This window comes from Cupressus sempervirens, chromosome 1, assembly GCF_028749045.1.
Source record: "Cupressus sempervirens isolate cs-2001-9-10 chromosome 1, ASM2874904v1, whole genome shotgun sequence".
In the NCBI taxonomy this organism is placed as follows: Eukaryota; Viridiplantae; Streptophyta; class Pinopsida; order Cupressales; family Cupressaceae; genus Cupressus; species Cupressus sempervirens.
Window position 1 is genome coordinate 865,860,681 of NC_143118.1, and position 72,089 is coordinate 865,932,769.

A 72,089-nucleotide genomic window follows, 5' to 3' on the forward strand; every position below is an offset into this window, starting at 1 on the left:
ATGAAGGCCTATGATAGGGTGTGTTGGGATTTTTTGTTCAAAGTTCTCTCCAAATTTGGATTTGCAAAAAAATGGTTCAAATGAATTAAGACTTGTGTCTCAGGGGCTTGGTTTTCGATGCTTATCAACGATCTTCCAACAAGATTATTCTCTTCTACTCAAGGGGTTAGGTAGGGTGACCCATTATCTCCATTCCTCTTAATTATTATGGTAGATGCATTTAGTAGGAGAATTTTGAGAGAGTTTGAAAATGGTATCTAGCATGTGGGGTTCACATCTCAGGTACTTCCTTGTTAGTAACCCACTCCTTTTTTGCAAATGATACTCTTCTATTTGGTAAATAATCTATAATAGAAGCTAAGCAAATCAAGTTGTCCTTGGAGTTGTATACTTCAGCTTCCGACCAAAAGATCAATACAAATAAATCAACTATCTTTTTTTTCAACACCAAATTGTTCATATCAAATAAGATTGTTAAGATTTTGGGTTTCTCGGTTGACAAACCCTCCTTTGCTTACCTGGGGATTCCCTTCTTTGTGGGGGCCAACAAAGCTAAATGTTGGTCTACTATTGTAGATAGAATTAAAATTAGGACCTCAGCTTGGAAGGTTAGGTGGTGGCCATTTTCTAGAAAAAATTTGCTCATTAAAGTTATTCTATTTGCAATTCCCAACTACTATATGTCGGCCCTCAAAGCTCCTACAGAAATCATCCACCAAATTGAGAAACTTTTGGTGATTTTCTTTGGGTTAGTAATATGACTGAAAATAAGAAGATTTCTCTCATCTCCCTCCAAAACATGGCCAAAGAGAAATTGCATGGGGGAGCTAGTTTGCATAACCTTTCCCACAAAAAAAAATGTTTTGGGGGAAAGCTTGTCTGGAAAATGTACACTAAGCTTGGCTCTACATGGTGCCAAATCTTTCAGGAAACATATTTGGATGATAGGTGTCCTTCATGAATCTTCTCCATTCTTGACCCTCCCAAGAGATCAGCAATATGGAACTTCATGATTAATTCTAGAGACCTTTTGACCAAGAACATATATTGGGAAGTGAACAACAGTCGTAGTGCCAAATTTTGGTCCAACTCTTGGAATGGCCTCCCTCCACTCTCCCAACTGGATCTATATGAACACATAATTTCCATCTTGACTAGCTTCTAGGGCTCTAACTTGATGTACTATGTTCTGGCTGTGGAAATATTCTCTGGATAAGTAATTTGGAAGGACCCTTCTTCACTGCCTCTCAATGATATTCAATCCTCTTCTCTTACAAATATTTTTCAACAATGGTGTGTATTCTTATTGAACCTTGAGGACAAATTGGGTTCCATATAAGGATGACAAGTACTCAATTAAGGAAGGTTATAGGGCTCTTCAACATATTGAAAATAATAATAGTAAGAGCAGAGCATATTTTTTTTCTATTGGAACCCCACTATCCTCCTTAAAGTGGGATCGATGCTTCTCTTGGCTAGCTCTCAGGAAGAAGATTCTAACAAGTGATAGACTCTCTAAGTTTGGTATTACAAATCCCTTTTATTATGTCTTACATGGGGAAGAGTTAGAATTAGTTGACCATTTATTTATCAATTGCATATTTTCTTTCTCCTGTAGGCTATTTATTATCAAGAAACTTAATGTGTTCATGCCCCTACCAAATAAGATTTGTGATTTGTTTGAATCCTGGCCTATGATGTTCTACTCCTCCAATTTCTCTTGCCTTTGGAAATGTATACCTTCTTCAGTTGTTTGGGTGATATGGTGGGAATGAAATAAAAGGATTTTCAAGAAAGATTTCTCTTTTATTGATCAAGTTTGTGATAAGTTGGAATTCTCTATATCGAAGATAGCTAACTCCAATTTATCCCATGTCAAAAGCAATCATTATTTTTCTCATTAGGACAAAATGACTTTAAAAGTATGGAAATACATACATCTACCAATTAGATCAGCTCTAAATTGGAAATCTATTCACGCCAAAGATAGGTCCATTATTAAATGATATCCCCATTTCTAAGATTTTTTCAAAATCAATTCTAATGGAGTGTCAAGAGGTAATATTGGATCTTTGGGATTGGCATTTGTATCAGAGATTAGTTAGGCAAGCCATTGGCAGTTAAGGCTACTCCCATCAATCCTAGCATGAACAACATGGTAGAGGCACATGCACTTCTTCACAGTCTAGTTTTGGAAAAATAGGTTGGTTTTTCTAAAATCTAGATTAAAGGGAATTCTCTTGTGGTGATTAATGCATGCACAATCAAGAAAATTCACAACTAGTAGCTTCAATATATTATGAATTTTATTTGGCAATTACTTCATTCTTTTTAGGATATATGCATCACTCACACACTTAGAGAAGGTAACAAGGTTGTTGATTGTTTATCTAATATTGGTTGTGATGGAAACTTTATTGAATATTTTTTAGCAGACTAGGTCTCAAAATTGTTCCTTGGATTGGAAACTTCCAAACTTGTTTATTCAGACTATTAGTGATGACCTCTTCTTCCAACTCTTCCCCAACTCATTGATGGGTGTTCAACTTCTTCATCTTTCTTCTCTTTCCCTTCATGTTGTATTCTGGCAAGGATATTGGGTTTTCTTCCTATTTCTTTCCCAATTGAGCCTTTGAATTAGGATTTTTATCATTTATATATATTTTAGCAGTTCACCCATTTTTTATTTAAATAAGACACCATTATTTGATAACTAGTGAAACCCTGGCCAAGGGAAAACCCTTATGGGGATGATACCCACAAGATGATCCACTAAACAAAATAATCTTTTTAAGGATATTGACCTTGTTAGGAGTCTATGGATTACATATAGTGTCTTGAGTCCTTGTTAGAGGACTAGGCCATGTTAGAAGCCTCAATCCTATTAGGAGTTTCTTCAACCATGTTAGGAGTTGGTAAATCAAATACAATGAATGCAAGAATATCCTACCTCCCTAACATGCAATATACAAGTAAGATTATTCATAAGAATAGATATACATACAATACTATCTCACTATTATACTTCACACTTTCTCACATCATACAAAGATCACATATATATCCTTCACAGTAGTTCACATCACATACATATCACATTCTCTTTATTTCTTCACATCACATCATATCACACCACATCACATATTAGCTACACAAGATATGATCTTTATTTATACCTTGCAAATAATAAAACTCTGGAATCAGTCAGCCTTGATGCTTTCACACACTTGGTTGATTATAAAATAAATTTGGGTAAAAATATAGGATGTTAGCCCATTACAATTAAGTAATTATTTTGTTTCCAAAATAATATCCTAAGCCATACACTTCAATTTACTAACGTGCTCTATTTTGCTATCTTAATTACATGTACTCGTAATCCTTCTATAACTTATGTCATACTATCTATATAGATCTACACATTGACATGCATCATCATAACACTATCAACTATCACTCCTCAACTGTACATGAGCTAACTCAAATTCTATCATCTGTACATACCATATCTTTCTTTGTACTATTTCAAACTATCTAACACTTAGATTCATGTTAAATACATAGCTAAGTTCTCCCTTACATATACATATCTTAAATACATTACTAAGCTCCCTCTTACATATACATATACAATTTTACATACTTGTCCCTTACATATACAAACATGTAAATATACAATTTTCCTTGCATAATTCTCCCCCTAAATGACATTAATGGAAAAGGTGTCAAAAATCTATACCCACAAAAATTGTGTTACCTTCCTCTGATCAACTTGACATTCTAGATATGCAATCTATAATGTTTGAGCTTGTCAAAATCCTTCTTCCAATTTTCCTTAACTAAATCAAATATACTAATGAGTGACAAAGTGCATAGGATGTGACTTCCACTACCCTCAAGTTAGTATAGGAAAAATTTTCATAGGATGACTTTATTGCTAGACAATCCTATAATTTCCTCTACAAAATGATAAACCTAGGAGATAAATATTCTCTAAGGATAGAGAATATCTTTATTACCTTCTCCTTATTAGATTCAATGCCTCTAATAGCATTACGAATCCTCTCCATTTTTGTTCCAATGTGTTCAATATTTTCCTCAAATTGCAACAATTTTATAGTGAGTGTTTGAAGCTCACTCATTTGGCCATCAGATTATCAAATTTTGATAGATAATTGTATGACATTACACATTGTCTATACAAATTCTTACCTTCATCTATGCTCTTCCTTAGCTCTCCAATTGAGTACATGGTGTCTACAACATCTCTTTACAAGATACACCTATGTAAGCTTATTCTCTCATCATTGCACAAACTCTTGTGCTTAATGGAGGATAATCTTCTCTTGGTGGACATGTGCTTAGTTGTGAGGCTTATTACTTTGCTGACTCCTAGTCATTCTAGATGCCTTATATACATGCACTTCTAGTGTGTATTCATATGATATTAATTCTCATTATTGTTATTATGATCATACATTATTGGTCCATATTGTGCTAAGTACTTGAGCTTCTTAATCTTGGCATCATTTTTCCCTAAGGAAAATTCTTACATTAATGCACACATTCAATGTTTGCAAGTCATTCCTGACATTATTGCATACTATGCAAATAGTGATGCATCATGCTTTGTCTATGCTTATACTGAAGCAATTTTAGACAAGGTGGTGAACTCTACATCAAAAGATCTTATCATTGCTTTAGCCTTCTTCTTTAAGTCTCATTCTATAATAGTGGATTGCACTATCTTCTACAATTTGTCCAAAACTTCTACTAATGTTCTCTCCCAATTCTTCACATACTTATTTTTCTCAAGTATCTTTATCAAGGAGCTCATTAAACATGTCTAGTCATCATCATCATCAAATAGGCAATACATTAATTTCTACTCTTGCTACTATTGGAATGAGTGAGACTACTTTTAGTTTAGTACTTTTCTTTTCATCCTCTTGTCTCTTCTTCTCTCGTTATTTCTTCTTCATCTTTCTTTTTCTCTTCTTCTAATATTTCTTTCTCCTTTTCTACTTCTTTCCTTTTCCCTTCTTCTTTTGCTTTCCACTTCTCATCTTCTATTCTTTTTATTTCTTGCACTTGTCTTCTTTCTTCTTCTTTTCTCTTTACTTCTCTCTTTCTTTCCTCTTCCTCTAACTTCTTCTTCTCTACATTCTTCTTTGCTTCTTCATCATTGTCTTCATCTAAGCTATGGTAGGCAGTAATATTGCCCACCATGTTGGTCCCATATCCTATAAAAGGATTCTCTTGAGCATCAACATGTATATGAGTATTATCCACTTGCATGGATCCAGTACCAATAACTATGTGAGGAGGTGAGTTTTCTTTTTGAATCTCCTCAACTTCTTCTTCATCATTAGTAGGAGTAGTGGCCTCAACATAGGTTGGACTTTATATCTCTAATTGCACACTTTCTTTGGTGGCTTTTGGCATGAAAGTCATGTATTTCACTATAACCTCTTTATTCTCCTTCTTTACTTCTTCATAGTTGCCTCCCATAAGAAGAATTGCTCTTCTTTTATTCCTCAACAAAGGCTCAATGCCTTTCAAAATATTTTTAATTTCCTCCTTATTGTTGACTTCACACAATTTCTAAATCATATTCTCTCTCAATTTTGTATCTTCCTCTACTAATCTTTTCTTTGTATTTATTAATCTATTATACAAATCTTTCAACATCTTATTTTGTATACTACCAAACCTTTTATTCCTCCAAATCATTTTTCTTACCATAGAAATCTCTAATTGTCTCCTATTTGTGTTATTGTACAAGCTATAATACTTATTCAACTGAACAAAACTATCATTGTTTATAATTTTTATATTTAGATTTTCAATCTTGGTTGTCCAAGATTTCTGAGCAGTTGGTGTCCTTTCTTCTCCTACTGCCTCTTCCACTAGTTTTTCTTTGGTCTCTTCCTCAAAATCCTTAGACTCATTTATTTGCAATGTCTTCCTTTTCTTTTTGGGTCTACTAGAGGTTTTCTTGACCCTTTTCTTGGGGTTTGGTGTTGGTTCTTGCTTAACCTTCACCAATTTCTCAGATTTCCTCTGTGCAATTTTTTTTGTCACCATAGTATCATTAGATTTCCTCTTTTTTTACAAAGTTGTAACTTGATTGGTAGTACTTGTGCAACTACTGCATAAGGTATTTGTGAATTAGGATCTACTACTATCACATCCACAAATGGTGCTACAACGACAATAGGTGTGGTTGCCAACACCTCAGTTTTCTTGCTGGCCTTCATCTCCACTGCCACACCTTTGATTTCATTTAATTATTCTTTAGTCATGCCTAATTCCTTAAGAATAGATTTTATCTTCTTTTCCACATTCTTTATCTCTTTAGTGTGGAATTCATAATGAACTTGCCTTATCTTCTCTTCATACGCACCACATCTTGGACATTCAATGTCCCTTTCAGACTGCAATACAATCTTTGTGTATCCTTCAATGAGTTCTTCACTCATTTCATAGCCCATAGATTCAATAAACTCTACTCTAGGTTCCACTACTTCCATACAAGTACTAGTAGTCTCTACCATAAAACATATTTCATCTTTATATTTCTCCACCATAGAGGGAAGGATTCTATATCTTTGCTTCATTTCCAATTGGAAGCTTTTCATCATCTTGTCAATGTCTTTGTCTCTGACATCTTCAAGTCTTTCCTAGTAATTTTAGGTGACCATCTTCATAGAACAGTCATTACTATCCCAATTTTTCATTCCAAGAAACTACTTTGTTGCATGAAAAAACAAACGTGTTAAAAGATATTCAAATCTGAAAAATTACATTCTTAGTTTTCTTTAACTTTACAATGTTGTCCAACAATTGTGCTTTGTTAATCTCACACATGTTTACTTTCTTTCTTTCAATTACCATAACATAGGTTGCATGTAAAAATCCTACTGGAACTGAGTTTACTCTCGAGCTATGATTTAGCTTGTATCCTAAAATCTTGCTCAATACTTTGACTCCAATATCCTGAATCAGATCTACTATCATGTTCATTCCATCAAAATTTGTCTTCAATTTTATCTTGAATATCTTCCTTACATTCCTATCATTTACTAGATTATAGCCTTCATTGTTTAAAGTTGTGACCTTATGGATCAGGTCATTGTCAACTACAACATGTACATCACCTATCTAAAATATTTCTTCATGGACTTTGCTCCGAATAATTTTTCTCCACTCATGATTATTGAATTTTGTATAAAATACATACTTAATCAGGTTCAGTTCATTTAGGTATGCATACTCATATTTTAGGGTTAGGTCTCTTTTACACATAAATCCTAAATGCTTGTGAATATCTTCATTTCCAACAATCTCAAATTTATAATGAATGTGTTGAAATGAGATTATCAAAGTGAAGAAGACTAATGCAACAATCATGGAATAGTCATTATTTTTTCAGTGATGTCAAACCTACTACTTTTTGGTGAGGAAATTTCTTAGTTTGGTTTGAATGCTATCTCTTGATTGATTGATGAAGAGGATTTGAAAAGAAAGGATAACAAGAGAACCTAGAGAAAGGTTGAGTTATATGTTGTATGAAAGGTGCACTAAGACCAATAAAGACATTGATGATATTGTGTATTGTTGATCTACTTAAGGATAAACTGAATGGTTACTTTAGCTAAGCATAGAGGAAATGTTTTCATAAAAAGTGTCTACCAAGCCTAGCTAGGCAAACAGTGCAAGCCAAGCAAACTTAGTTTAGGTCAAGAAAAATTCAACATGTGTCAAGTGTTAGAAAAATAGTATGTGTCAAGCATCAAAAAAATATAGTTAGTGTTGAGCATCAAGGAAATGATAGTAGTGTCCAAACCAAGAATACTTAGTTGATGTTGAGCAACTCAATGTTAGTCGAGCATTAGAAGACTATTATTGTTGAGTGATAGTAAAAAGATTTTAATCAAAGATTTAACAAATCTAAGTCAACAAAGTTGATTTCTTGAATTGTGTGAAGTGTGTGGAAGCTTTCTATGATGAGCTAGTGGCACATAATTCAAGATAAACCATTTTAAGTGAATTCAAAAAGGATTTTAGAAGAATTTTTTAAAAGGGACTAAAATGGAAAAGTGGGTAGATTCATTAAATCTTACCTAACCCTAGAATGGAAGATTGTGCTTAAGTTGTAAAAGACCTAAACTCTTTATTTATGGAGATAGCAGGCTAGAAGAAATAGTTTTTATATGTGAGAACCTAAGGAAGACAAGAAGTGTAGGGTGTTGCTTCATATGGTGGTTAAATAGAAGAATTTGCAATTGAAATGCAAATAAAAAAGGCTTAAGATGTTGAAGGCTTGAAGGCTAAACAAGCAATCAAAGATGAAGGGTATGAATGCCAAGAAAAATAGAGGACTAAATGTGAGATCTTTGATTTGCAAGTGACTTGTGTTTTATTATCATATCAAATCCTACTGCTACTTTCTAATCATTGTATTAGTATGAATAAATCTTTTGGATTAAGGCTGAGCTAACACTCATTTGTAAATCTTTTAATAGGGTGACATTCTAATGGAATATTCTAAAGTCATCTAACAAGGCTCACTCCTAATAAGGTGATTGAAATCCTTTAACCAGATCAAATTTAATAGTGTGTTTTGTAACCTTTAACATAGTTGGCTCCTCATAGAGATCACTTCAGAAGAGTAAAAATTGGTAGAATGTTACTAGTGTTTTTTTTTCAAAATTGGGTTCCCACATAAAATCCTTGTGTCAAAATATGTGATTGATTTTGTGTTTTTGCATGTTTACATTTTTGCAAAGTTATTTTGACATAGGACATCAATATACATATGTTTAGGATATTTAATGATCAATGCATGCATAAGAATAAGTTGTAGTACTTAAAATTTTTATTTGTACATTTGGACCTTGGATAACTAATTCAAACCCCCTCTCAGTAGTCTAAAGTATTCCAATAGAATGTAGCTTCTAATATCTTCTACATGAAGTACATTTGGCAGGATTGAGAAAATGCTCCTAAAAAATCATCAATGAGAGAAACAAACAGGTTCTTCTTGAATTTTTACCTAGGTCTCTCACTTATATCACAAATTGACTGGCTTTCCATAATGCTAATTGTTGATACTGAAAATTCCAACTTAAAGATTCATCAACTACCTTTAATATCATGTATTAGGGCTTCTACAACTTCACACTTCAAACACTACACTTCACACTTGAATTCACTATCAAATTGCTCCAAAATCTTCACATGATTAAATGGTATTGAATACCTTACTTGGAATCCATAAATCATTTCAAATTTAACTTGACAGTGGATGTGCATCTACTTTTCCTTCAAAAATTTTCACTAATTAATAGTAAATCTATTTTCTTTATATGACTTACTGTGACCAAAACAATTCTTGTGCACTCGACCATAGCTTCCTCTCTATGTCGTCTACCTTCTACTAATTCTACGACTTCTAATTCACATTCTATCATTACTTCTAATTAACTAACACTCCGCCTCTATGAAAATTATTATTTCAAATAAGATGAGTCACAAATAATTGTCAATTTCAATCTTCCATCAGGTGTATTGAAATACTGCTCTTCCAAAACTATATGAGAACTTTTTGGATTAATAGCTTTCACAAATGTTTCCTTGAATTCATCAACATGTTCTTTGATTGCTTCCTTTTGACTATTGTTAAACCCATTATCATTTCTTCTATCATATCTATTATTTTTCCTTCTATAATTAGGATTCCTATTAAGGTTCCTTCTATCCATTCTACAAAATCTTGCTACATGTCCAAAGTTATTGCATAACTGACATATAGGTGCATTCCTTCTCTAATTGGTTCCATTTTGACTTTCAGGTGCTTTGCAATACTTTGAAATATGTCCAGTATTTTTACATTTGTAACATGCAACTTGTTTCCTTTTACCATTATATTTTTGTCCATCATTAGATCTTCTTTCTCATCAATCCAATCTCCTTGTATAGCCAACTAAGCCACATGTTGGCTAGTCAGGCATTTAATTACATATAGGTCCTCCTTGGAAGAGTAAACCAAAACTATAGAAAATATGAATGAAAATTAATACAAAGACACATTTAGGTCCACAGATGATCCAAGAACATGGCCCTATCTTAAGAAGATCCCATTTCCTTATACAAAATTGTGCAAGATGAAAAATCCACACGTTTCTATGAAAACTATCCAAAAATTGATGTCCAAGGAAAATGGTAATATCTCCTAGCTCCAATTGAATTAGAACTTTTACTTTGAACTAAAGGTATTAACTTAGGTTCCCTATAAACACTTAAGTATGAAAAGGTTGATTCCTCGAGGAGAACTATGCATCCATCTTGGAAGTCATGCACAAGAACCTGTCGCAAACTAGTAGAAAATTGATGCATTAGAAAAAAATCCATATATCCCAAACCATGGTGAGTTAGGACTTGTAACTTGGATCATCGATAGTAATCTAAGCCCTCTTGAATAGCTGACATTTTAAGCCTCTAAATATTTGTGCAAAATTAGTTATAATTCTCACAACAAGCATGCAAAATATAGAAAAATATAGTTCCAACAACAATGCTACTTTACAAATAGAGAAGTATTTTTGGTTGATGCACGATTGCCCCAAGACCCAATATACTCCTACATTTAATACCTAGGGTTAATAAAGAATTGACATCCACATTAGGAACTACTCATATTCTAAATTGAATCATAAATATCCAACTCAGGTTGTGTAATTCAAGAACTATCTTCAATCAGCTTGTCTTTACACTAAACTAGGTATTCCAAATAATATTTTCCTCTAGTGCTTTTGCTTATCCTAGTATCCAAAACTCTTTTAATGTCATCATCTTGCTTCTTAGGACAATCTAGTTATAAATTTCTTCATGATTTGATTCATGGTGATTCAATGTTGAATATAGGTGAAATATCCATATCCTTTAGTAATTCAATCTCAAAAGCATTACCACTTTCAAACTTCTTCAGAATTTTACAAGTCTGAAACGTCTTCATTTTTAGCTTGTAGGTTCCAACTAGAAATCTATTCTTCTTCAAGTAAACCATTTCTTTATCACCAACTTCAAAATATTTATGTCTTCTTTTTTGATACATTATTTCCTTATATACTGGATTACTATTATTCAAGTTATAATTGACTTCTTGATGTAGTTTCTTCATAAAATCAAAAAATTCTTCAGCCTCAACACTCCTATTTGTTTCCATGCTCAAGTCTCTCAATTTTCTAGTTTCCTTAGGATGAAATCTAGTAACAATCTTAAATGGTGTTTTCTTAGTACTTCTATTCACAGAATTATTATATGCAAACTCTACTTGTGCCAAAATCAAATCCCAGTTAGAAGGCTTATCCCCAACCAAACATCTCAATAAGTTACCCAAACTTTTGTTCACAACTTTTGTTTATCTATATGTCTAAGGGTGAAATGTAGAACTAAAATTCAACTCTGTATTCAACTTATTCCAAAGTGCCTTCCAAAAATAACTAGTAAACTTAGTATCTCTGCCAGAAACAATAACTCTAGGCAAAACATGCAATCTTACCACTTCCTTGAAGAATAATTCAGCAACATGTAATGCATCATATGTTTTCTTACAAGGTATGAAATGAACCATCTTTGAAAATCTATCAACCACAAAAAATATAGAATCATTAGCTCTCTGAGTTCTAGGTAGACCAAGAACAAAATCCATATTGATATCTTCCCAAGGCTTATTAGGTATAGGAAAAGGTGAATACAATCCAAAAGTTTGACTAGTTCCTTTTGTTCTCTCACAAAATCTACAACTTCTTACCATTCTCTGCACATCCTTATAAATTTTTGGCCAAAAGTATCTCTCTGAAATTAGTTTCACTATCTTATCAATCCCAAAATGTCCAGCAAGTCCACCACAATGTTTCTCCTTCATTATATTTTCTCTCATAGATCCTTTAGATATACAGGACTGAATTCCTTTAAACAACATGTCATCATGAATGAAATAATCAGCCCACTTATCACTCACTATTTGTTCTTTACAATATTTCCAAGGTTCTACAAAATCAAGATCACTCTCATATAAATTTTTCAAATCATCAAAACCAAGTACCTCAAGTCTCATCTCTATTAGTAAATTTCTTCTTTAGCTCAAAGGATTGCCAACTTTATTGAACTATCCACTTTTATGCTTCAATAAAAAGGAAAAACTCTGCAAAAACTCAACCCACTTCATATTTCTCTAATTCAACTTATGCTAACTCCCCAAATACTGCAAAGCTTTATGGTCAATATACAATACAAAATCTTTAAGCATCAAATAATGTCTCCATTTTTCAAAAATATCATTCTTAATCTCATGAAAGTACTAGGTGCATTAGTCAAACCAAAAGGCATAACCAACCATTCATACAATCCTTCATTAGTCTTAAAAGAAGTTTTCCATTCATCTCCTTCTCTAATTATAATATGATGATAACCATTTTTCAAATCAATCTTTGTAAAATACTTTGCTCCTCTCAATCTATCCATTATGTCATCCATCCTAGGCAATGGAAATTTGTACTTCACTATTATCTTGTTTATAGCACTAGAATCAATGTACTTTCTTCATTGTCCATTATTTTTAGGTGCTAACACAATAGGTACTCAAACTTTCTCTAATTAGATCTCTCTCTAGAAATTCTTGCACTTCTCTATTCAACCCAATCTTTTCATCAAGTGTCAATCTATGTGGTGCTTTATTAGGAAAACTAGCTCCATGTATCAAATCCATACAATGAATTATGATTCTCATAGGAGGAAAGCCATTAGGTACATTATCAAAAATGATGTCATGAAATTTAGTAAAAAAAGGTTCAATATAAGCTGCATGTTCCAATTCACCTTGTTTCTTAGTCTTTCTAGGAATCAAAGGATAACAAACATTATGTTCTTTCATTTCCTTTGAAAACTTATTATCCTTTACCAAACATACTCTGACCATAGTACAGTGACTTTCATCAAACTTTTCCACCAAAGGCAATGATATTTGTTTCTTTCTTTCCACCCAAATAGTATACTGATTCAATCTACCATCATGCAAAGCTTTTCTATCATACTACCATGGTCTACCAAAATAATATGAGAACAATCCATAGGAATAATATCACACAAGACTTCATCGTGATAATTCCCAATTTCAAATTTGACAAGGCATTGTTCACTTACAAGTTATGCTCCTTTTGGATCCAATCAACATGGTAAGGTTTAGGATAACTCAATCTCTGTAACTACAATTTTTTAACTAGCTCCTCAGATGCCAAATTATCTAAACTTACACTATCAATGATTACTTTTGCAACATTTTCCAGTGATCTTACATTTGGTTTTGAACAAACTTTTTCTCAAAATAGGTTCCTCGTCAGCTTCTTCATTCCACAAAATCCTTCTTAACATTAGGTTCTCACCATTTTCAAGTTCATTAGGTGCTCCAAAAACTTCTTCACAAGATAAAATATTTCTACTATTACCTTCAATCCTCTTTCCAGAGTTAGTACATTTAAAGGACCTATGCCCTTCTTCACTACATTTGTGACAAGTATCTTTAAACCAAGATCTCTCTTCTCTTTTAACACTATTATTATTCCTAGAGTAATCAATATAGCTACCCCTAGAGTAATTGCCTCTTTTAACAAGTTCATCTTTCCATCCTTTATCTTGCATTGTACCATTAGATCTACTACTTTCTCCATAGGTTCTACCTTAGTTTCTTTGAAATATTCCACCTCTTCCTCTTTGCCTTTGATCATGTCTCTTTGATAGTCTTTCTTCAGCTTTCAAAGAAAATTGATATGCCTCTTCCATGCTATCCATCTTAACATAGCTGATCTCATCTTGAATTGATTCTCTCCATCCATTTTGGTATCTAGCAACTTTCTCAACTTTATCATCAACATGTCTAGATTTGATATCTAGATTTTAGAATTCTTTAGTATATTACTTCACACTCATGCCATTTTGTATCAATTTTTTTTAATTTTCTCAATAAACTAACCTGGTACTCTACTGGGAGAAACTTCTTCTTCATCTTTCCAAGCATCTTTATCCATGTCTTGATCTTTTCTTTTCCTCTCTTTTGTCTATCAGTTTGCAAATGATCCCACCAAAGAGATGCATGACCTTTCAACTTTGTTACTGCAATCTTAACCTTCTTATTATTGAGAGTACCTTCATACTCAAAATATTTTTCCATCTTAGAGATTTAGTCTTGAAATGCATCAGTCTCAAGTCTTTCATCATAGTGAGAAACTTGAAGAGCAAATCTGGGATAAGCTTTAGAAAAAATCCTCAAAAGTCTTTCCTCATCTTGTTTAACTTCAGGTATAGGTTCAAGATTAGGTTTTGCCTCTTCTTTATCACTAACATCTTCAAGATGCACATCTCTTCTTTGAGTTGTCTCTACAACTTCAAATCTAGTTGTAATATGTCTTAGCATATCCATTATAGAATTATCAACATCTCCTCTACCATGAACCATCTTTACAATCAAGTTCCTACAAGATTGCAACCTTCTTCAAGTTATAGGTCATATTTCAAATCTACCACCCTACAACCAATTTTATAAGGTTCTCCATGATCCAATCCACAAGAAAGAACACTTCTTTGATACCACCTAACATAGGGATAGGAAGATTCAAGAGGAATTTATCCAACTCAAACTAGTGAAAATTCCCTACTTCGAGTTACACACATAAGAAACATACAAATTAAATAAGCAATAGAGAAATAGGGACTAGATTTTTTGTAACCATATTAATATAATTAAAAAATGAATCCAAACATGCTTGGCTATGAGGCCATCCAGGTTATGACCATATACAAAGAATTATGAGTTCAGGTCCAAGCTTGCATCTTGCCTTCTTCTCTAGGATCTTCTCATGATCTATCTTCTACATCATCTCATCTAAAATATCATAATCCTAATAATAATTTCCTACATCAATCTAAGTTCCTTATATAGCCAGCTATGCCACAAGTTGGCTAGTCAGGCATTTAATTACATTATAGGTCCTCCTTGGAAGAGTAAACCAAAACTATAGAAAGTATGAATAAAAATTAATACCAAGCCATATTTAGGCCCACACATGATCCAAGAATATGGCCTTATCTTAAAAAGATCTAATTTCCTCATACAAAACTATGCAAGACAAAAACTCCAAATGTTTCTACAAAAACTGTTCAAAAATTGATGTCTAAAGAAATAGCGGCATCTCCTAGCTCCAATTGAACTAGAAATTTTTTATTTGAAATAAAGGTAGTAATTTAGGTTTCCTACAACCTCTTAACTGTGAAAATTATGATACATCAAGGAGGACTACGTATCCATCTCGAAAGTCATGCACAAAAACCTATCATGAAACTGGCATAAAATTGTTGTGTTCAAAAAACATCCATATATCCCAAAAAATAATGAATTTGGACATGCACCTTAGGCCATAGATACTAATATAAGTCCTCTTTAATCCATGAAATTTTTAGCATCTAAATCATTGCACAAAATTAGTTACAATTCCTGCAACAGGAACATAGAAGATAGAAAAATACAATTCTAGCAATAGTGCTACTTTACAAATAGAGAAATGTTTTGGGTTGATGCAAGATTGCTCAAAGACCCAAGATGATCTTGCATAACCAATTTTTAGAAATATATAATACTAAGATGGAGGGTGAATTAGTAATCTAAATTTTTTTTCCCACAGTTGGATATTGTTAATTACTTTATAACTTACATATGAAAGTAAACCAACAATATTGAACAATAAATATAACCATACACAAAGAAATCATAAAACCATTATTTCTTAATTAGAGAAACCTTTTCCAAGGGAAAACCCTAGTGGGGATGATACCCACTAGATGATCCACTAAATAAAAGAATCATGTTAAGGATATTGACCCTGTTAAGAGTCTATGGATTACATATAGTGTCTCAAGTCCTTGTTAGAGGATTAGGCCCTGTTAGAAGCCTCAACCAATTATGAGTTTCTTCAACCTTGTTAGGAGTTGGTAGATCAAATACAATGAATGCAAGAAGATCCCACTACCCTAACATGCACTACACAAATAAAATTCTTCACAAGAATAGATATACATATAATACTGTCTCACTACTGTACTTCACAGTTGTTCATGTCATACAAAGATCCTATATATAGCCTTCAGAATAGTTTGAATCATAGACATATCACATTCACTTGATTAATTCACATCACATCATACCACACCAAATCTTAGCTATGCAAGATATGATCTTTACTTATACTTTACACAAAATAAAAGCTCTTGATTAGTCAGCCTTGATGCTTTCACATGCTTGAAAATTTATAAAATAACTTTAAGTAAAAATTTATGATGTCAATGGATCATGATTAAGTAATTATTTTTTTTCCAAAATAATTCCTTAAGCTGTACACTTCAATTTAGTGATGTGCTCTGTTATGCTCTGTTAATTACCTGTACTAGTAATCCTTTTGTAATTTACGTTGTACTGCCCATATAGATCTACACACTAACATATGTCATCATGAAATATTCAACTATCACTCCTTAAATGTGCATGAGATAACTCAAGGTCTATCATTTATGCATAGTAGATCTGTCTCTATACTGCTATAAACTATCTAACACTTAAATAATTTTCTAACTCTGATTATATCATGAAATACCAAAATGAATATTTTGCAGCCATAAATGACAACACTCATATATCTACATAGCCATATTTTCAATACTTCTTGTTTTTATCATGCCTTCTTTCCATTTACAACATTATCTCATATTTATAACAATACTCTTTACTCTTTTATATGGTTTGTTAGGGGCTAAAATTTCTCAAGTTGATGATGCCACACTTTTTGCAATTAACTTTGGCCTTGCAAGCTATGTGGTATCATAGCTTGGACACCTATCAAGTTTATGATTTGAGTTGAACTTGTGATGTGTCTTATTGATTCCTCCTATGTTATATTTGTTTCTTCTTTAAGGTACTCCACATAGCTCAAAGTCTCGAGGAGAGGGAAGGAAATAAACAAGAACATCAAAACAAAAAAAGGTATTAAATACAAGTCAAGCTTATATTTTGAAATTTATTATGAATGAATGTATATACATGTACTCAATATTGATGAATACATGGTGACTTGTTTGTTGAATATATGCAGAAATAATTGAGTTTTATAGAGTTGATGAATGCTCCTGAGACTGTCAATCTTGAGGCATAAATTTTAGATTATAATATATATTTTTTCTATATACATATTAAACAATTACATTTATAAATGAATACATGTTTTTTTTTACTATTTTATAGTAATTATCAACAATTTGGCTTATTAACATGTTTTATTTATCTTTTACCTAAATTACAACACTCTTTGAGACTTCATGCAATTCCTTTCCCATTTCATTTTTTTAGGAGTCCCAAGTATCAAAGACAGGGTCAAACATAATAGAGGCTAGAGGTATGTATGTAATTCTTAGTTGAGGCCCTCTTTTGATCTCAATTTGGATTACTTGTGCATGTGATAGAAATCCCTAATGCTTACTCTAAAATTATAACATTTTATCACTTACCATATAGGTTGTACCTCATACCAACACTGATTCATGATTGGTTGTGCCTCCTGCTAGCATGAAAGATCCAACTTAGGATGTAGTATATTTTTGTTTTTTTAATCTATTTCGAATCCCTAATGCTACTCTATAATGCTAACATTTTATCACTTGCCATATAGTTTGTGCCTCATACTAGAACTGATTCATCAGTGGTTGTACATCCTACTAGATCGAGAGATCTAGCTCAGGCTACAATACATTTTTTGTCTTTTTACTATATTTTAAATCCCTAATGCCACTCTATAATGCTAACATTTTATCACTTGCCATACAGGTTGTGCCTCATACTAGCACTTATTTATCAGTGGTTGTACCTCCTACCAGCACGAACAATCTAGCTCATGTTGTAGTATGTTTAAAAAAGAAAGAAAAAACTCTATTTGGAATCCCTAATACCACTTTATAATGATAACATTTTATCACTCACCATATAGGTTGTGCCTCATACTAGCATTGATTCATTAGAGGTTCTACCTCCTACTAGCACAAGAGATCTAGCTCAAGCTATAGTTCATTTTTATTTTTTGGAATCCCTATTGCCACTCTATAATTATAACATTTTATTACTTACCATACAAGTTGTGCCTCCCATGAGCATTGATTCATAGGTAGTCATGTCACCCATTGTCAATCTACCTCATCATTTTGTTAGGAGCCCCACCCATCGATGAAGGAGCCCATTACCTTTAATTTAGTACAACTATGGGAAAAAGGGATGATGCCATGAACAAATCAACTATACACAATTTATAACCCAATTTATAGTTATTTTCATATTACTTATAGATAAGATATTTGATATAGTATTTTAATTTTTCTTCTGTAGACACCTAGTGAGTCATAAACTACATCAAAGATGCTCAATTTTGATGATCCAACATAGTCATAGATATTGATAGTGATATAAATATGTAGTTATGGTCATGACATTGAAATATATTTGACATTTTTATTATATATATTTAAAATTTGTATTATGCACATTCAACGTTTCTATTGTACATATTCAACATTTGTTGGGTATTCAACTTTTGTATTGTACCGATGAGACATAACATTTTTTGTTACTATATGATTGAGATGGAACAATATATTATTCATTTTGATATACATTAAACCTAGATTTCTATCCAACTTGTTCAGTGTGTGCATACAAACTTGTATTTCATCTTACATTCTTTCAATTAATCAAACACATGAACCTTCATTATTTTATATAGAAAATGTATCATGTTTATCAAATTCATTATAACATGTAATAAAAATCATATGACACTTATTTTTATGTAATAAGATATGAAAATTAAAAATATGTCATGATTTTTGTATTTGTGTAAAAAATCGTAGCCTGATAGTGCTTAGAGATTCTTAGGAATGCTTTTGTTTAGTGTGCTCAATACTATTGGAGGGATGTTGTGGCTGAAATAAAATTGGTCCTAGCCTAAACCTAACCAATTAGAGCTAAGAGAGTGGACGGTTTGATCCTAGGACCAATAGTTTAAAATATACACAACTTTCTCATTTGAATTGAGCAACATTGTAACTTTTGGCATTAGGTGAGATTGGGATGCCAAATCCAAACAAAGTTGAATCTCTAAAAAATGAGATAGTATGTTGTAGAGCTAGATAATATGATCTTGTAGCACCTAATAGTTTGAAAAAACCTCACACAAGCTTAGATAAATGCCCAATCAGATATCTCATCCTAATGGTGCTTAGAGAACCTTAAGGATGCTTCCATTTAGTGTGTTCGATAGTGTCCTAGGGATGTTGGGGCAAGAAAAGGTTGGTCCTAGCCTAAACCTAACCAACTAGAGCTAATGAAGGAGATGATTCAATCCTAGGACCGATATTTTGAAACATACACAACCTTGCTAATCATTAGAATTGACCAACATTGCAACTTCTGGAATTAGGTGAGATAGGGATGCAAAATCCAAACAAATTCAAATCTCTAAAAAATGAGATAGGTTGTTGTAACACTAAACAATGCTATCTTTTAGCACCTAAGATTTCATCAATACCTTGTACAACCTCAAATAAATGCCCAACCAAATATCGTAGCTTGATGGTGCTCACAAACCCTTAGGGACACTTCCATTCAGTGTGGTTGATAGCATGCTAGAGATGTTGTGACTGAAATGAAATTGGTCCTAGCCTAAACCCAACCAACAAGAGCTAATAGAGTAGATGATTTGATCCTAGGACATATGGTTTGAAATATAAACAACCTTTCTCATTTAAATAGAGAAACATTGTAACTTTTGGCATTAGGTGAGATAGGGATGCCAAATCCAAAAAAAAATGAATCTCTAAAAAATGAGATAGATTTTTGTAGGCCTAGACAAAATAATCTTATAGAACCTAATAGTTCATCAATACCTTGCATGAACTCAAAGAAATTCCCAATCAAAGATCACAACCTGATGGTTCTTAGAGACTCGTAGAGAGCAAGTGGTGAGGATTTGATGGTTGAGAATGTAAACAAGTGATAGAGGATCATCCTGGGGTAATTTTCCATCCTACATGTTGGAGGGATTTTTTTGGAGTTAAGTGGACCTATTTGGGTCTTAGTTAATTTTTTTTTTGATGTATTTAATAAGTCTTCTAAGCCTTTAAAGGCATTTTCTTTTTAATTTCTATTGGAGACTAACTTGTGGCTCTTGATGCATTTAACGTAAGGGGTATTTAATTTGTAGCATACTAGGCTGAATTGTGGCTTAGCTGGGTATAAGCAGGGGGTATTTTGAAGTCTTTAGTCATTATGTATCCATCTTGGAGAAGAGGAGGTGGTAAAGGAGAAAATTTTGGGGAGCGTTAATAGTGGATGCTTGTGAAACAAGGAGATTCTTGGTGGGCTTGCGAGTACTAGTTTTGATCTTCCTTGGAGGTTTCTACCAAAGTATGGTTCTAGAATAGAAAGGGTTTGGATTGGATCTTGAGGGGTCTTGCAAAACTATTACTTTCTTTGTATTTGTCCATAACTGTGAAGGCCTGAAAGCCTGACACATTGCATGTAATCAATTATTTATGAATAAAGAGGTTTGATTTGATATTAGATCTTGCATTGTTGTTGTATTTTAATTGTATGTTTATTTTTTGGAGGCTATGAAATCTCCTTTTCGGGTTCTCCTACCTTACATTGCATCAAGTGGTATCAGAGTGAAGGTTGTTCTTAAGTATGTAGACTGAGCACTGAAGTTGAGGCTATTTGCACTACGATCTTGGGTTGGAGAAGTTTGATCTTTTAGAGCTAGTTGATCTCAAACGGTTTCCAAAAATATTAAAAAAATATTTCTGCATGAAGATTAGACCCTAGGGAAATTCATGATCTTAGTGATGTTGTGGAGGAAATGATCTTGGAGAATATTAGAGCAGAATTTAGATATGAGATTGCATTGATGAAGAGTGACATGATTGTTGAAATTGTGAGTGCTTTAGGTGGTGTACCTTGACATGTGGGTATTGGAGATGATTTTGAGGAAGTTTCTAAAGAATATGAAGTTTTTGGATCAAATGGTGAGGAACAAACTAATTGTATGGAGAGACCTATGGGAAATAAGGCTGGTCAATTTACTAGATCTAGATCTCAGTTGAAGTGGAAGCATAAGATGGAGGTTTCTAATTTTTGAAGTACTTTGAATCTTGGAGACTTGATTGATTAGATGGGTGAATTGGAAGACTACTTTGAGCTTGAGGATACTAAGGATCCACTCAGAGTAAGGTTAGCACAAAATGAGCTAAAAGGAGAAGGTAGCTTAGTGGATTAATGATTTGAGATTCAAATATTCAAGATGAAGTTGGTATGCTTAATATTTCTTTGGTTGAGGATGCTTATTAGTATGCTTTGAGAGAAGAAGAGAAGTTGAAGAGAAAGAATCAAGGTAGTTCTCAAGGGAAGTAGAAGTAATATTACTCAAAAAAGGCTAAACCGAGTGTAAAAGATGAACCAAAACATGTTGAGTAGAAGAGAATGACACATAGAGGTGAGTTTAAGGGCACTTGTTTTAGATGTCATGAAGAAGGATATAGATCATATGAGTGTCTGTAGAAGGTTGATGAAAAGAGAGCTTCTATTATGAATGAAGTTGAAGACCATGAACCTAAACAAGGAGAGAATTTATTGGCTTGGTGAGTACTAGTTGGTTAGAGGATACTCGAATCTTGTCAAAGGAGTAATTTGTTTAGGACTCATTGTATGTCTAGGGTTAAATTTTACAATGTGATTGTGGATGGTGGTAGTATTAATAACCTTTCTTCTAAGGAGATGGTTTAGAAACTTGGTTTGAAGAGAGTAATACATCCTTATCCTTATAGGATTGGCTAGTTGCGATGTGAGCATTCTTTGGAAGTGAGGTAGAAGTGCCTTGTTGATTTCTAGATTGGGTAGTAAAAGGATCAAGTATTGTGTGATATTGTGGACATGAACAATTGTCATGTGTTGCTTTGTAGAACTTGGTAGTATGATTATAGGGCTATGCATGATTGTGTCAAATATATGTTTACTATTATGAAAGGTGGCAAGAAGCATTCCTTCATACCTTTGTAGAATGAAGAGGTTGGTATAATGAACCTGAGTATTGGTAGTCAAGTTGAGTTGTTAGATTATGTAAGGGTTAGTGATTAGTGTGGAAAAAAAACCTATGGAGCACTAAGGATGGAGGTGAAGAAGAAGAATAAGAGAAAAGGAATTAGTGTAAAAGTTTAAGACTTAGAGTACATGTATGTAAAGAACTAGTTTTTGATCTATGTGTTAAATCCTGTAAGATGTTCTTCCAACTATTGAGAACATAATTTTGCACCTAGGGAGTCTAATGCAGGAGCATCCTGGGGTAGTTGGTTATCATGCATTTTAGAGGGATTTTTGTGGAGTTGAGTGGAACTATTTGGATCTTGGTTAATTTTTTTTGATGTATTTAATAAGTGTTTTAATCCTTTAAAGGCATTTGGTATTTTATTTCTGTTAGAGGCTGACTTGTGGCTCTTCATGTATTTAATGTAAGGGGTATTTAATTTATAGCATATTGGGCTGACTTGTGGCTTAGTTGGGCATAAGTAGGGGGTATTCTGAATTATTTAGTCATCATTCATCTATCTTGCAGAAGAGGAGGTGGTAGATGAGAAAAATTTGAGGAGAGCTAGTAGCTAAGGCTTGGGAAACAAGGAGATTTCTTGGTGCACTTGCGAGCACCATTTTCAATCTTCCTTGGATGTTTCTATTGGTATAGGATCTTGAATAGCTATGGTTTGGATTGGATCTTGAGAGATCTTGTATAACTATTACTTTATTTTTATTTGGCCATAACCAGGAAGGCCTTAAAGCCCAACACATTGCATGTAATGAGTTATTTATGAATAAAGAGTTGTAATTTGATATCACATCTTGTATTATTGTTTTGATATCAAATCTTGTATTTTTGTTGTGTTTTCATTACATGTTTATTTGTTGGACAATAGGACATCTACTTTGGGTATTTTCCTACCTTGCACTACATCAACAAGGCCAAGGAGGCTTTAAACTTACTAAACCTATAATTTTGATACTTAAGTAGGTATTGTACAAAGTTGGGGACTCAGGGGTTAAGGATAAAGAGTATGATAGGGAGGTTGGATGAACAATTCATTAATTCATGCTCTTGGTATTCTTGCAAGACTCTTAGGGTGTCTCTTCTTCATCCCTTTTTCACCTATAGGACCTTCACTATCTTAGTGTCCCCTAGTTTCTCTATCCAACCCAACTATCAAGAAAGATTACACTATCAAGTCAAAACTTGATGCTTTCACACTTCATTCACTCTAGCCCTTACATTAACATAAAGGATCTCAACCTCCAAATCCAAACTAGACCTTGCAAAGATATGAAAGTGTCATCAAAAACTTCAACTCAACCAATTAGTTGAGTTAGAAGTTCCATCAATTCCATCTTCCCACTGAATTTCTTATTTTCTTCACAATTAGGCTTGAAAGATTAGTAGCCGCAATTAGGTCTCCTATAGAGAGAAAATAGGGGTTTTTCTCCTATACCTTTCGAAGGAACCCTAAAATTTATTTTTGGTTCCTTGGTATATATTATTCCCCTTAGATATTTTTGGGGTCTTAGGTCCATACCCTTCCATCCATTACCCTAACCCAATTTAGGTGAAAATAGGACTTTTTAGGCTTCACTAGTTGCTTCAAGAAACAAGATTATTTTGGGCTTGTTTTTGGATTAGTATGAACCAACACATAGATTCAAGAAAACATGAGAATAAAAAGGTACATAAGTGATAGTATGGATCTTTATGTCCAAACTACGTACTATAATTCAAAACAAAGAAATTTCTCACAAAATGCTTCAAGATGCTGATTGTAAAAATACACAATTTGTACAATGGACTTTGAACCCTACTCATAGACCTTATCATGCCTTATATAGGGTGGTTGGGTGTTTATTGACCCTTTAGGACTTTTCTTCAACACATTTCAACTTTCTTTCCAAAAGTTGCAAAGTTGCATAATGCAACATTTACATTTTTTTGCAAATTTTCACCAATTTGGTCAATTGACCTTCCTATCTTCTCAAACTGAACCACAAACCTTAGTTATGGTAAAATACTAACCCTAACTCTTCCTTGATCCTATTGACCTCATGATGTTGTCATCATCATGCCTTGTGCCAATCAGAGGGCTTTACAACTTACTAGCCCCTAATTGCACCTAGTGAAAGGCCCTGAGAACCTATGAAAAAATTCTCCATTACACTCTATCAAAAATTCCCTAAGGCTCACCCTTACATGAAAAAAAATGTAAACTTATATTTCCTAGGAAATCCTTAGGTACTCCTGCACCAAAGTATTTGCTTCATAAAAGTGAACTATTTTAAGCCTTAAATGGGGTGCCATAGTGTGACAACAAGGACATGGTCCAAAACAACCCTATCCAAGCTTTGCATATGTTGTAGATAAGCCAAATGGGTATCCAAATATATCATTTATGTTTGTTAATAGTTTGTTTTCCTTGATTTTGGTTGATACCCTAGCTCTTAATGTGCCCAATTTAGTGAAAGACAAAGTAGTTAACAAAATAATGGATCAATGTATGTGTTCTATCAAGGACCCTTGAATTGAAAAGGTACAACTCTTGTATGCAAATATTTTCAATGAATGTTGTTTTTTTTAGATCAGCAAGACTTGGGTATGCTCTTAACCCAAGAGTAGAAGAGATATAACTAGTTTGCCCAAAACTTTAAACAATCTAGACAAGTTTCTGATGATCATTCATAGAGCTTCATAGCTATAAAAGCACATGAGTCACTCTTAAGTCCTTCTAACACCTAAATGTAGTTTCTTCAATCTACTGAATGCAAGAATAAATAATGCAAGACTATCTAATAATGAATGTTCCATAAGAAAAGAGAGAATGATTAATTAAGAAATTTCCAGATTGCATAAGTCAATGAGGTTACAAAAAAATGGTTTTCTTCTCACTTATATCTTACATTAACCAAATATTGAACTTCCCACACAGCCATGAAGATGGACATGAACTAACTTGTATAGAATAGAGGAAATGAGATAATACTAAAAATAAGGGAAATAAAGATTATAACCTTTGAAAGGAAAGAAACACAACCTAATTCATTTGCAATCCAAAAGTTTTCATCAACAACACATTTCATAGTAGACAAATGCATATTCTAGATTTGATTGTGTGCCATATTTTTGCATCAATGTTTCAAATCACACTCAGTGATCCATCATCAGGATGTGAAGAGCTAGTGGATCACTAGCTCTTCACACCTTGATGATGGATCACTGAGCATGATTTGAAATGTTGATGCAAAAATATGGCACACAATCAAATCAAAAATATGCATCTCTCTACTATGACTAATTATGGAAATTTTTTCATGTTAATCAATACCCTTCATGGGAGGGAATTTTCTTCTAGCTCCTCACATCCTGATGATGGATCATTGAGTGTGATTCAAAATATTGATGCAAAAATATGGCATACAATCAAATCTAAAATATACATCTCTCTACTATGACTGATTGTGGAAATTTTTTCATGTTTAACACATTTCATTCTAACCATCGTACAAGAACTAAAACTAGACTAACATGAATGAAACAATCAAAACATAGATGTAGAGTATCACACAATAATCCTAGCTACAAGGGTTTTCCTACATCAAAATTTTTCCAATCTTATTTACTTCTCAAAAAGTTACATCTATAAACCCTTTTTGAATTGGTCAATTACAATTCATGATTACTCAAGAAATCATCTTTGAACATTCTAAAAATAAAATTGACTAGATATGTCACCTGTTACAAAACTTTAGCCTATGAGGAGAATGCCATATATGGCTACAATATTAGAAAGTAAGAGAGTGAGAGAAGAGGTGTCACTTGTATATGTTTACAAGAAGAGTGTAATCATGTGTTAGAGCATTAATTTTTCTTTTGAGTTATGGTCTTGGCTCTATATGTGTTCAATGCATCAGTTACACTCTTAAACTCATGGACACTTGGAATGAGAATGTTGTCAGCTCTAATCATCTAATAATCATGCATTTCTTTCAATTCTTCAACTCTGGAGATCTTTTATTAAAGCATCTCCATTGCATGATTCAAAACATAATCCACTGCTGAGACTTCTAGAATATTTTCCACTTGGAAATTTGATGGGTCAGTAGCCTCTTCAGCAAATGCTATAAAATTAGTTTTCATTTTTTTGATGTCTACCAAATGGCCATTATTGGTGACATATGATTCAGTGTGTAGAACCTTTAAATGTTTGGATACCTTGTTCATTACTTTCTTCACTAAATCATATACATCCATTAGCTCATGCTTAGAATTCACTGAGCTCTCAATTTTTAATTCCAATGATTTCTTCCAATAAAGAAATGGTTATTGGACTCTCTTGAGTATCATGTGGGTCACAACAATATTAGTCTTCATGTCAATCACCTCTTGTAACAAGGCCAACTACTCTGTTAGGATCTCTAATGCTTTGTGCCTTGAAGTTTGGTTTCTTGACACTGATTCTCTTAATTTTTCAATGTCTAAAAGTAGATTCCCAAGATTCTCAATGAGAGGGGGACTTTGGGCATTTATTTTATCAATCTAGGCATGACCAATTTGACCAAACTGCCTCTCCTGCTATAGCTAAAGTAGAAAATTCTTGTTCTCCTTTGCAAGTGGGTTGAATGTTCTTGTAGAAGTAATTCCAAGTAAAACACTAATGTAATCCATCAACTCCTTATTTGAGGCTTTGACTACCTCTGTTTTGGCATTAACTCCTCTAGTCTATCCTCAATTTTCACACTCGTTGATTTCTAGATGTTGACCATAAAGTTGTGCACTAGAATGCCTATGTCAACTACTCTAATCTGAAAATAATTAAGAGTTTACTCATGAAGTTTTCCCTTCTTTTGAGGTTCTACAATCTCCATCAGTGTGTGACCAATAGAAGAATCTATGGCCAATGCTGCTATAGTCTTCTACTTCTTCACCTTCTTTGATGTTGGATGAAATAAAGTTGCTTGTACAATGAGATCCTTAGATGCATAATTTTCCTCACATATTCTCTTCTTCTGATCAATAATCTCTTTCAACCAAGATTCAATTGATAGGACATTAAGTGCTGACTGTAGAGCTATAGGATCAAAAATATTCCTTGCAAATAGAGGTGTCATCTTGCTTTGGCTGGAAAAAGGTAAAGAAGTTGCTCTAGTAATAGAGAGGGCTAGAGTATCACCTTTCTAAGATGTATCCTTCTCTTGGCCATCAAAAGGTTTATTTTCACCATTGAGGTTGATGACTAGCATAGGGGAGGAGGCCTTGGCTACTAATTTCTCCTTCTTTCATCTCCAACCTTTCTTGTATCTAGTAGAGATCATCTGCCATAGGTTGGAGTCATTTGAACATTCTTGTCAAGAGGTTGGTCTCCTCCCCCACCAATAGATTGTGTTGGGCTAGATGATGTTGATGTAGTAGTAGTAGTGCATATAGTAAGAGTACATTAGGCTATCCTAGAAGCTACTCCACCAGAAGAACTTGTGGTTGTGGTTCTCTTATTCCTTTCTTTGGTGCACTCCACCCATTTGTAATTCTTGTTGATGATACCACACATCAAGACTTCCATTGTGTCAATAACAAGGCCTTCAGGTGGAGTTGACACTATAGGAGTATTCTTGATTTACTTGTAACTTGAGGGATGCATGTAAGAGCCATCATTTGTAAGATCACTAACTTCAATAATATCATTATACAACTTAATTCTATATATTATCAATTTGGACCAATACCTTTCTCTGGTTTGGTATTCATCATAACACTTGGCCCAGTAGTCTTAAATGTCTAGAACATGCCTAGAGCATACCTTAGCTTCAAATGATCTTTTACAAAATTAACAGGGTCATAATGGGGTCTTATCACCTCATAATCAATCAATTTAATTCTTCTCTCAAAGGCTTTAATTAAATTTTAGGCATCAGATCTTGAGGCATACGAATAAGGTCCAACCACTATTGGAAAATGGATCCTGACTATCTTCTTCACTTTTGAACATAAGGTGTTCACCTCTAGTATTTGTCTACACAACTCAAAAAAACTACCTTATCTTTAGGATATCTAGGGAGCCTCTTCAAGAAGCCACTAAATGCCCCAATCCTTAGGTAGGAAAAATATGGAAATTGAATAAAACAACATCCAAAGTGGCTAACCACTGATAAAAATTTTGGTGGAAGCCTTTACTTAGGGAACCCTTGCAATTCCTGACACAACCTCATTGTGAAGGAATCGTTTACCACTACATATTCTTCAAAAATCCTCTACAGTTGGAGATGAGGATATAATTCATATATCTTGGTGATTTGGTCAAAATCCTTAATATTGGGAATACCAAGCTAGAGATGATTCATGGCTAAACATTACTGCATTTGGACCCATTTTGTGATAGTAGGCCATCACAATTGTGATGTCTACCCATCTCCCTATCAACAAATTTTTCTATTGCAAATTGTGACAGCAAGGGCATCTATCATAATCATGATGGAAGACATAGTCATAACTTGGAATAAGGGATGTACAAGAGTTAATGTTTATGATGTTGCCATTAAGCTTTGACGTTGACATTACAATTGCAATAACTATGATGTAGAAGTGATGATTATCCATTAGGACTAGCTATCATAATTGTGACAGCTAGTTGAATTATTAAAAAAATCACAATTTTGTGCGCCACCAAAAATGACCCTTACGAAATAGAAAATTTCTCTATTTTGGAAAGGCAAGAAAGTAAGCCTTCTAAAATAGTGAAATTCACATTTTGGAAATGCAAGAAAGTAAGCCTTTTGAAATAGAAAATTTCACTATTTTGGAAAGGGCATGAAAGTAAGCCTTCCAAAATAGTAAAAATGGATAACATGAAACATTAACCACAACTTTAGTGTGTTAACCCATTGTTGTTTATAACACCTAGAGACCACATTAAAAATAGAAGCTCTAAGTATGAAAACAAGACATTTAATGTTGAATATGAATAAGTCAATCATCCCACTCCAAAATTTGATGAATAAAGCATACACAAAAAATAAATAGATACAATATGAGCATTTAAGGTAGAATATAATCAAATAAATAATCTCTATCCAAACCTCATGGTTAAGAAATAAACACCAAACTAATAGACACAATATGGGAATTTAATAAAGGAGATGATTTGAGTTCGAACTAAAAATGGACATGACCTTTATGGATAAGGAGGGTATGTGCAGGATCATGGTGTACCAAAAAGTGGCGATTTGAAAAATCTATAGTTCTGAAATATCTCAAACCATTTCAAAATCTATTCCAACTTTTTTCCCACCCACCCTGATACTAAATAAAAATAATTAATATCTTTATAAGGTCTCCTATATCTTTTGATGCCAATCCTATATCGTCAACTTTAAAAACATCCTAAAAATGTACTTTTAGCCTATTTTTATGTAATTTTTACTTCAATCATGCAGCTGGCGACTTTTTTGTCACCAAAATTTGATGACATGAAAAGGGTTTCTTAAGAATGTTCTTATCTTTCCAAAAATGTAAGTTTTGTCAAATTATGAGTTTAGTAAGTAATTATTACTTATTTTCTAATGGAGTTACGTATAAAGTGCTTTCTGACACACTACTTGAAAAATAACTATAACTTTCAAATGGTACAACATTTTTTAAATCCAAAAGATGCATCACATTCTATGTTTCTTCTACTATAAGGAAAAAATGAAAAATTCAATTTTGCAAAGTTTTAAATTAGTTAAGGTGGTCAGACATGAGAGCTTTTTTATTCCAAAAATACTAAAGTCAAAAATTAATTAATTATTATTTATTTAGAATAAAAATACCCAAAAATATGTGTGACATCTAGGCATGATTCTACTACTTATATCTATATTATTATTAAAATATATTATCATTTGATTTTGATTAAGATGGTCAGACATATGTCTACTTCTTATTTTTGTTCTAAAATTTTTGTACTATTGCATTAAAATTCAAAATTTTGACCAATCAATTTTTATTTTTTTGAGATAAGTCCTAGTACATTAGAAACTAGATTCAATTTTCTAGAGATTTTTTTCTCTCAACTTTATGATATAAAGTTAATAAAAAGTAGAAAATTGCACATCAAGTTGACATAACCTTGATTTTCTGATTTTTTATTGCCACTTAAGAACATAGTTTGGTTGACCATGATCCTACACATACCTAGGAGTACATACCAAACTAATAAAATTAGCATGAAAATTTAATGTAGGAAAATATAGCATGGAGTTGTGAGCACCAACATACAAGAAGAATATTAAACCTAAGTAAATAAATCTTTCTAGTTTAGATGTTTAAGATAAACACAAACCATAAGGAAGTACAAAAATAGTGCAATTAGGCTATACACCTCATAAATATATCCTCTTATTCTTAAATAAATCACAATTTTGATGCTTGACCTCTATAGTATTGCAAAAATAATCGATAGCAGAATAACAGTTATGTTATTAAACACAGGGAAAAGTGAAGAGACTTACAATTTGTTCTTCATGGTGACTCCAACCACTAGAAATGATATTAAGTTCTCCATATTTTTTCCTTCCTCATTTCTCTTATAGGGGTAACAAGGGTACCATGGAAAAATGAAGCAACAAAAATGAAAAACTCAAGCTTAAAGAGAAATGGGGCATAGAAAATAAAACAGACTTGTGAAGAGGGCACCCAAATTTTACCATTGTTCAAAGCTTCATTTTTTATCACCTCTTAGTGTTTATGACAAGGCCCAAAAAAAAGTGTTTCAATGTTTGCACTAGGTCCATAAACATGTATACCAAAAGACAAATCAAATCATTGTAAAAGTGTTGCTTGAGCTTTTACAAGAGAGAATGATATCTATAATAGAAGATGAAGTTACACAAAATTGATACTTGCTAAAAAACATGCAACATCTTAGTAGTGTTTGATGTTTAATAGTTTTTAAAATTGTAATTTCAAATAAATTACACATTATTGTAGCCTTATAAGCTGATAAATAAAAATCAAAACTAATGTACAACAATGCTATACGAAAATCTATTTCAACTTTCCTTTGATAAGAAAAAGGATCCCTAGTATAATAAATTTCAAAATGCGAGGATTGAAAAAGAATTGTGTTTTTCATCTACATGCAATAGAAAAGAAATAAATTAAAAGTGGAGATTGTTATTTGCACTCGTGAACCATGTGGATTTTAATAGAGGTCAAAACCTTTTTTGAGGCTATTTTGCATTAGGAAAAGAGGAGAGGAGTTCTCAATATTTAAGTGATGCAAGTAATAGGTGTAAATACCTAAACCATTCAAAAACTTTGTACTTATCTTCTTCTAAGGCTTACCAAAAACTTCACCAATATCCTTAGGGACCTCCAACATGCTTGAGATGAGGTGTGTGCATTACATTTGCCCCTCCTATCTAAATAAGATTGTACTACTCTAAATTGAGAATGGACATATTCTATATGCATGGAAAATAGGTCTATAACATAAAATACCTAATTAAATATCTCTAACAAAAATGCAAACTTGTTGCATTTTTCAGCTCCACCTGATGTCCTATGCATATGAATTGAGATTTCATATTGAACTATGGCCTCCTTATGGATTTCCAGAAACCAAGAGATTGACACATTTAGCGATCATGAAATTATAGGTTAATATTGACCTTCACTTGATTTTGAGGATAGTTTAATATTCTCTACTAATTAGGGCCAACCACATGAAGGTGGAAGGTCATTTGGCCCCATCCCCACAACATCTAAATTCCCTATCAACATCTAAAATGCATTTTTTCATTCATCTATTAATAAAATGTAACATTCATGAATTATCACATAAGATTCATTAGAACATTCACATGAACATTACAACATAAGATTCGTTAGAACATTCAGATGAACATTCAATAACACATAATTAAAACAATGAGATATAATCATCAATCATTATCAAATAAGTTGCATAAATGTATTATTCACAAATTCTCTAGGAATATCTACAATTAAGAACCCATTCTAATTCCCCCCTCTACTATCTATTTTGTGTACGAGAGTTGACACCATCACAAAATTGAGCCTGCTTCCTTGGGTTCTTATGCATCGCCAGAGGGGTAATCCCAAGAGATTGAATCCTCACACTGGTCCTTTTAATGATAGGATGACCACTTCTATCACATTTTCTATCCCTTGTAATCTCCAAAACTTGATGCCATATATATGATGGCCATTGCTAACCTTTTCCTAGAACATTTACAGCCATCACCTTTCTAAACCCCTCATTTTTACAACAAAGATGATCACAAGGAAAATCAATATCCGAAAAGAGATATATGAAAAAATTCTTCATTAAAAAATAACATTATTTCCCCATAAAAAAGAACCAAGAAGAGAGTACTATAAAACATACCACTTCATCCATCTCTTCCATGTTTTAATTGCACTAGATAGTATCATAGAGAATGTTTCCCTGACATGTCCATAAGCGAATTTTAGAAATTAGAACTGATATGGATGGATTAGTGGAGAAATTTAAAATTCATAGCACATAAATAATATGTCCTAGTACAACAAATTTATGGACTTAGGATATACTTACTACATCATCTCCAGAAATGACCCTATCATGCTTGATTGCACTGCATGTCAGAGGTGGTTTACTATCATGGGAAATTGTAAAACCTTGTCATTTCCCACCATGAACAAGATGCTGACCACCCTCTAAGACTAGTAGGGAACATGAATTATCAAGCATAAATGCCCTTTTAGTGAAAGATACATGGAGAAAAATATTCAATTTATGGACACAAAACCTCTACAATAGAATGACAACATACCCCCTTTTTTGGTTCTCTGACCTCCTGAAGATTTTTTTTTTTTCTTTCTTCCTATCTCACCTTCTCTACAACTTAGAAGACTATCATGAACTATTCTTGCCTCCTACACATGGTGGAGGAGGTTTTGTTGGTGGAAATTCTACTATAGCCTCCTAAGGCCTTCTATGAACTTTGAGTTGATTTCCCTATGAAATCAACATTTAACATTAAACATCACATACATAATAATTAGATGATTAAATTAAAGTTAGCAAAGTTTACAAAAGCCAATTTTGTATACAAGAATGTTGGTACATCATGGTACTATAATGTAGTCAAATATGAAGCAACATACATATTTTTTAGTGCCATTGCAATATGCCCAACATTCTTGTATTCTTAGATCTTTGGAATTGATGTTTTTCCTCCTTTCCAAAAACCTCTTTGTCCTATTAGAAGAGTACATTGGATATTTCTCCTATGGAATTTTTCTCAAGTGAGGACCCTTGTCGACCAAATCAATTGATCCCTCCAAGTTACCACCATGAGCCATGATAGAAACATCCTACCAAAATAATAGTGTGTGGTCCCATCATTAAAAAAATTATGACAAGAATTAGTCAACTTTATAACCCCAAATAATGAGCTCAATTACCTTTGCAAGTATACACATCATCAGTCACCAAAAAATTGTGCATTACCTTTACCGTTGATGAAACATTATCACGCACATTGAATTTGATCCTCCTTTCAATATCCCTCCTCTGATCACTCTTCAAAGATTGCAGACTGCCTCTATGATCTACCCTAGTAGAAGCCTATCATAAGATAATTTATCACTTCACAACATATTATCATGCACATAAATATCATGTTTCACTTACAAAGACATGAAAATAATAGTATACCTGACAATTGTTGACTACCTTTATGTGCAATTTCTTGAATTCAAGAAAACAAAAAATCCTCTTCCTTCTCTCCTCCTATACTAGAGAATCGTTGTAAACAAGAATTTCATTAGAAATATCATTCTTTCCTTCCTCAAGGAGATCATTACAGCATCGTACACTATATTCTATGAATACTTATTCACTCACACCTTTTTCTTGCATAATATGCCTCACTCTCATCTAGTTGTCAATGTCCATCTCCCTCTTCTTGTGGTATTTCTTTAACATCTTAGGGAAGCTTCCTCTTTGTGAGCATTTTTTTCCCTAGAAAGTTCATGCATCCATACTGGAATGAGATTTAGGTTGTACTTTACTAGCCTATGCATGTTCAACCTAATTAGATCCTGGAACCTATGACCTCCTAAAATTTCACATGCTCCATACATAGAGAAATAGAACAATATGCCTCCTAGATGTTCAGTTTGATGATAAATTCATCCATGTCAAAAATATTTTGGTTCATACAGTGAAGTACCGTACTAGCCTAAAGAAACTTTGTTTAAATTATTGTCCAAAATGCATGCATCTATTTTCCTTTTTGACATTAATCAATCACACTTCATTTAAAATATTGTCCAAAATACATCTATGAATTTATTTTTACTTTTAGATAAGATGAGAACATAAATCCAAGAAATAATTACCACTTTCATTGTTGCACCTATAATAACATCCCCAACATTCAAAGCCTCCACTCCCTCCACATCCCATTAAAAATTGTCTTCAAATTGGAAGTCTAGATAAACTAGATATGTATTTTCATCCTCTAATCCTACATTACTGAAACACCTTTCCCATGCTCCAATTTTGGTTGATTGATCACAACATGTTCAAATAAATTAGGTTGGAAGCCCTCTTGACTAAATGTCATCCATTTTGTGGACTTCTCCTTCAATCAACCAATCATATCTATCAACATATAAATAAGGAATTGATTACCTACATTGGGGTTGCAACCTATTGGAGTTTGTGAAAGAAGCATCCCACTACTAAATGTGCATTATCAAAATCAAAAGCAATAACATTGAAAACAAGGGTGCATAGCTTGCTTGTTACAAAGTGGCCATAGATGACAAGTGGTGTTGTACTATCAATTAACTTACATAGTCAACTTCTCAATACCACCAAAACCAACAATATTTTTCAATTTTCCATGATGCTACAACTGTGCATAAGAGAATTCTCATTCCAATCTAATGATTTAAACAACTCATATTTATGTGTGAAAAAATATATGCTAGTTTGACTTCCAAATCTATCTATCATATGAAATGTATGCTAGTTTAACTTCCAAAATTTTATGCAAAACTAACTACCTCAACCAAAGTACCTTAATTAATAATTCATAGGTGACTAATTTTATGTGTGAACTTGAATTAAAAAAGTAAAAAAAAAAAAAGATGCACTCCAATTACAAAATTTAGACATATATGAGTAGAATCTTGATGAGCTAGACTTTAAGTTCCTTGAGAATAGTAGGGGAAAAGAGTGACATCTTAAAAAAATTGTGTATAGCAACAAAAACATTGTCTTTAGGAAGGAAAAGAGATATGATTTTTGGTTAGACCTCACATAAGGCTTTCACTAGTGCAAAATAGTCTAAAGAGACACACCTATTATGTATGTATAGTTACATGTATAGTTGCATTTACCCCTAGTAGAGTAGGTTTTCAGATTTTCAAGAAGTGCATAGGCACAATTGTTCCTAAGGCTTTCTAGAGCTCCCTAAATCTTTTTTTTATTATGAATAGTCCCTTGCTTATATTAAAAAAATACAATAAAGTTGCATATTCACAAAAAAAGGGGTCGAGGAATATAGGATCACCCCATGAGTTCATATGACCACTGGTTAGAAATTAGCTATTAATAAAAATAAATAGAAAACAACAGAAAAAAAAAGAAATCCTTATGCTGCCAGTGCAGCGCTAGCTAAGGAAGGAGAATCCTTATCATCAGAGCCCCACCCAAGAGTGGGGTGAGTAGATGGCTTAAGGGGAGCCCAACCATCATCCATAGTAGCAACATTATCTTCATCTTTATCTACCTTACACTTGGGATTAGAAATGGCTAAATCTAGCTGGGGAAATGCCCACTTGGGGTCTCAATGAATAGTGGGCCAACCAGTAGTAGGAGCAATAGGAGGAGCCACTAGGGATTGCCTCAAACTAGACCTACAAGAAGGCAAGGCTGAGTAGTGCCAATCAACAAAACCTCCAAAAATGTAGTGCCAACCAAAAGCACCACCATTGAGAGAGTGGTAGTATTGAGAGTGAGGCATGTGCAAGTAGTGAGTGGAACAACTATGTCCTTAATGGTGGCTGTGAGGAGGGGTATGGTCACTGGAGGCTAAATTTGATGGAACATGAGCAACCATACATGGGTTATTTCCCCAATGAGCCAAAGGCTCCTATAAGTGTTCCACCTCCAAAGCCACTTTATCCATTTGTACTTGAATCTACAACATGACATTGTTATAAATACATGCTTTAGAGTACATAGCCACATTAATGTTAAGTGTGTTGTGAGCATAAATGACTACATTGCAAACTTTCCAAATGGTAAATAGGATCTCCAATCTAAAATCTTTCCATATTTGGGTGTATTTTAAGGGGATCAAGATATTATCACCCAGAAGAACCATATGCTACTGGTTGCACAATTTTTTGAAGTTGTAGGTGGGATAATGCATCATTCTCTGCTTGTTTAGCCCATCATGTGTTAGTAAATTCAATGTATAGGGAAGAGAAAAAATGATATGAAATCATTTTAGTTAGATGAAATGTTTCTAAAATAGTAATAACTTGATACGTACTAATAAAATCAGCTATACTGAATCCATTCAAGAATAGGTCAGTGGGTCTTCTAGTGGGATAATCAATTCCATAAGGATACATGTTTTCTCTTAAATTGGTAGAAATGAAATTGTTGTTTCCATTGTCCACTAGTGAATCCCCAAATACAAAGTATGCAAGAACTCCTTTTACATCACAAAAGTAACATGTCAATGTGACTAAAACTCTAAGGAAGAAGTGACATAGTGGGGATTGTCATTATCTTCTCACTTTTCACAATGTAATTGATTTACATAGATGGAAGACTAGGGCATTAAATGATAGTACCCACTGCTAAATTTATAATCCTCTGCCGATATTACATACTATATTTGTTTAAGGCACTTACACATCTCTTTCTTTAAATGAAACAACTCACTCACCTTGACACACATCTTTTTCTATGGTGGTCCTTTCTTTTCATGATTTTATATTTTTTAATCCTTCTAGGACTCTCTTCAAAATTGACTTGATCCTATTATTATTCCCTCCCCATCTTAATATTCTAGAATTTCTATTTTGTGTTTGGTGACTCACTTGTCTAGCTTGTCCACTAGTCCTATATGTTTTGACAACATTGTGCACCTTTCTCCCTCAAATTTCGATGCAAATCCTTGGATATTTCTTTTTAGAAAAGGAAGTAAATATATTTCAACCTAAAAATCACAAATTGTTCAATTGGGACTAATTCTTGATCTTAAATTTGATCCTTGTTAGATGCTTCTAGATTTTCTTTTAAAATTGCTTGTCTGAAATAAACTTGTTTCATTCTATTTGTTCTAATTTGTCCCTAGTTTTATTGATTTAGGGTTTATTTTTATTTATTTTTTAAAATTTTGGATGTGGTTTCTTTTAAGTTTGAATTTAAATCTAGATTGTTTTATTAGATTCATAACATTTGGGGCTCTACCATGCTTAATTAATCAAAAACAAGAAAGGATTATAGGAATAAACTAGCATGATTTGATTAGGTTTTCTAAATAGAAACGAGATAATTTAGAAGAGAACTCCTCTAACTAAGTAGGAGTGACATTCATAATCTCAATTTAAGAAGAGGTTCAATGAATTAGAAAGGTAGATTAATAAATAAAAATCTCCAGCCAATTAGAAAGATAGGTTGAGCAATAAAAAAATAGAACTTGCATAAAAATAAAACTCACATAATCAACCTAGCATTATATTTCCTATTTATTAGTTATTTAATAGAGAAAAATCTATAGATGTTAATATAAACTAGAAGTTTCATTCATGAAATTTTCTTCAATTCTTTTCTCAATGAAACTTTTTCATTGTATGATTTACAGTAAGAAAAGCAACCTAAAAAATTCCCAATGCCCTCCTTCTAAAATTAACTTTAGGATAAGTCATTGTGTGCCAATATAACAAGAAAAACCTTAGGACTGAAAAAAAATGGCAAAACATAATAGATTCATGAGATTTATAGAACTTTCACCTCATAATATGTGTTTAGGAAAATAAGCTCAAAATCATCACATTAACAAAACTAACCATAGCTAGCAATTTTTTGCTGATTGACTGAAAAAATGAAAACATCAACAAAGGAATTTTACATGGGAAACCACCAATTTATAAAGAATATTTTTTTCCATTGAATTGAGCGGCAACCAAATTTTAATACAAAAACTTATTAACTAGTAAAATTCCCAAAATGGGTAAAGATGGGACAACTTTTGACATAATACCTTCACTTTGAAATTGTAGAGATTATGGCTAACTCTCAAGGGCTTTTTCTAATTTTAAATCCAAATATGTAACAAAAATGCCAAGAGAGGTAGAGATATTAATTAATGTTAGAGTAATTAGATATTTTCTAATTAACTCTAGCCTACTTAAGCTAAAATTTAGGCATATAATGATTAATTATTTTATTAATTATTATTATTCAACCTAGGTTACACCCTTTTAGGGTTTTGATCTCCTTTATAAGGATTGTCTCTCTTTGTAATTATTAACCAATTTATTTTTTATAATAGCAATCATTTTTCTCAGCAATAATGTCTCATCTATGAATCTATCAATTTCAACCTCCATAGCCTTTTGCTTCTCTCTTATGTGATAGATATTTGCATGGAGGTGATTCTTGGGAGTTTTGGGGTTGATCTTTCATCAAATTCAACATGGTATCAGAGCTCTAGATCTTCATCCCCCCATTATATTATTGAGGGTTTTGGCATAGGTATTCAGATTTGAGCTTTCAGAGGATTTTTTATTAGATCTAGGGTGTCACTATTTTTAGATGTACTTTGTGTTGGATACAATTGTTCAATTGTGTGTTGTCTTTGATATTACACAAATTTCATATTAGTTATCAGATAGAGTCTACCAAGGTCAGTTGGTTAGCAAAGAAAATTCCAGAGTCTACTGAGCATTCTTGAAAGTTACTCTATGAAAAATAGTTTCTATTGAGCTCACTTGGGTGTTGAAGGTTTATGTGGTAGAAGTCAGTGTTAACTGAGCTCACAAGGTTAATGAAGAAAATTTAGTGCTTAGTGAGTTCACTTAGTCTCCAAAGTATTTTGTAAAATTTATAGTGTTCACCAATCTTCAGTTGGTTAGCAATGGAAATTATTTATGGAGCAATGTTTACCGATCAGGGTTGGCCAATGAAGGATTTCATTGTTTTGGGAAATAAAGCTTAATTTTTTTATGTAATATTTGTAGCTGATTGATGTAATGATTATTGGTAATTGTAACTTGTAAATGAGCTAACTTGACAATTTTTAAGGTATAAATAAAAGGTCAAGATGTGAATTCTAAAGTGTAATGAGTGAGCATGCAAGTGTATTGGTTGTGAGGAAGGTGTAAGCAAATTTTAAAGAAGGATTAGATATCCTTGAGGAGCAGCAATGTTGTATTCAATCAAAGAGGATCTAGTGAAGTAGAACAAAGATCTATATCAGCAATTCAATTACATCTTATTAAGGTCAACTCATTATTACTTTCTCACAATTGTAGCAATGATTTCTAAATCTCTGAACAGAGTTAGTTTTATAGCCATGTTTTAAATCCTCTAACAAGGTGGACAATTCTACTAAATTGTTCTAAAGTCCTTTAGCAAGGCCACTCCTAGTAGTGTGATTAAATCCTTTAACAAGGTCACACCTAAAAGTGTGTTTTGTAACCTTTAACAGGGTTGGCTCCTAACAAGGCTCACTTCAGAAGAGTGAAAATCGGTAGCTAATTACTTGGTGGTTTTTCCCATATTGGGTTTCCACATTAAATTTGGTGTCTCTTGTGTTCATGTTATTTGTTTATGCATGCATGTTAAATCACTATGAATGCTTAAAGATCAGTAATAAGTTAACTTACAGTACATCTACCGAGTTACAACATTTTTCTATGTGGCTATTGAGTGACAATAGTAACTAGCTTTTAAGACATCTAAGGGATATGTGGATTTATTTTTGTGGTAACTGATTCACCCCTCCTCTCAGTTACTCCATCTATATTTCCAACAATTGGTATTAGATAATTTGGTGCTTACAGGAAGGATTTCAAGGATCTAAGCTAAAGATTAGGATGTCTTACAAGAGGGAAATTCCAAAGCTTAACAGGGATAACTTTTTAGCATGGCAAGGTCTAATGAGACTCCATCTATCTTCCATTGGAGATACAAGATTGAAATATCTTAATGAAGAATATGTAACTCTTTCTGGTACACTATTTATCAATGACATTTCTGAGAAGAAAACTTATAACATCATGATGATAGACATTGCATCTACCCTAAGCTATGAAGAATTTGATGATATCAAGGCCTGCAAAATTGCCTTTGCTATGTGGAACAAGCTGAAAGATATCTATGGAGGTGATGATAATGTGAGAAGAGCTAAAGTAGAAAGTCTAAGAGGACAATTTGATCAGATGAGGATGAGAGAGGATAAGAACATTGCCAAGTATGTTGAAAGAGTCAAGGCAAGCGTCAGTGCAATCAAAGCTTCTAGAGGAGATATCAAAGAGGAAATAGTTGTAAGTAAAGTTCTTAGAACATTACTTCCCATTTATGCAATCAAATTTTTTACAATTCAAAAAAGAAGATGTGAAGAAAATCATAAGATAAATCTAGAGGCCATAGTAGGAAGATTGACTACATTTGAGCTAGATAACTATGACAACTATGTTCTAGCTTCCAAGAACATTGAATCAGCATTTGAAGCCAGGCTTTCACTCAAAGAAAAAGGAAAAAATATAAAAGAATCTCAATTAGAAAGTGAAAAAGAATTAGAACAGAGTTTTGATAGTGATCTTGAGGTGGTTGAAGCTCTACTTGCAAGAAAATATTCTAGAGGCAAAGGAAAATACAAAAGGTAAGGTTCCTTTGATCCATTTATCATGTGAGGAAATTGTTCATATTGCTACTAGGTGCCCAAACAAGAAAAACAAGGATGAGAAGAAAGGTTACAAGTGTAATTTCAAGAAAGACTTCAAATCATTCAAAGAAAAAGGTAAGAAAATGTGTTTCATGGCTAAGGATTCTAAGGATTCTGACAATAGTGAAGATGAAATTGTTTAGATTGTTGTGAAAGATGAATCTGATAATGATGAGGAAGATAAGATGGAACTTATCTCTCATGTAAGTAAACATGATACATGGATCATAGATAGTGGTTGCTCTCATCATATGACTAGTGATAAAAAAAAGTTTGAAAATTTTGAAGACTATGATGGTGGTAGTGTGAGGTTTGGTAATAATGAACCTTGTTGCACAAAAGGAAGAGGAATAATCTCACTAACCAAATAGCTTGTATGTGATAATGCCTATTGGGTTGAAGGACTAAAACACAATCTATTGAGTGTGGCACAACTAATCAATATTAGATTCAAGGTGGAATTCATGCATGGAAAAGAAAGACTACTGGATGACAAAGGAAAGCTGATTGGATCAGACATAAAAATAAAAGGTAACTTGTTCTATCTTGAACTTGGTGAATGTTCATATTTTATTGCTCAAGTTGAAGAAAGTTGGTTATGGCATAGAAGGTTATGTCATGTGAATTTTGATAGCCTGGTGAAAATAAGAAAATTCAAGAAAGTAAGAAGCATTCCTAGTATAAAGAAACCTGATGTTGGTCTATGCAACAACTGTCAGATTGGTAAGATGGGAAAGACTGGCTTTAAAAGTAAAAATTATTAGTTTGAAGAAATTTTGGAAAGTGTGTATACTAATTTATGTGGACCCATTAGAATTGAGAGCTATATTGTAGAAAAGTTCTTCATTCTTTTTGTTGATGACTACTCTAGAATGATGACTGTCATATATCTAAGAGAGAAATCAAAAACATTTGAGTAGTTCAAATGGTATTTGGCTAGAGTAGAAAATGAAATAGGGAAAAGACTGAAATCCTTGAGATTAGACAGAGGTGGTGAATTTATCTCCCATGAATTCAATAACTTTTGCATTGAAAAAGGAATCAAAAGACAAGTATCAGCTCCTCGAACTCCCAAACAAAATGGAATTGCTAAAAGGAGGAACAAATCAATCATGGACTATGCAAGAACTATAATGATTAAAAAGAACATTGCTATCAAATACTTTAATGAAGCTATGAGCATTCCAATTCATACCTTGAACCGAGTACAGTTCAAGAAGGACTCATTCAAATCCCCTATGAGATATGGTATGGCTATAAACCCAATGTAAGCTACCTAAAAGTATTTGGAAGTAAATGTTACATTTTGAAATAATCTAGAAAAGGAAAATTTGATGTGAAGGGTGATGAAGGCATATTTTTGGGATATTCTTGCAAGATTAAGGCATATAGATGTTTGAATTTATCTACTCACAAAGTCATAGAAAGTGCACATGTGAAAGTTGATGAGTTTGTAGAAAGGACTGAAGAAGAAAGCAAAAAGGAACCAGAAGATTATAGGAGATTTGTTTTCATTGAACTTGACACAATGCTAGATACATCTATCAATCAGGAAACTTCTACTCCTGAGTCTCCAGTCACCGAGTTGCAAGAAGTTCAAACTAAGTTGTAGGAACCCAAGTCACATTCAAATACTACCGAGCCAATGCCTACCAAGTTTGAAGGACTCGAGCAATAGTCAGATTAGCTAGAGCTAGAAATTGAAACTCAAAATGAAGACAGTGGAAATCAGTCAAAAGGTAAGGAACCTATATTAGCAAAATATTTAGGAGACATCATGCACTAGATCAAATTATTGGAGACAAATATTAAGGTACTATGACAAGAAGTAAGCGAAAAGGTACTTGTTTACTTACTGATTTTGAACCTAAAAATGTCAAAGATGGATTAGAAAATGAAAGTTGGATTGAGGCTATGAATGAAGAGATGGAGAAAATAGAGAAGAACAAAACTTGGACTCCTGTACCTAGATCTAAAGATAAAAATGTGATTGGAACTAAGTGGGTATCAGAAATAAGTTGAATGAAGATGGTATGGTATCAAGAAACAAGGCTAGATTGGTATGTAAAGGCTACTCTCAAGAAGAATGAATAGACTATGGAGAGACTTTTGCTCCTATTGCAATACTGGAAGGTGTCAGGACATTACTTGCATATGATGCACACAAAGGATTTAAGGTATATCAGATGGATGTCAAATCTACATTTCTCAATGGTATTCTAGATGAAGAAGTGTGCATTGAAAAACCTGAAGGTTTTGTTGATCTAGACAAGAAGGACATGGTCTACAAATTACGCAAATCATTATATGGTCTAAAACAAGCCCCTAGAGCATGACATGAAATATTTCATAACTATCTAATTTAGATTGGTTTTCAGAGAACTAATTTGATAACTATAGCTTTTATATCAAGGAAGGACCAGATAACAAGATTGTTTTGGCCAAAATATTTATGGATGATACTTTGTTTATAGGAAATGATGATCTATGTAAAGATTTTTTAGAGCAAATGAAAAAGGAATTTGAGATGTCTATCTTTGGTGAGATAAAATTATTTGTTGGTCTTCAAATTTAGAAAAGCAAGAATGGTATCTACATCATTCAATCTGAATACATCAAGGAGATACTCAAAAAGTTTGGTATGGAAGATTGTAAATTAGTTGGAACTCCCATGTGTACTAGACTAAAGCTTAGTAAGGATGATGAATCAAAAGAGGTAAATTGGAGGTTATATAGATCAATAATTGAAAAATTGTAGTATGTAGTTCATACAAGGCCTAATATTGCTCTGGTAGTTGGTATTGTAGCAAGATTTTCAGCAAAACCAAGAAAAAATCACATGATGGCAATCAAGAGGATCTTGAGATACTTGAAGGGAACTGAAGATTATGGATTGTGGTATAAATTTGGAGGTAATCTGGACTTGAAAGTGTTTACTAATGCTGATTGGGATGGAAACATTGATGACAGAAAGAGTACAAGTGGAGGAGCATTCTTTCTTGGAAAAAGGTTGGTTTCTTGGACAAGTAAAAAGCAAAATTGTACATCCCAATCTATAGCAGAAGTAGAGTATGTTGCAACAACAATGAACTATTCTAACATTGTTTGGTTTAACCAGTTATTTGAAGGCATGAAGGTTGAAATCAAGGAAATCATTGTTATATTTTGTGAAAATACAAGTGCAATCAACATATCTAAGAATCCAATGATGCATTAAAAAACCAAGCACATTGCAATAAAGTATTAGTTTTTCAGAGAATTGGTGCAAGAAAAAGAGATTAGATTGGAATATGTCCGTACAAAGAAAAAAATTGTTGACATATTCACCAAGCCATTACCTAAGGATGCATTCTTGTATCTAAGAGGTAAGTTAGGGGTCATTCCCCTATCTGAAGTTCACTAAAATGAAGTTTTAGTGATGCATCAATAGGAACCAAGTTGAAGATCTATTAGTTGATGCAACATAGTCATGGAAACATTGCATATGAATCAGTACTTAAGGTACATTACTACTCATTTGGTATGTGTTGTCTTGGGCATGTGTTTTCAAAGAGGGAGAGTGTACTATCATATCTTTTTGAAATTTGAATTTGATTGTGGAGAGTTTTCTATTTAGAAAAGATGCTATTTAATTCCTTCATAGAGGGAGATTACAACATTAGAGAAGTTTGTGGCATAAAATCTAAGAGGGAGAAATGCTCTGTCAGAAAAAGACTTGTCTTCAATTTTCATTTGCTATGACATGTTATGTTGCCATCAATGCCAAAGAGGGAGATTGTTGGATATAATTGTTCAATTTTGTGCTATCTTTGATGTTACACAAATTTCATATTAGTTATCAGATAGAATCCACTGAGCTTAGTTGGTCAATAAAGCAAATTTCAAATTCTACCGAGCATTCTTGAAAGTTACTATGTGGAAAACAGTTTCTACTAGCTCACTCGGGTGTTGAAGGTTTTTATGGCAGAAGTCTATGTTAACTGATCTCACAAGGTTTATGAAGAAAATTTAGTGCTTACTGAGTTCACTCAGTCTCCAAAAGATTTTGCAAAATTTACAGTGTTCATCGAGCTTTAGTTAATTTACACTGGAAATCATTTCTGGAATAGTGTTTATCGAGCAAGGTTGGCCAATGAAGGATTTCATTATTTTGGGAAATAAAGTTTAATTGTTTTATGTAATATTTTTAGCTAACTAATGTAATGATTATTGGTAATTGTAACTTGTAAATGAGCTGACTTGACAATTTGTAAGGTATAAATAAAAGATCAAGATGTGAATTCTAAAGTGTAATGAGCGAACATGCAAGTATATTGATTATGAAGAAGGTGTGAGTGAATTTTGGAGAAGGATCAAATATCCTTGAGTAGAAAAGTTGTATTTGATCATAGATAATCTAGTGAAGTAGAATAGAGATATGTATCAGCAATTTATTTGCATCTCATTTAGGTTAACTCATTGTTACTTTCTCACAATTGTAGCAGTGATTTCTAAATCTCTTAATAGAGCTGGTTTTACAACCATTTTGTAAATCCTTTAACAAGGTGGATAGTTCTACTGAATTGTTCTAAAGTCCTTTAGCAAGGCCACTCCTAGCAGGGTGATTAAATCCTTTAACAAGGTCACACCTAATAGTGTGTTTTGTAACCTTTAACAGGATTGGCTCTTAATAGGGCTCACTTTAGAAGAGTGAAAATCGGTAGCTAGTTACTTGGTGGTTTTTCCCATACTGGGTTTTCACATTAAATCTGGTGTCTCTTGTGTTCATTTTATTTGTTTATGCATGCATGTTAAATCACTATGAATGGTTAATGATTAGTAATAAGTCAACTTATAGTACATCTATCGAGTTACAACATTTTTCTGTGTGGCTACCAAGTAACAGTAGTAACTAGTTTTTAAGACATCTAAGAGATTTGTGGATTTATTTTTGTGGTAACAGATTCACACCCCCCCCCCCCCCCCCTTCTCAATTACTCCATCTATATTTTCAACACTTTTCCATAAAATTATAGAGTTTGTTTGTGGTACTTCTCCACATGTTTATGAGTTGAAAAAGGTGTATGAGTTGTTAAAAATGTGTCTCATCCCTAGTACAATATATGAGGACTATTTTTAGAGTATAAACAACTCATTATATGACTTTATAGGGGTCTAAACTAGAGGACAAAATTATGGATGGAAATATTGTTCTTAGAGTTACAAATGACAAGTGGGTAACATGTGGTATGGTTGTTTTGCCCATGGTTTTGTAAGACCAAAAATGGTTTCTAAGTTGTAAATCACTATAAAAGGAGGGCTTGGGGAGGTGTTTGAATCATTGAGTTCTATTTGCCAGACTGGGTGCTAGAAGGAGTATCTTTGAGTCTAAGTTCAAGTTTGAGTTGTAATGATGCACTCATGTAAGAACTTGCATTGCAAGTGTATTATAATCTTCTTGATTTGAGAATACATTGTGTGAGTTTTGGAGGGTGGGTTTTTCTCCTAGAAGGGTTTCCCCATGGTAATTATTGTGTTGTGTTCATTGTTATTTTGATTATGTTATTATAAATTTCTTGAGATCTCTACAATAGTTAGTTCAACTTGCATAATCATCATCTCAAATATTAGTGTAGGAAGCAATTATGCACACCTTTGGTTCATTACAAGTGATATCAGAGCCTGGCTAGTTTTGGTTCTATTTGTTTGTATAGGGTTTTTTGAGTTAATCAAGATTTGAGTGGGAGCTTATGTAGAGGATTTCATTTCTATGTTGTAGGATTGTAAAGATGGAAATTATATCAAGGAGGATTGATGTAGAGTTTTCTAGTACAAACTTTGAGATGTAGAAGCTATAGATGGAAGATGTATTGAATAATCAAGATCTATGGGATGTGATTGATGAGAAAAAGCTGAGGCCTATAAATCTAAATTTAGTTGCATATTATGATGTGACAGATAGATAAGCTAAAGGTCTCACCACATTGTGTCTTGCAGACTTGACTCTGATTAATGTCCATGAAGAATCTACCATGAAGAATCTTTGGATGAAGCCAAGTGAGATCTATCAAGCAAAATCACTTGTGAGCAAGATTTTCTTAGGGAAGAAGTTGTATACCTTGAGAACAGAAGAAGGTCGATAAATTTCTAAGCATCTTGAAACTTTTAATATGTTGGTGACTCAGTTTACCTCAATTGGGGTGTTGATGGATGATGAAGAAAGATGCCAAATCTTGATATGTTTGTTGTCATGTTTTTTGGGTACCCAAGGGTGCTCTATCTATTGAATAAAAGCTACCTATAATGAATATTATGTTATGGCACCTGAGACTTGACCACATAGCTAAGAAGGGTCTATTGATGCAGGAGCATCTAGAGGTATAAGAGCAATCCCATGTCACCCAAAAAAATATACATAGACTTAGTTTTTGTTTCATGTGTTTTCATTTTTGGATACCCATTTGGGTCAAATAAAGGTTCCAACTCTCACAGTTCCACCATCATTGTTCGTGTAAATCCCAAAAAAATAGGAGTATGTAATTGATCTATCATTTTGGTGAACTAGGAGGTGTAAATTGGCTAGATGAATTTAATTTTAATTTAGAGCATTCCAAAAAAAGAATCAAGTCAAAAGGCCCCACGGTTTGAGAGTTATTGCAATTTTTCGGGTTGTGGAGACCTCCTAAGAATGCTTCAAAGTTAGGTTAGGGGCATTAAATGACCTCAAAAAGGGCCAAAAAATGGGGGGACAATAAAAGCTATCAATAGGGCTATAGATCGCTTTGAGAGCTTTCCAAAAATGTAAACGGTTCGTCAATCGGAGCTACGGTTCAAAAGTTATGCCTCCCAAAAGTTTGGTGACCGTTTCTGGATTCTTCTAGATTTGCGCCAACTTCTAACGTAGCTTTTGGAACCTTCTATTTGGTTGGTGGATTCCTACTAGCACTTTCTAGAATGTACTCCTAGTCCTTAACCCTTCGAGGTCTATTTAAGGAGATTTCTGGCGTTGTAAAAGGTAGTTCGGAGTGGAGTTTGAGAGGAGGTACTGAAAGGAGAAATTATCTCCACATTTATGCTATTGTAATCCCTTAGGGAATGTTTTGAAATTTATTTTCTTTGTACTAAATGTACTAGCTTATTTTTCAATTAATACAATTTCCCTTTTCTATTGTGTCCATTCTTTTCTTGGCTTGTGTCCCCATCAAGTGGTATCAGAGCCAGTTTTCCTGAGTGTGTAGACAGAGCGCCGACTGTGTGGTTGTGGGTTTGAGTTAAGAAGATGCCTCCATGAAGAGAGCATGGAAAAAGGGCTAGAGCTATTAATCCTAAGGAGGTTAGAGCCCTCCAAAGGCAGGTACAAGCATTGCAGGAGGAGCTTTGCAAAGGAGCAACTGTGGCCGCAGGTGATGAAAGTGAAGATGACAACGAAGAAGATGAAATGGGATCAGAAGGGGAATTTGATGGGGAAGTTTTGAATCATGCAGAGGAAAGGCTTTTTAGGGCCATTACTAAGTTTGGGAAAAGACCCACAATTGAAGTGGGTGTATTTTTCAGGAAATCTGAAACTAGATGAGTTGATCGATTGGATCAATGAACTAGAAGAATACTTTGAGTATGAGGATATCAGGGACCCAGATAGGGTTAAGTTTGAAAAGGCCAAACTAAAAGGCCATGCCAAAATCTGGTGGCAAGAGGTTCAATTGGAAAGAAATAGAAGAGGAAAGGAGAAGATCATAAGATGGGATCGCATGGTGGACAAATTGAAAAAGCAGTTCATTCCTATGGACTAGGAGCTCAATTTGTTTAAGAAGATGCATGGGTTAAAGCAAGCAAGAAGATCAGTCCAAGAATATATAGAGGAATTTTACCGACTCTTGATTAGAGCGGAGCATGTAGAAGAAAATAAGGAGAAGTTTGCTCGTTATATCAGTGGGTTGCGACCTAGCATCCAGGAGGAATTAAGTCTGGTAAGAATGACCAGCATTGAAGAGGCATACCAATTTTCCCTATGATTTGAAGAGAAGCTGAATAAAAGGTTTGAAGGAAGACAAAGAGGGCACGGTCAAGGAGGAAGGGGAAGCGGTAGATCATCTAGAGGCCACAATGAAACCCAAAAGAAAAATGAAGATGTGGGTACTAGCAGGAACCAGAGGAATGAGGGTTTCAACCGCTCCCATGATCAAGACTTTGGAAATTAGAGATGAAGAGGTAGAGGATGTGGACAAGGAAGAGGAGGCTTCTGTGGTACCTGTTTCCATTGCAATGAAGAAGGTCATCGTGCCTTTGAATGCCCTCAATGACAAGGAAGGACAGATAAGAGAGATGAGGGCCAAGCTAGGGTTTCTCATGTGGATGAGGATGCACAATCATCACATTCAAAGGATGCAAAAAGAGGAGAGACCTTGGTAAATGAAAGAGTCCTACTAAGTGGTGAGATTGAACCAGGACAATGGAGGAGTTTTTTCCATACCAGATGCAAATGTGAGGATAAATGTTGTGACATGTTCATTGATGGTGGTAGCACTAATAACTTGGTATCAAAAGAGATGGTCTCTAAGCTGAAGCTCAAGAGGGAGAAACATTCCCAAACCTATCAAATTTCTTGCGTAAAAGATGATCATAAGGTCCTGGTAAGTGAACAATGTTTAGTGAAATTCAAAATTGGGAGTTACCATGATGAAGTTCTCTGTGATGTTATTCTAATGGATGTTTGCCATCTATTGTTGGGTAGACCATGGCAGTTTGATAGACATGCAGTACATGATGGGCATGCAAAAACATACTCTCTGATAAAGGATGGAGTTCACCACAAATTGAAGCCCATGAAAAAGGAAGGTGAAAAGGTATGTAGTAGTGCTAGGATTTGTCTTGTTGATAGAAGGATGTTTTTAGATGGCATGAAACATTAGCATATGTGCTATGCTTTGATTCCTAGGAAAGATAAAGAAGGTAGTAGTGAAATGCCACTTGAAGTTTTAGATTTACTAAGGGAGTTTGGAGATATTATCTCTGATAATGTTCTAGATGGATTGCCACCAGTAAGGCAAATCAGTCATCAGATAGATCTAATTCCAGGAGCTAGTTTTCCTAACAAGGCTACTCACAGGATGACTCCTATTGAAACAAAGGAGCTAAATAGACAGGTTCAGGAGCTATTGAGGAAGGGCTTGATTCAAGAGAGCCTAAGTCCATGTACAGTACCTGCAGTTTTCACACCAAAGAAGGATGGAGAGTGGAGGATGTGTACAGATTCTTGATCTATAAATAGGATAACCATCAAGTACTAGTTTCCTTTGCCAAGGATGGATGATTTTATGGACTACTTGAGTGGAGCTGAGTACTTCACAAAGATAGATCTCAAGAGTGGCTATCATCAAATATAGATTTGAGAAGGAGATGAGTGGAAAATAGCCTTCAAGACCAAGGAGGGTCTTTATAAGTGGTTAGTCATGCCCTTTGGATTGATGAATGCCCCAAGCACCTTCATGCGGCTCATGAATGAGGTACTTAAGAAGTTCTTGGGAAAAAAATTTATTGTTTATTTGGATGATATTTTAATTTTTAGCAAGACTTTGGAAGAACATTTATTGCATATTCGTAGTGTCCTTGAAAGGCTAAGGGAAGAGAAATTGTTAATTAATCTGAAGAAGTGTATCTTTACAAAAAGGGAGTTAGTCTATTTGGGGTTTGTTATATCACCTAAAGGTCTCAAAATGGATCCAAAGAAGGTAAAAGCCATCTTGGAATGGCCTACTCATGGGTCTGCTACTGAGGTAAGATCATTTCATGGTCTAGTTAGTTTTTACAGGAAGTTTATTACGAATTTTAGTGGCATATTTGCACCCCTAACTGATACAATAAGAGGGGATAGAAAAGAGTTCAAATGGACTGCAGCAGCTGCGAGAAGTTTTGAATTTCTGAATAAGAAGGTAATAGAACCTATGTTGGCACTTCCAGATTTTAGAAAAGTGTTCCAAGTGGATTGTGATGCTAGTGGCAGCGCTATTGGGGCTGTATTAAGCCAAGAAGGCATTACAGTACCTAAATAGCTAAGGTAAATTGAATTAGAGGCATATGAAGTGGGTAGAGTTCTTGCAGAGCTATACATTTGTGTTGAAGCATAGAAGTGGAAAATCTAATAGGGTTTCAGATGCACTAAGTAGGAGACAGTTGTTGCTTGTAGTAATGCAGGTTGAAGTAGTTGGGTTTGATGAACTCAAGAATTTGTACCCTGAAGATCTTGATTTTGCTGAAGCATGGAAAGCTTGTAAAGAGCCTATTGCTGTAGATAGAACCAAGTGGTTAGACTATTTGATTCAGGATGGCATGTTGTTCAAGGGTAGTTAATTGTGCATTCCAAGGAGTTCCATGAGGGAAAATCTGATTAAGGAGAAACATAGTGGAGGGATGGCAGGACATTTTGGTCGAGATAAGACCATTTCCATTCTAAGAGAACATTATTTTTGGCCTCAAATGTCACAGGATGTGAAAAGGTTTGTACAGAGTTGTCAAGTTTGTTAGGTTGCTAAGGGATTTAGCCACAATATTGGACTATATCAGCCATTGCCTATTCCATCAAAGCCATTGGAGGACATAAGTATGGATTTTGTTCTTGGATTGTTGAGGACACAAAGGGGTAATGACTTAGTATTTGTGGTGGTTGATAGGTTCTCCAAAATGGTATATTTCATTCCATGCCATAAAACTCATGATGTTGTCCATATTGTAGACTTATTCTTCAGAGAGGTGGTGAGACTACATGGTCTCCCAAAGAGTATAGTTTCTGACAGAGTTACTAAATTTGTGGGGTATTTCTGGAGGACATTGTGGAAGAAGTTGAGAACATACCTAAAATTTAGTTCCACACATCACCCATAGACTAACAGCCAAACAGAAGTAGTAAATAGAAGTTTGTGCAATTTGCTGAGATGTTTAGTTGGGGATAAGCCCAAGGGATCGGATTTGATTCTACCACAAGAAGAGTTTGCTTACAATAACTCTATAAATAGGAGTACTTGAAAATCACCATTCCAAATTGTATATGGGAATAGCCCAAGGACTGCACCAAAATTGAGGAAGATAGAACAAGGGGAGAGGACAAGTGTTGAAGCTGAGGAATTTGTTGAACATATCAAGCATCTACATGAGGAGGTTCAAGCACACATTACCAAGATGAATCAAGAGTATAAAGCTAGGGCTGATCAAAGGAGAAGACATAAGGAATTCCAAGTACGGGATCTAGTCATGGTGCACTTACGAAAAGAAAGATTTCCAGCCAGTACTTACAACAAGCTGAAAATGAAGAAATTTGGCCCCTGCAAAATTATGAAGAAACATGACTCAAGAAATGCATATGAAGTGGAGCTACTAGATGGTATTCACATTTCTCCCATTTTCAACATTGTAGATTTAACGGAGTATCATGATGATGGTGTAGATGAGGAGTTGGTGTTAGAGCCATGTCCAATTCCTGCTTCTAAGAAGGAGGAGATAGAAGACATTCTAGATCATCATGTGGGTAGGAGTACCAAAAACAGGTAGTATGAAGAGTATTTGGTCAAATGGAAAGGACGATCGATTGAGGACTCAACTTCGATTTCAGTAGCTGAGGTTTACCATTTGGGATTTCCTCTACCATTCATAAAGTGACAGGGTCACTTTTCAATCAACCCTGGGTGTCTGATACAGGAGCATCCAGAGGTATAAGAGAAATCCAGTGTCACCCAAAAAAATATACTTAGACTTAGTTTCTATTTCATGTGTTTTCATTTTTGGATACCCATTTGGGTCAAATAAAAGTTCCAACTCTCACAGTTCCACCATCAGTGTTCATGTAAATCCTGAAAAAAATAGGAGTATGTAATTGAGACATCATTTTGGTGAACTAGGAGGTGTAAATTGGCTAGATGAACGTAATTGTAATTTAGAGCATTCCAGAAAAGGAATCAGGTCAAAAGGCCCCACGGTTTGAGAGTTATTGCAATTATTCGGGTTGTGGAGACCTCTTAAGAATGCTTCAAAGTCAGGTTAGGGGCATTAAATGACCTCAAAAAGGGCCAAAAAATGGGGGATGAGTGAAGCTTGTCATAGGGCTATAGAGTTCTTTGAGAGCTTTTTGAAAATGTAAATAGTTCGTTAATCAGAGCTACGGCTCAAAAGTTATGCCTCCCGAAAGTTTGGTGACCATTTCTAGACTCTTCTAGATTTGCGCCGACTTCTAACGTAGCTTCTAGAACCTTCTATTTGGTCAGTGGATGCCTACTAGCACTTTCTAGAATGTACTCCTAGTCCTTAACCCTCTGGGGTCTATTTAAGGAGATTTCTAGCATTGTAAAAGGCAGTTCAGAGTGGAGTTTGAGAGGAGGTACTGAAAGGAGAAATTATCTCCACATTTATGCTATTGTAAGCCCTTAGGGCATGTTTTGAATTTTATTTTCTCTGTACTAAATGTACTAGCTTATTTTTTAGTTAATACAATTTCTCTTTTCTATTGTGTCCATTCTGTTCTTGGCTTATGTCCCCATCATCTACAAACCCTTCAAAAGTAAAAATCTTATTGATGGGTTGAATGACTACAATCTTGAATTTTATTTTTGTGAGCATTGAATCTATGGTAAACAAAAGCACATTAAGTTTTACTCAAGTTTCATAAGTCCTAATATATTTTGGATCTAATCCATTTGGACATATTTGGTCCAATTGATGTTCCTTCTATTGGTAGATTAGTTTATTATATTTCTTTCATTAATGATTTTAGTAGAATAACATGGGTTTATTTCCTTAGGAGTAAAGATGTTTAAAGAAATTTAAAGCAATGGTTAAGTTGTAGACTGAAAAAAAGATAAAGTATTCGAGAACTGATAATGGCAGTGAATTTTGCTCTAATGATTTCAACACATTTTGTAAAAATTATGGTATTAAAAGAGAGAAGATAACTTTGTATTCTCCATGGAAGAATGGAGTTTTAGAAAGAATGAATAGGACCTTGATGGAGAAGGCTAGGAGTATGCTAAGTGGAGCTAGACTAGAACAAAAGTTTGGGTTGAAGTTGTAGCCACTGCCTATTACCTGATTAATAAGTCTCCTACATCATCACTTGTTGATAAGAAACCAATGGAAGTGTTGGTTTTTTAAAACTACTGAGCAATAGAGTGCTTCAATACCAAAATGATGATACTTATGCAACCTAAGGATTAGATATTTCCTATTTTCAATTACACATGCAAACCATTTGGATCCAACATTAACAAAACCAAGAATGGTTTCCTTTTCTTTAGGCTTTGCAAGACCAAGGTGGGTATACCTAAGGGATGACTCAATCTTACTATTGCATTCCAATTCTCATCCTCAATCCATAAACACATAGCTAGTTATGATATTTTAAATAGAATACATCTCATATAAGATATTTGGTCATAAAGTCTTCAGTAGATCTACAAGTATTCTTTGCAATAGTGGCTAAATAAGGCTAGAATATTTCATGCAAACAAGTGTTGACCAACTTTGAAAATCTTTAGGAAATAAAAGTAAAATTGATTGTAAATTTTTCATTTGATACCCATTTATTATCTATTTCTCTTCTAGTTGAAGCAATTTGACCAGTGCCTAGTCCAACAAGGTTCAGAGTCTACTACAATTCTATAGATCTAATTTCTTTCCTTACAACTAATATTATCAGCAATTCGTACTAGAATCTATCATTCAAAACATCCTTCCCATTACTACAAAAACCTTATCAAATTCATCAATGCTCTTACTTAATTCATTAAACTAATAGCAGTGATGAAAAGATATACAACCTAAAGGATTGCATTCAATTGCACAAGTTTTACTCACACAACATCAAGATGGCTAAGTAGCAAAGAGGAGATAAAATTCAGAAAGAACTGGTATGGGGATAGCTCATAATTTGTATTCATTTTCTTTTAAAATTTTATACACTTGCAATAAACTCAGAATGAGCTTAGGAAGAAACACAAAGATCATTCTATATTAATGTATTCCTAGAAACTTAGAGAGAAAATAAATCATAAAGCTTGTTCAAATTATTGGGACCAAAAAAAAACTAAGCATATGACTAAAAGCCTTAGAAATTAGACCATCACATTGCCTTGAAAACTCATTTACATAGGTATGAGTTGCAACAAGAAAAGGGCAAATGTGATTGATAGGTTTCCTTCAAAAAGATTCTTACATACACCTATCACAAGAAAACAAAACTGTGAATAACAAATAGACTGATACATTGAACATTATTTTGTGGGCCCCTTTCTGTTATTCCACTTGGAAAGAAAAAATCACTATGATCAGATTCTTTTCTCATTCTGGTTCCTTGAGGTAGGTGGCCATCAAATTTGAAAGTGATGAGTCATCTCTAGCTACTTGAGGATTCTCTTTGTCTTTATCATCAACTGCACGGGTGACTTCTATTTTTGCACCTTCTTCTTCCTCATCATCTTCTACCTTGTCATCTCCCACCATCTACTCTATAGACATAAATTTATCTTTCCACTCATTGTAGGTAGTGTCATTAGGCCAATCAAAACTTAGGACCTCTCTTTGTATAGTTATTAAGGAATTTTCAATTGCCTCTATTTCCACAAGATCTTTTTTGATGGTGTTGTAGAAAAACTATACCTTTACCAACTCTTCATTTTTCATCAACCATAATAGATGGCCTATTTCATTTACAACTTTATTCATTCTTTCACAAAATATCTCATCCAGATCCTTCTTCCATTCTTCCTTTTCCTTCACTTTCTCAATTGTCTTTAAAGCACAAGGGAATAAATTAAATTTTTCTACAAATACTTAGCGAAAAAAATAGTTAATCTTCTTTGGAAGGAATCTTGTTTATCATCAAAGCCTTGTAATTTATTTAACAAATCAAAGATCTTTTCTATCTGATGACAGGTCAGCTGGATAACATATATACACATAACAATGATATCTTCATTTCTTTTTGTTCACTTTTGTACAATGGGTCTGAATATAGCTTCATTTCCTTTTAACTCATACCTAATAGATGCAATCCCTGCTAGCAAATCAAAAAATGATGGCCATTTAATTCTATCTACTAAATACATGATACCCTGCCTCAATTTTTCTTCATATTGATTATTAAGTTCTACATGAAATGCATATAACTTATTTTTCTCCTCTTCAAAATCCTTTGCACTATAAAAATGAGCCCTTTCTGGGGTATGTATTATCTCAATAATTGGTGTTGACTTAAAAAGTCTCAATGGGTGGTCGTGGGGTTATGCAATCCTGGGTTTACTAGATTCTCCTAATTTTCTTTTCCCAAGAATCTTCTCCATTTGAGTCACTTTATTTTCCAATGACTATATTTACATACCCCTCTCCTCATATGCTTTTATAACTTCTTCAAACCTAGCATTGAGTTGAGAAAATCTACCTTCTTCTTGGCCAGACACTACACTACCAAAATTTAGCATTTCTGAAGCCATTCCCATTATTTGTTTACTTCCTACCTCACCAATCCTAAACGTTGTCAATGAACCAGTGTGTTTTGTAGTAGAAATGTCATGCATTCTAGTATTGTTCATTTTTTCCATAGACCAAATAATAAGGTCTTGATGGTCATCACTAAACTTGACTTCTCTATGAACTTGTAATATATCTTCATCAATCCTTAATTGAACATCCTTTTGTTTTCTTACTGAATCAAAAAAAATGGCATTCACTATATCCCATTTTGGTAGAAGGAGGACTCCTAACTATTTAACTATCTACTTCCCAACTTCAAGTGTAAATCGAGAAAATTCATTCAAAATTTTAGACTTTACCTCTTCCTTAATAGAAGATTCAAGTTTGTCTGGTTGTTCTGCCTTTATCTTCTCACAAGTTTTCTCAAAATTTCCAATGTTTAATCTCCACAAAAATTGAGAAAAAGCCCTAGATTTTACAAAATTCTCATCATTAATAAAATTTTCTAAGGCTTGGGAAACTATGGGATCAATCTCCTTACCTTGATAATCAGCCACAGTGAGATCTAATGAAGTTGTAGGTGGTTCTTAAGGCTCTCCAATCTCCAAATCTATGGAAGTAACAATCACATCTCCCTCTCCACCAATTTTTCTAAGCTGCCCCCTTAGAGATGTTTCATCATCAATTTTGATTGGGGATTGGCTTGGGGAATATTGATCCACTTGGGAAGAAGACCCTTGCTCTAATTTTTTCCTTTTTGGAGCACTGGCTACAGATTGGCTTCCTAGACTTGGTCTCTACTGAAGAGGAACCTGTTGCACATTTTGGATCATTAAATATCCTTCCCTATTCTGCAAGGTGTATTGGTTAGGGGCCACTACATTTCTACTATTGATCCTCCTTTGCACCTCTACAACCTTGTCTAGGTATGTCTCAACATATATGGCCTTCTTCTCATTCATAGTTTGGATAATCACAACAAAAATATTCATTAATGCTTGCATCTTGGCTCCCCATTTTTTTTATTTTAAATGGGTCATAATGAGGGTCAAAAGCATTAATAAATTCTAGGTTCTTGCGAATAATATCCATTTCTCCTTTCTCAATTCTTGCTCTTACAAAGTAAAGATATTCTTGATCACATCCTCTAGATAGTAAACTTTTTGCACCGTGCAAGAAGCTTTCACCCTCTCTCTTAAGTGGTCATAGAATCCTTCAGGATCAATAAATCTAGCATGAGATTTTGCCATGTTATATCTATATAAGAACAAATTCAGGTGTTTCCATCCTTTCCTCACAAAGATAAAATCATGTACCACAATAATAATTGGAAAAAAGGTACCCTTCTTATGCAACTCCCTCTCATATATAGTGCCTATTTTCCATAATAGCTCAGCTATTCCTATCTTCAAGGGCACATGTAATGGCAGCACATGTGGCTTTCCAAAAAAACCATATACTCTTATTACTGTTGAAACATTATAAGGGATTATATCCCCCCAATTATGACTAACCAATAGCCCTTGTGCATGGTCCTTAGGTCTAACCAACTCTAACAGTGCTTGTGGAATTCTAGGGTTGTCCCCTCTCAAAATTAATCTAAGCTTTGATGCATAGTATCTATCAAACCTCACATAACTGGCATCTATAGCCTCTAAAGTCATATCTACACTCCATAGCTGCACTGGATTCCTCTCTCCATCCTTGGTTATTTCCAGCTTCTTACCCTTGGAAAAAAAGGTAAATCCCTTGTACAAGCATACACACATAAGCAATGAATACCAACAAAATGGTTTGTCCACTTTTCCTCATGTCATCCTGACCAAACCATTGTGAATTTCCTTTGCAAGAAAAGTAGAAAAATCTAGAATAGTACTCATCTTGAATTGAAGATTTTGAGCCATAACAAGGACAATTAATCCTAGGATTTGATCAGCTTCATCCATCCCAAAAATTTTGCAAAGAGATAAATATAATGCCTGAGCCCTAATGTTAAAATGTCTTCTCAATAATGGCTCTAGGGTGCTGGCAGTAATCACAGAAAAAGTACCAATTTTAGCAGCATGTTCTTGCAGTGGCCATGTACTTAAGTAAATCCTTTTTGCATCATAGCTTGATTGAAGTTCATCTATATCAATGATTTCATGCATGGTGTGGTTAGGGTCAAGGTTGAAAACCTCACTAATCAGTTCAGGGCAGACTCGAAAAAGATTCACTCCAGCATGATTCTTTACCCACCCTGTAATTGGATCATATTTTTTGGCTAAATCCATATATAAATCACTATCAAAGAAAACTGTAGGGACTATTAATTTACCAATATCAAACTCCTAAACATTGCTCATAGGGGTATCCAATTTTTATTTTGAAAACCATTTCTTAAACAACTCCAAATCCCCCATGGAAACTTGGGCATCTCTTAGCCAATTTTCTTTGTCATAGAAACCTTTTTCTATGGATACCCTAGGGTGTTTTGGAATGAATTCCCTCCCCTTAGTTATTTCATGTATTGATAAGTAGGAGATAATTTCCATAGCAAGTCAAATTTTGATATTGCTATCAGGATTTAACTGTGTGATTTTTGAGTCAAACTCAAAAATCACACAGTTAAATCCTGATAGCAATATCACTATTTCATGTACTGATAAAGGGAATTGTTCAAGAAAATCATCATGTATAGAATGTTTCAGATAATCCATTTTTCTAGTGAATTCTTTTCAAGGAGGCATTTTGAATAAACCCTAGAATTTTTATAACAACAGATACTTGATTTTCAAGGAGTCACAGAGTGCATACCTGCTAAAATTTGCACTTCTACACTATGTGATTTCCTTTGCAACTTACTAGATCACTAGATAAAGTTTTTGTGCCTTGGCTCGAAAAATTTTGTATGCTTTGATATTCTTTTTGCACTTTGGTGATTCATTAATGGTTAGATTGTGAGTTTTATTTATGCATTGAAATCACACGAATAAGCTCTGCACCATATTTACTCTTAGTAATTGTTACCTCCGAATTGCACCCAAATTTGAATCCTATCCATAGATTTTCACTAGATCATATGACTTTAATTTAAAAAACAATGAGCTTTATGGCTTTAAAAACATGGCCACATGTCACATTACCACTTACCTGTATTCCTTAAGTTTCTTGCACCTTAGAATTGCAAGGAAGTGCCACTTGTTGATCAAGATAAAATCAATAATCAAATAGATTTACAATTGAACAAAGTCCAGTCAGCTACACTAACCAATAGGAAGCCTTTATATGATTTTGTGCCTCCTGATAAATTCCACACCAGTGAGTCCCATATCTTCTTCTGAGTGAGTAGGTGCTTGACATTATTCTTTCCATGTGTCAAGCTGGTGCATTCTTGCTTTTCTTATTGGATGACCATCTTCAAATTGTAGGCTTGTGCTAGTTGTTGATCTTGTAAAGATAAATGGTGACACTACTCAGATCCTACAAGCCTTCTGAGATAGGGATAGTGACATCATCATGGACACATGCCCGCATTCCTTAAGTTTCTTTCAGGTTCCTAATGTGGGCCTGAGCCCATCATTGATCAAGATAAGATCAATGGTGTGAAAAACTCTATACTTTATGATTGTAGCATCCACTTCGACCAATGTAATGACTCTTCTCAATCCTCATGCTTTGACCCATCTGACTACTGCATTAATTGTTGAGATTTTTGCACCTATAGCATAAGTACTTTGAGCTAAGCAGATGTGGTAGACAACATGGCATGACTCAACATTTTTCCATAATTTTGGCCCCACTGTGACATGTGGCACAAAGGCACATACCTACATTCCTTATTGAATGAGTAGTTTCATAATGCGGGCTTGTGCTAACCCTTAATCTTTGCAAGATCTATGGTTGATAAAGCTTCGATCCCATCTAGCAGACAAACTTCTTTAGTGGCACAATTAGTAGTACATATCAACAATCATCTTATAGCTTGGCACACCGTAGCACACACAAGAGACTTTTGACCGCACCTTGCTACATGTTAAGAAACTGCTTGCCCACATTCCTTATTGAATGAGTATCTTGAAAATGTGGGCTTGTGCTGGCCTTTGATCTCACATAGATCAATGGGTATAGAATCATGTGTCTCAAAATACCACATTAGGTAAACTGGCGAATAAAATACTGCCCCCTAGTCCAACTCATTTGACAACTACCACAAAAGACACCTCAATAGCATTCTAAGGAAAGGTGGGGTCATGATGTTAGATCCTACTACATGTCCAATTTTTGCTTGCCCACTTTACTTATCTCTCATGAATGTTGGAAAGTGTTAGCCCTTGATCTAAAAAAGATCAATGGTCAATGAATCTTGGTCATAAAGTGAGATCTCTATTAATATATTAACCATTCAAATCGCAAGATTTCTAGAATGTGCATGAAAGGTACTGACAATTTTTCAAAAAGGTTATAGCAATTTATGACAAAATAAAATCTTAGAAGTGCACTGAGACTTAAAAAGAGTAAGCACTACATTTCATCAAAGTGCATGGCCGCATTATTTAAAAACCTTGCATCTCAAAATTGTGGGAATGTGATACCCATTGATCTAAACAAGATCAATGATCATATAAAATTTGTATCACAAGGGGTATTTCTTAATAAAATGATTGAGCACTTTGCAGGCAAAGCATGGCCACCTAAGGTTTAAACAAGACTTTAATTAAGTCATGCTTGTGTGAGCCCCTCAAGGTAAAAGTAATATGCCTTAAAAGCATTTTTTTGAAATATTATTTTTGAGGGTTTCCAAGACCAAGGTAAAATTTAATAAGGCATTAGGGTTTTCACATTTAGGGTTTTCCAACTAATTTCTCTAATGACAAACCTTGAGAAACTAATAAAAGTCCAACAACACAAAGACCAGGACATGAGCTAGGGCAATCTAAGAATTTTGAGAAATACAATGAGAAAACTATAAATTGCATGATATAATGACCACAAATGATTTTTCACTAATTTTTTTAAAATTTTCTCTGTATTTTGAAAAATCAGACCAACAGGAATTATGGTCAAGCCACAAGACTTCACTTAGACATTTGAGAGGTTTTGGTTGTGAGGCATATGCTCATGTGCCTAAGTAGAAGTAGACAAAATTAGATAAAGAAGCTATCAAATATATCTTCATTGGGTATAGTTATGGTGTGAATGGATACAAGCTTTGGGATCCTATTGCACAAAAGATGTTTTATTCCAGGAGTGTTATATTTAGAGAAACTAAGTCTTCTTTTGTTACAATACAACCATAATAGATGGACAAAAAGAAAGATGTGATTCAACTTCCTACTACACCTAAAAAAGTTGAATCGAGGCCCTTAGAAAGATGAGATGTTGAAGAAAGCTCTAAAATTTCTAAATCATCAGAGGAAGAGGGAGAACCTGATCATGAACTTGAACATCAACCTAAACCAGATCTTACTTGAAGGTCTAGTAGATAGAGGAAAGCACTACAAAGGTATGGATATTCTCTTGATGATTGGAGGTATATATTTTCTTTGAATGCTAATATTGATCAACCAAAATCTATAGAAGAGGCTATTTGTATGAATAATTTAGAGTCCTAGAAAATAGCCATGGAAGAAGAGAATCTCCATGAATTATGTCTTAACCTTGCAAGCTTTTTCCAAAAATTTCTAGGATTTGTTTGTGGTAGTTCTCCACATATTTATGAGTTGGAAAAAGTTGTATGAGTTGTTAAAAATGTGTCTTGTCCTAGTACAATATAGGACTATTTTTAGAGTATAAACAATTCATTATATGACTTTTATTCGGATCTAAACTAGAGGGCAAAATTATGGACAAAAATGCTATTCTTGAAGTTACAAATGACAAGTGGGTAACATGTGGCATGATTGTTTTTCCCATGATTTTGTAAGACCAAAAATGGTTTCCTAGTTGTAAATCACTATAAAAGGAGGGCTTGGGGAGTTGTTTCAATCATCAAGTTCTATTTGCAAGACTGGGTTCTAGAAGGAGTATCTTTGAGTCCAAGTCTAAGTTTGATTATGGTGATGTGCTCTTGTAAGAACTTGCATTGTAAGTGTATTGTAATCTTCTTGATTTGAGAATACATTGCACAGGTTTTTAAGGGTGGGGTTTTTCTCCTAGAAGGGTTTCCCCATGATAATAATTGTGTTGTGTGTTCATTTTTATTTTGATTATGTTGTTATTCATTTTTTGAGATCTCTACAATAGTTAGTTGAATTTCCATAATCGTCCTCTCAAATATTAGTCTAGGAAATGACTCCACACACCTTTGCTTCCTTATAGTATTCTCCTTCCATTGGTGGTTTGTGGTTTGAGATCTATAGTATTTGATTTTTGGAGGGGTAATTTTTTTAGCACCTCGTACCTTGGATGGTGTGGTAACCCTCCAACCATCCCTATGGACCCTCCTCACTGGTCACTAGTTTTTGATGCACATGACCACTTGTTTACTTGACACTAAAGGTTTTTTGGGAGAATGAGTGGTTTGCAAATGATTCCATAGGTGTTTAATGCCATGAATGATCTACTAGAGTTGATGCTTGGCTTGATCTAATGAGTTTTTCCTTTGGAGGACACATGAAGGCTTTGAGGCCCATAACACCTTTATCTTCTTATGTTTTCCATGTTTCAAGCTTCTCCTTCCATGCCTTGCTCTGACTAGTCTTAATCTTTTTTTGGTGGGGCACTTTTTATAGGCAGTCTACAAAGGTTTTTGTAGAGGTACCAATATTTGAATTAGGCCCATTGGTCCACTCACCTCTAATCTTGATGCTAGGGCCCTCTTTTAATTAGAAACAAACCACCAAGAAGCATTCAAGGAGCCTCTACAAACCTTAAGTGAATGTGAGCCTTGGTGTTTTATAAATTATCACCTCCAAGAGTGGTTGGTACCTTCCTTGGTGATCGTGCTAAATTCCATGATATCATCCCAATTATACTCTCCCATTTCCTTCACCACCACCAACTTCTTGTTAGGAATCCATTTCTTCATTTCCCAATGGGTAGGAAGAAGGGGAACAAGATCCAATAGATTGTGAAGCTCTAGCAATTTATGAGAAAATGGCAGATTAGGGTGTTGGCTTGAAATATAGGCATTGGATGTAACCTTTATGGTTTTTGTCTTGGTGGAAAAGGTTTAAACTTATTTTTATAGCAACCACATATTCTTTAATGGTGGGCATGATATCTCAGAGAATATGAATTATTAGATTCATTGGGCACGACCAATTTCCATTGTGGATCTACTGACATCCACTTTCCAAGCCATGTAGTCAATATTCTCTATTCAACAAGTTGTCTTTAGTAGCTTGCATGGCCTTAGACTCTACCTTGGCACCTATTTAACTCCATTTTTCTTGGATTTGTGGTGCTCTACATTGTTACATGGTTAGTTTTTCTAGCATGAATGGATGGTTTTTGGGTAAAAGTACAAAGTTGTGTCACCTTATAGGCCAACTTATCAAAATGAGTAAATTTGAGTATTTCTATCTAAAAATTAATTTTGTCCAAACATATGTTCTAGATAAATTCATTCTAGCTAAGTTATATATGGTCTCACACTTTTCCAATTGGAAATGTCTGTTAAATGCATGTGTATACTAGTTTATATCCAATTACTAAAGAAATACAATTATTTTGGAAAAGTGGCATTTAAATAACTCTTACTATTTTTTATAATTTTTTTAATATCATATAAACACCATTTTATAGAGCTCAGAATCAAGAATATTCTTATATAGAGTTTATAGTGTTTTAATTAGATATAGTATATTGTAATTAAAAACTCTACAAGTATGTATTTTAACACTCAAAAAGATGTTAATTTTGAGAAAGAAAAAATATTAAATCTTATAAAAAAAAATTAAAAATTATATGACATTCTAGAGGAGAGAGTCCTCTTTAGAATGTATAATTTTTCTCCTAGTTAGAATAGACTTGTTTTGAAAAATGTGGTGGGAGATGAAAACTATCAATTTCAGGTGAGTTGAAATTTGAATCATTATAAAACTGAAAAATATAGGTTTAAATCTATTTTTATTTCTGAGCGTTCTAGCTATATATGTTATCTATAACATAGTCTAAGATCAAAGGGAAATAACTTTATTTCCATCTAGTTTTGTGGTGGGACTAGACCCCTAATTTTTAGTGTTTTTTAGCAGCTAAAAAATTACCTATAAAAATTAGGAAAATATATCAATCCTTTTTCCAAATAATTATTAAAAATTATTTAATCCTAAACTTCGTCCATTTCTACACATTCCATTAGTTTACTTCATTTTCAAATTCAAAATAATAATACCAATTTTATGTCATTGAAGGTGAACAGTTATACTTTTGTTAGCCTTTTCCTTTAGAAAAGGGTGACATAGGTTTGTACTTTTACCCTTTCATCTCTTTCTCACAACAAATTCTCCTTCCTCATGCTCATGGTCTGTGACACTTTGGGAGATGTGGGAGAGGAAGATGACTTAGGTGTCACAATCATTAGTGGGAGCCTTCTCATTTTACACAATACAAGATTGTTTCGTACATTTCCTTCTTGTGACATGTGCATATGCATGTACTAGGTTTTTTTTTTTCTCCACATGATGCAATTTTTTTGCCACTACATTTGTACTCTAACACCAGCTCTTTGTTTGACTAAATATTATTCTAGCATACTCGATGTTTTATTTTTCAACATCAAGAGTAATATTTTTGGAATTTGTTTACCTTAATGACCATTTGACCATCAAATTTGGGCTAGTCACTTGCTGATGTCAATGCCATGTCAACACTGCATTAGCATATCTTGTCACCTCTTTAGGATCTATTTTGACCTACCCTCATATTATTTCTCATATCAAAGGCATATAGACTCCATTTTCTTAAAAAAAGATATCACCAGAAAGTTGGTTCCAAGCTCATCTTAGTGGTATAGTTAGTTTTCAATTTTTATGCTTTTTTTTAATGGATTTTTATGCTATCAAAGTTATGGATACAATTTTGCACTCTGGGGGACATTTATTGTGTTGGATACAATTGATTAATTGTGTGTTGTCTTTGATGTTACACAAATGTCATATCAGTTGGCAGATAATGCTTACCAAGCTCACTTGGTTAGTGAACATAGTATTCCTTGTCTACTGAGTGTTCACATGTTTACTTTGAATAGATGACAATGTCTACCAAGCTCACTTGGGCATCGAAGGAATTCAGGTAGAAAAGAGTGTTGACTGAGCTCACCTGATTAACAAAGGAAAAGTTGAACAGAGTTAGTGTTCACTAAGTTCACTCAGTTGCCAAAGGATTTCTGCAAGTTTGTAGTGTTAATTGAACCTCTATTGGTTAACAAAGAGAATCATTCAAAGTTAGTTTCTACCAAGCAGGGTCGGCTTACAAAGGATTTTTCTTGTTTTGACATATGAAGCTTAATCATTTTACGTATTGATTCTAGCCGAATGTGGTGATGAATATTGGTTATTGTAATTTGAATTTGGGCCTACTTGACAATCTAGAAGGTATAAATAAAAGTTCAAGTTGAGATTTCTAGTGTGTCTACAAGTGTGTTGATTGAATTGAAAAGAAAAGAGAGGGAGTGAACTTGAAAGATAAGCAGGTATCCTTGTGGAGGAAAAAAATAATATTTAATCAGGAAGGATCAAGTTTAAGTAGAAAGGAGATTTGGATTCATCAATTTAGTTGCATCACAATCAAGTCATTTCATTGTTACTCTCTAACCATTGTAGTAATGATCTAAAATCTCTTGACAAAGTTAGTTTAATAGCTAGTTGTTAATCCTCTAAAAAGGTGGCAATTCCATTGAATTTTTTAAGACCTCTTGCAAGGCCACTCCTAGTAGGGTGATTAAATCTTGTAATAGGGTCACACCTAGCAGTGTGTTTTGTAACCTCTTACAAGGTTGGCTCCTAATAGGGCTCACTTTATAAGAGTGAAAAATAGTAACTAGTTACATTGGTGGTTTTTCCCAAATTGGGTTTCCATGTTAAATCTTGGTGTCTCATGTGTTCATGTTATTTATCTTATGCTTGAAAGTTAATTACTTACAACATCTTAAGATTCAGAAAAATAATCACACTCTACATTTATCAAGTTACAACATTTTTTGTGTGTTTACCAAGTAATAGTAGTAATCAATTTTCTTAGTCTAAAATTTATTATTGACATGTAATGGATTTGAAATATTTTAGTGTTAATTGATCCACCCCCCCTCTCAGTTATTCCTTTTATATTTCCAACAATTGCTATCAAATCTTTTGGTGCTTGCAAGTAAGGTTTCAAGGACCTAAGCTAAAGATCTGGATGTCTTACAAGAGAGAGATTCCAAAGCTAAATAGAGACAACTTTTCAGCATGGCAGGGACACATGAGACTTCATCTGGACACCATTAGTGATTCAAGCTACAAATACCTTGATGAAGAATACAAAACTCCTACTTGTACATTATTTGTTGGAGATCTTGCTGAGAAAAACAACCATAACATCATGATGATTGATATTGCATTTTCTCTTAGCTATGATGAATTTGATGAAATCAAAGATTGTAAAACTACTTTTGATATGTGGAACAAGCTAAAGGACATTTATGGTTGTGATGAAAATTTAAGGAGAGACAAAGCAGAAAGCCTTAGAGGATAGTTTGATCAAATGAGAATGAAAGAAGATGAAAATGTTACCAAATATGTGGAAAGAATCAAAGCTAGTATCAGTGCAATCAAAGCCTCTAGAGGAGAAATCAAGGAAGAAAATATTGTATGTAAAGTTCTTAGAAAATTTCTTCCTATCTATGCAATTAGAGTATTGGCTATTCAAGAAAATAGATGTGACCCAAATCACAAGTTAAGTTTGGATGCCTTGGTAGGAAGATTGGCAGCTTTTGAGCTAGACAACTTTGACAATTATGTTCTAGCTTCCAAAAATGCTAAGTCTACATTTGAAGCAAAACTTTCACTCAAAGAGAAAGGCAAGAAAATAAAGGACATTCAGTCAAAAAGTGAAGAGGAAATAGAGGAAAGTTTTGATAGTGATCTTGAAGTTGTTGGAGCTTTAGTTGTAAGGAAATATTCTAGAGGTAGAGGAAAGTACAAATGTAAAGTTCCTTTAATCTACTTTTTATGTGAAGATATTGGTCATATTGTTGTTAGGTTCCCAAACAAAGAAAGAAAGGATGAGAAGAAGAGCCACAAGTACAAAGCCAAGAAGGAATCCAAAAGTCACAAATCCTTCAAAGACAAAGGTAAGAAGACTTGTTTTATGGCTAAAGATTCTGATAACAATGAAGATGAAATAGTGTTCATTGTTGTAGAAGATGAATCTGATAAAGAAAAAGATAAGATGGCACTTATCTCTCATGTCAGTAAAAATGACACATGGATCATAGATAGTGAATGTTCACATCATATGACTAGAGACAAAAAAAAATTGAACACTTTGAACATTATGATGGAGGTAGTGTAAGGTTTGGAAACAATGAACCTTGTTGCATAAAAGGGAAAGGCCGAATCTCATTAACCAATGAACTTGTATGTGAAAATGCCTATTGGGTTGAAGGAACAAAACATAATCTACTAAGTGTGGCACTACTAATCAACATTGGATTCAAGGTAGAATTCATGCATGGCAAGGCAAGATTTTTGGATGACAAAGGGAATTTTATTGGATCAGGAAAACAAACAAGAGGTAGCCTATTTTATCTTGATCTTGGTGATTGCTCATATTTTATTGCTCAAATGGAAGAAATTTAGTTATGGCAGAGAAGACTATGTCATGTAAACTTTGATAATATGGTCAAGATAAGAAAATTCAGAAAAATAAGAGGTATTACTAGTTTGAAGAAACCCGATGTTGGATTATGCAAAAATTGTTAGATCGGAAAAATGGGAAAAGACTAATTTTAAGAGCAAAAACTATCAATCTAAAGATGTCTTAGAAATTGTGCATACTGATTTGTGTGGACCCATTGGAATAGAAAGTTATAGTGGAGAAAAAAAATTCATTCTTTTTGTTGATGACTATTCTAGAATGATGACTATTATGTATCTTAGAGAAAAGTTAGAAGCATATGAGAAATTCAAATGGTATCTAGCAAGTGTAGAAAAAGAAATAGGAAAAAGATTGAAATGCTTAAGATCAAATAGAGGTGGTGAATTCATCTCCAATGAATTCAATAATTTTTTATCAAAAAAGGAATCAAAAGGCAAGTATTAGCCCCTGGCACTCCTGAGCAGAATGGAATAGCTGAAAGAATAAATAGATCCATTATGGATTGTACAAGGACTCTAATTATTGAAAAGAATGTTGCTATCAAATATTGGAAGGAAGCCATCAACACTATAGTTCATACTTTGAATTGAGTATAGTTGAAGAAGGACTCACATAATACTCCCTATGAATTAAGATATGGCTACAAACCCAATGTAAGTTACTTAAAAGTAATTGACAGTAAATGTTATATCTTGAAAGCATCTAGAAAAGGAAAATTTGATGTGAAAAGTGATGAAGGTATATTCTTAGGATATTCTTGTAGAAGTAAAGTATACAAATGTTTGAATTTCTCTACTCATAAAATTATAGAAAGTACATATGTGAGAATTAATTAGTTTGCAAAAAAGATTGAAGAAGAAAGTAAAAGGGAACTAGAAGATTACAAAAGATTTTTTTAGTTTGAACTTGATACATTGCCAGGAACATCTAACAATAAGGAGACTTCACCTCAGTCTTCCTCAGCTACTGAGTTGCAAGAAGCACAAACTAAGTCACAGGGACCCGAGTTACATTCTAAAGCTACTAAGCAAATTCCTACTGAGTCTGAATGACCCAAGCTAGAAGTTGAGATTCAGAGTGAAGATAGTACAATTTATTCAAAAGGTAAACAATTTGTATTGGCCAAGTATGTCAAAAGGCCTCATGCACCTGATCAAATTATTGGAGATAAATTGGAAGGTACTATAACAAGAAGAAAATTAAAAGGTACATGTTTAATTGTTGATTTTGAACCTAGAAGTGTTAAGGATGCTATAGAAAATAAAATTTGGATTGAGGAAATGAATGAAGAAATGGAATAGATAAAAAAGAACAAAACTTGGACTCTTGTTCCTAGGCATAAAAATAAAAAAATGATTGGAACAAAATGGGTATTCAGAAATAAGTTTAATGAAGATGGACAAGTATCAAGAAACAAAGCTAGATTAGTGTGTAAAGGCCATAGAAGAAGGAATTGATTATGGTGAGACATTTGCTGTTGTTGAAAGATTAGAAGGTGTTAGGATTGTACTTGCATATGTTGCTCATAGAGGATTCAAATTATATCAAATGGATGTTAAATCTACATTCCTGAATGGAATTCTTGATGAAGAAGTCTACATTGAACAACTATGGTCTATAAATTACATAAAACTCGGTATGGTCTCAAACAAGCTCCTAGAGCCTAGTATGAAAGACTACATAGCTACTTGATATAGATTGATTTTTAGAGAACAAATGATAACAATAGTCTATACATCAAGGAAGGATCAGATAACAAAAGTGTGTTGGAAAGGATATTTGTGGATGATACTCTATTTATAGGAAATGATGACCTATGTAAAGCATTTTCAGAACAAATGAACAAAGAGTTTAAGATGTCCATGTTTGGTGAAATAAATTTTTTTGTTCGATTATAGATATAGCAGAACAAGAATGGTATCTATATCACCCAATCCAAGTGTGTAAAAGAGATACTCAAGAAGTTTGGTATGGAAGATTCTAAACCAGTTGGTACCCCCATGTGTACTAGACTCAAGCTTACCAAAGATGATGACTCCAAAGAAGTTGATCAAACCTTATATAGATCAATTATTGGAAAATTATAGTATGTAGTTCACACAAGTCCTGATATTGCCCTAGCAGTTGGGATAGTGGAAAGATTCTCAGCTAAACCTAAAGAAAATCATATGATGGAAATAAAAAGAATTTTGAGATATTTGAAAGATACTGAGGACTATGGGTTATGGTACAAACTTGGAGGAAACCTATGCCTAAAGGTATTCACTAATGTTGATTGGCCAGGAATCTTGATGACAAAAAAAGAAAGAGTGGTGGAGCTTTCTTTCTTGGTAAGAGGTTGGTATCTTGGACAAGCAAGAAAAAAAATTCCACATCCCAATCTATAGTAGAAGCAGAGTATGTAGCAGCAGTAGTGAATTATTCTAACATTGTTTGGTTCAAACAATTGTTGGAAGGAATGAAGGTTGAGATCAAAGAGCTAGTAGTCATCTATTGTGATAACACCAACACAATTAACATATCAGAGAATCCAATGATGCATTCCAAAACAAAGTACATAGCTATAAAATATCACTTTGTTAGAGAACTGGTGTAGGACAAAGAAATCATATTGGAATATGTCCATACAAAAGAACAAATTGTATACATATTCACCAAGCCATTACCTAAGGATGCATTCTTGTATCTAAGAGGTAAGCTAGGGGTCATTCCCCTATCTAAAGCTCACTAAATGAAGTTTAGTGATGCATCAACAAGAATCAAGTTAAAGATCAATCAATTAATGTAGTATAATCAAGAGAATGTTGCATATGAATCAATACTCAAGGTACATTGAGACAAATTTGGCATGTTTCATCTTTGGCATGTGTTGTCAAAGAGGGAGAAGTTTATTGTCATATCTATATCTTTCTTAAATTTTGTAGAGCTTGTAGAGGGAGGAGTTTGAAAAGAAAGTATGCAAAGGGAGAATACAACATAAAGAAGTTATTGTGTAAAATCAAAGAGGAAGAAATATTATATCAAAAGGAATCTTGTTCTCAAAATATCATTGTGCTATGACATGTGTTTCCATTAATGCCACAGAGGGAGATTTTTGGATACAATTAATTAATTATGTGTTGTCTTTGATGTTACAAAAATGTCATATCAGTTGGTAGACAGTGCTTACCAAGGTCACTTGGTTAGTGAAGATAGTTTTCCTTATCTACTGAGAATTCATAGGTTTACTCTGAATAGATGACAATGTCTACCCAGCTCACTCGAGCATCAAAGGAATTTAGGCAGAAAAGAGTGTTTACTGTGTTCACCTAGTTAACAAAGGGAAAGTTGGACAGAGTTAGTGTTTACCAAATTCACAAGTTTGCAATGTTAACTGAGCCTTTATTGGTTAACATGGAGAATCATTCAAAGTTAGTTGCTACTAAGCAGGGCTGGCTTACGAAGGATTTTTTTTGTTTTGGCATATGAAGCTAAATCATTTTATGTATTGATTCTATCCAACTATGGTGATGAATATTGGTTATTATAATTTAAATTTGGGCCAACTTGATAATCTAGAAGGTATAAATAAAAAGCCAAGTTCAGATTTCTAGTGTGTGTGCAAGTGTGTTGATTGAATTGAAAAAAAAAGAGAGAGAGCAAACTTGAAGGATAAGCAGGTATCCTTGTGGAGTAGAAAAGTAAT